The sequence below is a fragment of the Verruconis gallopava genome, assembly GCF_000836295.1.
Source record: "Verruconis gallopava strain CBS 43764 unplaced genomic scaffold supercont1.8, whole genome shotgun sequence".
Lineage (NCBI taxonomy): Eukaryota > Fungi > Ascomycota > Dothideomycetes > Venturiales > Sympoventuriaceae > Verruconis > Verruconis gallopava.
The window spans coordinates 434432-495379 of record NW_015622144.1 but is presented as its reverse complement, the minus strand read 5'-3'; the positions used below and the strand labels follow the sequence as shown (position 1 = coordinate 495379).

Here is a 60948-nt window from a genome sequence, read left to right as displayed (position 1 = left end):
TCTAGAAGGCGATGTGTGCGCCCATAGGTGCGAGTGCTGGAATTTCTGAAAGGCTATGAACGCCTTCAACTACCAAAGATGCTGCTGCCGTACACCTGCTGGAACCGTGATCCATATAGCAACGCCTCAACTGCGGAGCGTACTACCGAAATGTGCATTTCAAGTGCAGAATTCCCCCTCCCTGAATGTCTTTGCACCGAATAACATGATGGGCCAGCAGCTGTGTCACGCGCATGGAGGGTCCGCGCGGTCCATCTGTGTGTCAAGCACATGCTTTTCGTAAAGCAAATGGCTTCGGCCCTCTTTCTCAACAGGAGGCTAGAGGCAGCAGATCAGTATACTTGCTTTACGTTAGAAAGGCTATTTTAGGAACCTTGCCTGTCCCAAGGCGCTCGCGACCAGGAAACGCATGTTTCGTCTCCCGTTGACGGACGGCCGAAGGGTACGTGAGCATTTTTGATTTATTCGCACGTCTGGGTGAAGAACAAGGAGAAGAAGAAAGAGAAGAAGACAAGGTGGAAGACAGCACCAAAACACAATATTTGGGGCCCACGCTCTCCCTTCCAACGCGAAGTGTTCCTAGTCAAAGTGAAAGCGCGCCTACCCCATCCAGATGGCGGTTCCTCAATTTGAAAGAGCTTGGGCTCGAAGAATTGTACCTCTCCCACACTTGTCGTAGCGAGAGTCTCGAGCGACAAGATGGACGTGAGAAGACCCGTGAGAACGATGCGTACGCCGCTCTCTGGCGGATGGCTGTCATGCTACGCGATACGAATCACGCTGCGAAGTCAAACCTCCTGTAAAGGGCTCCTGAAGCGATCAGTAGACATACACACCATGCCGTCTTAGTCGGAATCCCGTAGACCTAGCCCATCGGATGAGGGTCAACCATGTCAGGGAGCAAAAATCATGTCATCCCTATCTTAGGCTCGATGCATCCGCTGGAAGTTTGCGTAGAAAGAAGAAGCCTTGGGAGGGCTGGAACTGGATAGAGGAATTTTGGTTAAATGTTCGACAATCTTTGATCGTTGTTCACGGGCTGAACTCGGCCGATACTTTTTGGATTAGATCGGGCATAAAACCCCTTTCTTTTTCTTTTTATACGGAGAATCGACGCCACTAAGCATACGAGTTAGTCTAGAAGATTCAGTTTCCCAAAAACCACCAGGATGAGTTTGATAGGCCACCGACTGGTGCAATGGTTTGATCACCGGAGACGAGATTGGGTACGATATGCGCTTCTGAGAGGCAAGAGGCCACGCAAAATATATAAATAAGGAGAAATAAAGCTGATGCATTCATTATGCCCATAATCATACAATTTCTTCATCCTCATCCGCCGTTGCCACAGCAGCATACTCCATTCCTCCCCGTCTCCTAATTCCGCCAGCCGTCGGTATGTCGTACATCGTCGTATAGTCGACCTTTTCGCCCCCCAGCAAAGCCTCACCACTCGGTCTCGGCTTGAACACGCTCGTCTCGTCACAAAAGAAGTCCTTGAAATTACGGACCCATCCCCGCGAGAATGGGTTGCGCTTCTCTATGCTATTATCGCTTTGCGTCGTCTTCAGGAACACATCCACGCCAAACATGGTCATCCACTGGCTCAAGCATCCCTTCTTGTGGGCATGTGCGCGGGCGGCAGCTGCAGGATCGGGGCCACGGCCCGTCGCAGTGATTCCTCCACCTTCGAGGCTGGTGGAGCCAGTGGCGATGAACGTTTCGGCAGCACTGGGGTGCTTGTGAGTGGACATGGCTTCGTACGTCGTAAGGCCGCGTGTTATTTGCACAATTTGAACGATCAAAAGCATAGAGACCCAGACAAGTTGGACGTTAGTCCAGATGCTGAGGACTATGGTGAAAGGATCTGAGTTGAGGGTAGCGCACAAGGTCGGGGAGATGATGTTGCATGTTGCATCCGTGGGATGCGGAATCAGGTCTAGATCTGCATTCGAGTTAACCTCGTTGGGTCTTATGAAGAAGCGACAAGCAAACGCCCTTACAATTGTACACGAGCCAATCCCAAACCAAAATCCCCAGCTCCATCGTCAAGACGTAGTATACGAATTGCCTATGGTTATTGACAGCCACGCAATTGTCCACCCACGGGCAGTGGTGATCCTGTTTTGCCACGCATCTTTGGCACTTCTTGCAGTGTTTACTCCTCAACGGCCGCCTCGTCATGCAGGTCACGCAGAAGTTTCTTTCGTCAAATATCCGTTTGTCTAGAAGCTCGTCTATAATCGTCTTTTGAGCGGCGCGGGTGCTAGGTTTGGGCACGAAGCCGGGATCCATACGCATAGCTTTGGCGTAGAAGTATGTGACGAAGCCGTATAAGATGCCAAAAAGAACATTGAGAAAAGGATGCGACCAGAAAGACCCTGAGAAACTCGTTAGCATGCTCAAGAAAGTGGGCTTGATGAGCAGACTCACATGGTAAAACTTTTGTTAGCCACCGCAAACCTAGCCAAAAAAGTGAACCGGCGAAGACGCCAGCTAAAAAGGGCACCTTGTGCATCGTCTTCATATCAGTGGGCGCCCATCTCAGTGCCCAGTTTGCTCCAAGCTGCATCAAATACACAAAAAGGACGCTGATCGGCACTGCGAGATACACGACCATGTGGCTGAGTATGTATAAAAAGCAAAATCCCACAAAGAACGGCCACAAGAAATACGCACGGTTGTAAAAAGTCCGCTTGTCCTTGACGACCATCTCCAAGGGAAACTTTCTGGGTGAGCCGTCGGAGTTGTAACCGCACTCGTGCAGCGCAATTTTCCATTGCTTTGTGCTGCCCATCTCTTTCGCGACGACGGCCGGCGTCTTGCCCTCATTGTTCTCGGCAAAGCGGTCGCTTCCGTACTCGACAAGCTTGAATATGCAGTGCTGATTGCCTTTCACTAATGCCCAGTGAAGCGCCGTGAAGCCCAGGTCGTCGCGAGCGTACACACTTGCCCCCCACCGTAATAGCAGATCTATGACCGCACCGTAGCCTTTGTATGCCGCCCACATCAAGCTGGTATGGCCCTGAGCGTCCTGGATGTCTATGGGGATATCCTGGTGCAGCAACAGAGCGATCTGAAATACGTTGCCGTCCAAAGTCGCGCTGTGCAGGAGGTTGAAACCCTGATCGTCCGTGAGCAGCGGATCTGCACCGTTCTCCAGCAGCAGATTCACCACGTAGTAGTGACATTTCTTAGCTGCCCACAACACGGGGGTTGCCACCGCATCTCCACCTTTTGCGTTGACGTTCGCGCCTGACTTGATCAAGAAGTGACATAGAGCGTAATGGTTGTTGATCGCGGCCCAGTGCAGCGGTGTGATGCCCTGCTCGTCGGCGTACGTAGCGTCGTACTTGCCACTGTCGAAGAGTCGCTGGATGGCGCCAATCTCCCCGAGCCGGGCGAGCTGCATGATGTCTTCCTCGACGGGCAGCGGCGGCTTGGGCGCAACATCTTGCAGTTCGTGTGCGTCTCTGGCGGTGCCGTCCTTAAGCACGCCGTTGGGGCGTGAGGGTGATGAGGGCATTTGCTCGAGAGGGAGGGCTGGAGAAAGGTGACAACGTATGGGAGTTTGGGAGGTCCGGGAACGGCGGAAGAATCAATGCCAGGTCGATGGAGTCGGAGCGCAATTAGCTATATCATATCGAACACGACCAGAATAACAGGTATCGACTGTGTCTGCAGCAAGGAATGTCGTGCAATTTACGAATGTGAGCCCGTTTGCAGATCGCAAAGTGCCAAAAAGCTGTCGACGCCGAAGAAGATGGCGCAGCGCCTGTTGGCTCGATCGGGAAGTGGCTGACGGGCTGTGCCAGCTTCGTCAGGGTCCGAAGGGGGTGAGAGCTAAGCCTTTTGCCAAGCGGCGGACGGGTAACTCTCCTGTGAATTTTCAGGCTACCAATCTTCCAGCTCTGCTGGCGTATTCTACACGAACTGAACGCTCATTATTGTAAATGCTATGAATACCAAAGAAAGACCAGACGCACTTCACTTTGGCTGGTCTAGGCGGCCCTCGTTGGGGTCCCTCAGGCTTGGCTTTAGTTTGAGCAGCCGCTGAACTTCCCTCAGCCTCGTCTGCAGCCCCACAGGCACCTCCACACCGGACTCCATCCCCTCAATCTTCTCCTGGATTCTCCTCTCCTCGTCCTCTAGGGCCTTCATTCGCTCAATCTCTCTTTTCCAAGCATGCAGCACACACGCAACCCTGTTCTGTCCGTACTCGGGCAAGAACGCCAGGTGGCTCTTCATCTTGTTCGAGATCTTGCTCGTGTCGATGTCCGGGTTTGGTGGCTCGATGATGTATCCTTCCTTCACCAATTTGTGGTATGCCTCCTCAGCTAGCCGTTCGCTTGGTGTAACATCGATGACGTACAGTGAGTTGGATGAGATGTGCTTTGGATTTCGACTCCACATCTGGTGCTCGAACAACCTGTCCTCATCGTCCAGCGTGAGCTCGGCATTCGCGCATTTGACCTCGAAGTGACCAGACTCGCCCAGGAGCCTCTTGAAGCTGAAGCGATGCTCCAGGTGAGTTGGGGAAGCCAGCTCCTGGATGCTGCTTGTGCTTTGTGATGTAGAGTGTGGCATTCTGTTGGTGAGTTTTGGAGGAGGAGGACGATGGAAGGTGGACGAGTGCACACCCGCCATCGTTCAGCTGGCGCATTCTTATTCTGTGCCTTTCGATGCCTTGAATTAAGCGAGCCAATGGATTCGTGAAAGTTTATGTCTCCGTTTGGCACGCCGATGTTGGGATGCATGTCATTCGCCTTTATCGCGCGTGCATAGCCTCAGTCAGGTCTCGAACATCGGTCGCTGCAAGCATCCACATGACAACCTTGCTTTGTCCAAACCAACGACGTTTAATCCGTTAGCTTGGGCGTAAAAGTACATGAATGTGAAGTGGATTCGCTCTTTGTACTGAAAATTAACATAATAAACTTTTGGACAAGCAGCGCATTCCTAGCCGACCTCGGACGATAATCCGGAAAGCCGATTATGACAGACAGGTATATAATATTGTGGCGCCTTCAGGGATATCGCGACAACTGCAACGTAAAATCCTAGACTTGACGTCATGATAACATAATCACCGTAGAAAATCAAAACGAACACATGAAGGCCATTACTTGAATGGCGCCGGCATCAAGCTTCAATAGCGGACAAGAGCGCAGCTGAGGCAAAGGACGGGGCACATTATACGCAGTGGTAATGCTCAATAGATGTCCCTCACTTGTTGCAGATTTGTAACACTTAAGCGCCAAACTTATCGGGACTAAGCTTCAAAGACCTGTGAAGCTTTGATTTTTGACCTCGGTGTCGACATGCTGCGACTGGAGAACAGGCACGGTGGAAGCGCTCAGACGATTTTCCACGCCATTTATCTCCGCAACTCGGCCCGAACAACGCACTCCAAACCGAAAGAAGCTTATAGTAAAGATTATGCGCCCAGATTCATGCACGAGGTACCTTAGTGAGATTTTGATGTCACTCAGCGACACCTCGTCGATCGAATTAAAAAGATTTACCCAGGCCATGAAGCGTTTCAAGAATATGCACCAGATGTGAAGATGTCGGTAGATAAATACTTAGAACGTTTCTTTCAGACTATTGCTCTCCGGCGCCTCAACAAAGCCTCTCTACATAAGACTCGTAAACACTTAGCGGCAGGGTTTAGGCATCAGATAAGTGCTGACAATGAGGTCAGATATATTAGACTCCTACGCTCTCGAAATTGATTCCACGGCCGATGACGCATTATTCATGAGTATTGAATCCATTTGAAAGTATTGCTGCCGTCCAGGAAGTCAGACACATCCCAATCGCGCGGAGCCAGCATAATTATCGAAGAAAAAGTTTTCTAGTCACCACTCTTACTTACTAACTAGAATACGTGACTTCTACCAGCATCTCGAACTAATCAGCAGGCCACTCTGGAACAAGTAATGTGGACTGGTTGTGCTAGGCGGTCAAGAAATCTAAACTGCTCGCGTCCGACCAAGACAGAACTGCGAATGACCCATGGATGCAAATCGGTAAGAAGAAAGACATTCGACTCTGCAAGCAACATAATTTGGTCGTCTAGCGGATTCACAACGCCGTGTTCAGGACCTGGTGCTCACGGTAGCGTAAGGAAGCACGTGTATTATCGTGGCAGGGCAGTCATGTGACAGAAGACAAGTCGAATCAAGAATGTCTGGAATCTTATGGACAGTAATGGTATAATGTTGGCGATGTTCGGAACTACAGCTTGGAGCTGGAGAAAAGATGCGGTGTTCTCAAGACTTGTTGGAGCTTATCCTCCCTCTTGGACCACTCGAACTAGAATATATTCAGGCGCCGTCTACTGCCTACGGATGTACTGGCAGATAATCTTGATCACCGTGGAGTTGGCGCAGAAGAATTAAGTGGAAATACCACAGCAGGGTACATGTAAATCACAGCGTTCGAATTCTATGTGAGTTTGGCCCTTTGAAATCACATGTATCATACAAATGACTAGTTGTCTAGCTCTGGACAGTTCTCAGAAGTCTCGGAGGTAATGGCATTGTATGGCGGTGGATCCGTCCAGATGATGTCGTAGCTACGCAGTCGTTAGTTTTTTTATATTGAAAGCTAGAGTGAATGTGGACCTACCGATCGCCATCGTACTTTGGAGCGTCATTGTCTCCTAAGGCCTCCACAATGTCTGTAAGGGCATCGTGCTCCCAGCAGATGAGAATATTTCCAGCCCCAGAATACCCATTGACAACATCGGCGACGCAGTCTGGGTCGTCTCGATCGCAAGAAGTATCCACGACGAGTCCCAAGTCATCAGCCAATGGCTTTACAGTATCGTATGGACGTTGACGAGATCCGTCTGCATGCTTTAGCGATTCGTGACATTCATGGCTATATGTCGCTTACCACTTTTCGGAGTTTGAGCCATAATGTGGCCAATGTTGTAACTTGACTCAGCGCCGAAGACGGCTCGCAGACATTGAGCCCTCTGCTCACCTTCCGCACTTAGTCCATCACCACTACTGGGTTTTTCGCCGTGGCGGATAAGGTAAACTATGGGCTTGGCTGTTGCCAGAACCAGCAACAACGATTGAATGAAAATACCATCAAGCCGCATCGTTTTTAGGAGCTGTGAGACGTGAAAGTCCTCACGAGCATTTTTCATGCCTCACATATTTATATTCCGCACTCGGGCTTTCCCATATCCTGTACTTATTTTGGGCTCTTTTAAGTGACGGGAGTGTCCGCGGGGGATCGGCTGTCGATCACTTAATGGGACCTGCGTCCAGCCATGAAACGTGAATAGCAGAAGACGCGTGATTCGCCGCTAAGGCGTCACCCCCAACTTCTTCGAAGGCGGCGGCAGCTTCGCACGTAATAATATGACTTCGTGGCAAGTGAAAGAGCAGAAACAGGAAGGTTTCATACGACAGAAGAAATAACTTCTTTGTCACCAACAGCGATATTAGTGATATCAGTGACATGTTCTGCTCTAGCCGTAGAATGTAGGAAGCGCTTTTCGCGCGCCGAAGACGGGAATGAAGGATGGAGGGTCATATCAGCGAGAGTACGGAGTAAATCGACTCTTGGAATCATTTAAAAACACCTCCTTTGCCTCTAAAATGTCGTAAAGGAGGATCCGGAAAGGGGTGATCAAAGATTGAAGGTGCCATTCAATGCCGCTATGTTCACATAAAATGCTTTTCTATAAATCAAGTTCCAAGCGTGGATCATCGATACTGGCAGTAGACCAACTCTGTGACAAATGGTAGCAAGCTTTGGGGAATGGACAACAAAACTGTGCTTGATGTTGAAGCGAAGCTTTGCAAGTTTGGTTGAACAGTGCTGCAGCTTTGCTTCTCGCAGTCCACTACACCAAATGCGGCTGACCGTAGAACTAGGGCATAGTTTCCGGCAACTGGGTGAGCCACCCCGTGGTATTATCATGCTCGGCATCGCATGCGAGCAAATCACAATCGTTTACTTCTTGGCTCAATCTGCATTGCGTTCTCTTCTTCAGATCCCGTCGTCAAGCAATAGCTCACAAACCTCTTGGCGTCGCCCATCGACTCCGAGCATACAGCGTTGCATGATCACGACCTATGTAAACCCGAGGACGTTTCAAATGATTTCTATATTATAGGCATCTATGTGCAGCGCAGTTTTGATGTAACTTGTTGCAAAACTCCTACTGCTTACAATACCGTCAGGAAAATATCACCGACTCTGTCATTGCAATGGAGAAGTGGAGCCCGGCCATTGATCCAACCTATCGAAAAGGTCAATGCGAATTCTTTACGTGGAACTGGTCTCTGGGAACCGAATTTTCAGAGGATTTACTTAGTGAGCATGGAAATGAAGCAAAGGAGCACCTCTTTCGAGAATTTCTACCTGCTCATCAAAAAGAACTTGAGAGGGGTCACCGTACACTTCAAAGACTGCGCGAAATTCATCCTATAGTGGCAAGCTTGGTAGGCACTAAGCCGTACCTTGTAGACGGAATGACTCTGCGTCTGATCAATGGCGAAACCTCTGCGATGCCCAAGACCTATACAGCGTTGAGCTATTGTTGGCCTATGGAGCCAAGAAGGCAGACGTCAACTGGAAGACGGCCACTTCCTATCAGCCCTTTGCTGTTTCAGCACCTCGTCCTGCAACGGGAGACGGCTGATGAAGGCATTTGGTGTGACCAGATATGCATTGACCAGGTCAACAAGGACGAGAAAAGTAGAACGATTACGGCTATGGACGCCATCTACAGGTCTGCCAGGGTCGTGGTCGTTGCACTGGAGGACATCCAGGTTTCCACGGAAGAAGAAATCTTTCTAAGGGCATTCATTGAAGATTATGAAGACAGAAAATGGCAGCCGCTGCCGCCTCCCCATATTCATGAAAGACCGCCGTTTATGGAGAGAAACCCGGTTCTGATGGGATTCTTCTTGAAGATATGTCGGTCTCGATGGTTCCAAAGAGCGTGGTGCGCGCATGAAATGCGCCTCGCGAAAAGACATCGCTTCTTGATACGATGCGAAAGCGACTCTCATACTTTGCTCTCCTTTTCGGACTTCTTCATGGCCTACTTGGTTCTGCTATCGGCTAGCGTATCGCTACCGGACGAAGAAAAACAGGTTAGGCACATACTCAATCAGGTTTTCAATTTCTCAGGTTACATGGATGAGCTCCGTCGGGTTCTGGTCGGATCCTCGAACAAGGAGAAGGAAGACGGACATTACACGCTAGCTTGGACAACTCTTATCTCCGAAACGTTCAAGCTGGGAGCAGGCGGCGACCCAGATGCGCCTGATCGTGAGAAAGACGCAAACTTGGACAAAATGACGATTGTTCTCAACAGCATGGGAAGTGGCCTTGCACTGAAGCGCTATGCTGCTGCGCAAAGCTCACGCACAGCATCGGAAGAACTCTGCCAAGCTGTTCTGTTCACGTTGTCTTTGGCAGCCGGTGACCCAACGTCATTGACGACGAACGGTGATCCTTTTAAACTTGCTACGAAGGAATGTGCGAGTTGGTTGCGACGACCTCATCACACTGATATTGGCTCCGGCGCAATGAGGCAAGAAAAGCTGCCGGAAATGGACCCATTCTTTGTCAAGCTTGATACAAGCCCATATATGAAATGGATCGACCTCGACTTCTTCGTAAGCAGCTCACTGCAAGAGCCTCCCGCCGAACTCCGCTCTCTAGCTGGACTTCTTGTCTCAGAATGCCGAAAGGCTGGTCTCGGAGGTGGATTTTTGGGTCAATTGGCGCAAGGTCCGCTCTACCTGGGCTGGAGAATGGAGGCAGATTTCGAGTTTTGGAATATCAACTTTACCGGCATTATCGCAATATTCCTCTTATTTGGCCCAAAGTGGATGCTCGGCATGGCAGAGAAATGTGGGTTCGCCAGTCCTCATGTGCTTGATGAGATCAAGAGTGCCGTACGCACACATTTCTCAGACGGATTTGACCAAAACTGGCTCCGGGATCAGGAATGGACAAAGTCTGAGTCAAGTCTACATGCTGTTGATTGTTTGCTAAGGATAGCATACTGGCTGGTTGGTTGGTCAATGTCCATTATGCCTCAGACGCATCCTGATCGCTGGACGTGGAAGCCGTACATTTGTTTCTCTGATCAAGGTTTCAAGGCAATGATCTTGTCGCCAGAGAACATGACTGTCGCGGTGCCTCTTGCGCTGTGGCGGATGGGCTACGACCGTCTTCCACGAGTTTGGCTCTTGGACCCCAATTCCGAGGTGGAAATGACTTCAAATGCGTCTGATTCTGGTGTCGGGGATGAGATTGCAATGAGAGGAAAATCGGTTCTATTCGCCAATTTGTCGAACGACGATTATTCAAACCTGCGAAGGCAAGGCCTTTGCACGCGAATGCGGGTACATGGGCCTAAGCAAAATTCTCTCGAAGAAAATTGATTCAAATGCAATCCGGATCGGAAGGCTCTGTCGCAGGGCGGTCCTTAAATTCAAAGGCAGACATCGTCACTGAGATGCTTGCTCCGAGTCACGCAATCATTCCAGCTCGATCCTAAATTCAGAGAGCTAAATGGAAGTACAGATAAGGTTGTTTTACGCAAAGTATGAGAGCCGTTATTATAAACTCGACGGGACTACACGATCACGCCTGATGCTCCTCGTTCACCGCGTGAAGCGGACCATCCTCCCCTCTTCGTTCACAGCTGAATCTCGTGAACCACTTTTCATAACACGTGTGTAATGCCATGCATTGCACAAAGGTACAACTGCAGATGTCGGTAAAGATTGGGAAATGGCTGGAAAACCATTAGTGTCGCACAACAGCCAACGTTAAATATCGCGGTGAACTACCGAATCAGAACGCGACGACAGCTTTTCTTGAACCACTTAGTACTCCAGCGTCAGTCTTAGTCAGTGATATGAACCTGACTTATTATTCTGTCCTCTAGAGCTTGAACAGATTTTGTTTGTTGTTCTCGCAAGCGATATTGATCTCGGATGCCTTAATACCCGCATCGGCCATCCTCTCATTTCCCATGTTTCCATCCTCCAAAAAGACAATTCTTCTCCCAACGGCTCGTCTAAGTCGACCGATATGGTTCAAGTGCACACGAGGGTGACAAGCACTGCCATACTGCGTCGTATGCTTGCCCAGCGACTCTGAGAGACGTGATTGTTCGGCTTCCGTGGCTAAGCCCCACTGCGATCGTCGTAGCAGACGCGCCACCCAAGGCTTCGCAAGCTTGTTTGTGCGACTTGCTGGCTGAGACCCGTGTATTCGCCTGCGTGCCGGCGGCCATGATGTCAGATCTGATCCAGGGATTTAAGAGATAAAAGCATCGAGATGTTGGCGCATTTTCAGCAGTCAAATCTTTTGCGATCTTAGCTTCTGTCGTTTCAATTTTCCATTCAGCATTCGCCATGGACCAAAAAGCTTCTGATCTTTCGTATTCTACACACGAATTTTATGCGCCCGAAGGCCACTACTCGGCTTCGGCGGTTCAGCCGGCACAGGATGAACCGCAAGTAGCAACTTCGACAAGTTCGGCTGCTCAAATTCAGGCGACCGATAATTCGCAACCGGGAGGCGCTCCTCAGTCACAAGGAATTCGACAGGAAATAAAGAGACCACTTCCTGAGACACCCCCGGCATATCCGCCTAGGCCTACGGCAAATCCAAATGCTACTGGCTATGCACCTCCACCAGCTCGAAAGCCGTCCACTTTCGGAGAGGACGATCTGTCCAGTCCCGTCCATTACGTGCGAGATCCTCACAAACTCATCGCATATCTGGTGCCCTTTCCAAAACCTGCCTTCGACGCTGGCAACGACGTCAGCGGTGGAAAGAATGTCCCTGAGAGATTCCTGATCTACACGCCGCCGCCTCCGCCGCTGAAGGCGCCGGCCGAGGGCGAAAAGGAAGCCAGATTTCACAAGATACAGCGCAAATGGCAGGAGGAAGTCCGATCTGCCAAGGCCGACAACTCCAAGGTCACGAGCTGGAAAGGCCTGAAGTCGCGGGCGACGAAAGGCATCAACGTCGCCATGAACTGGACGACGACGTCGAACTTGGATTTCCTGAACCGTGTTCCGGCCGCGAAGGCCGGCAAGAGCCGCGAGAGCTCGCCTGACCAGCACGCCGAGGACGGCGTGCACGAGGAGGACGAGACGAAGAAGACCGTCGGCCTGGAGGAGATGGTGCTCATCTATCCGAACAGCTTGCCCGGAACCGAGGCCGAGATACGCGAGGAGTTCGTCAACACGATGCTGCGGTCCAAATCGAAGGCGCAAAGAGACTCGATCATCGCGACGGGCCTGCTTCCCGTCGGCTTTGCAATCGACGTAAGTCAGACGGGGTAAAACGGCGAAAAGCGACGCGCGCAAGCTAACCTTCCGCAGGTCCTCGCCACTTTGGTATGGCCGTTCGGCGGTCTCGCCGAGATCGACAGCGTCTGGCTGTACTCCTCGATCCGCGGAGCAAAGACCGCTCGTTCCGTCACGAAACGCCTCCACTCAACCGCTGGACCTGGCGGTGCCCAAGACGGCGCTGCTCCAGGCGACACTTCGCAGGACGGTGCCAAGCTCAAACTAACCTTCAGACCATCGGACCGTCTCGACGTTCTGCGCAACTACCTGCAGGCAGAGTGTCACCGGCGGCATCCAAAGTACTTCCCATCTGCGGGTCCCTCGCCGACGGAGACCCAGGTTCTTGAGGCGATAGGCTGGAGCCCAAGCCAGACGGGTGAGACGAAGAACTGGGAGGATGAGCAGTGGGAGGTGACCGAGGTCAAAGACGACTTGAAAGCTACGATGCGCAAAGGTGCGAAAGAGTGGAGTAAATGGGTGGAAAAATACGAGAAGGATCCAGAGAAAGCTCTGAAGAGGTAGAGTAAGCAAGCGACGGATTGATTATGATCTTTTCCACGCAGCATCGTCACTTTGCTATGACAATAGACTACTTAGGGTAATTTTCATCATTTAAAGACCATGTTACCAGTAGTGGCTAGTATAATGCATTCGTTCGGCCCAAAGCATTTCTCCGTACCAGTGTGAGGCTGGATAAATGTGTGCCTTCGAGGTTCGAGTCTATCTCGTCTGGAGGTGAAATGTCCGTCTGCAGCAACATTCCGCATTCCAACATGGGGAGACATTGCTGAAGCAGCGTAGGCTGGCTTCTGCTCAGAGATAACGCTAGGCCACAACCCTGTTTAAGCCGTACTGCGCAGCCACTGAGATCTGCATACACCCTAAGCAACACCGTCACCACCCAACCCTCTGGCCTCGCTCTCCGAATAGAAAATGACCATTCTCCACAACTTCTTCACGAAACCTTCCGTTTCATCTTCCAGCAGGCCTTCTAATTCCTCCATCAATCGTGAAGGTCCTTCGTGCTTGTCCAATGTGCTCCGCACCACATCCCACATCAGCTCCTCCACCATACCCAGGTACTCCATGCTCTTCTTCTCCACGAAGGGTCGCAGACGTTCCTCCACTATCTCAGAAGCAAGTGAGTCCCATTTGATAGACCACTCAAACAGGCCGTCCTTGTCATGCGGGATGCTGAAGGCCAATTGGCGACGTGCTTCAGAGCGCTCTTCATCCGTGAGTGCAGCTGCTTCTGCAGCAGTGTCAAATGAGATGGGGATCAGAGTACGCTTGTTCGCATCGCCTGCACTGCCCTCATCTGCATCGAGCAAGTTCTCCACATCAGCAGCTGCCTTACGCTTAGGCGCCTCCGCAGCCTGGCGGGCTTTCTGTGCGGCTGCTCCAAGAGAGATCTTGAAAGCTGGTTTGGTCGCACCAATCCCCTTTGCGCCAAGCTCCTCAGCTTGTCGATCCAAGAACTCGTCCGCCATTCCACGAGCCTGCGCTTCGGCATTCTGTTGAGCTCTCTTCTCGTTCTCCTCCTCGCGACGATCATTGTCATCTGCTTGGATCTCTCGCGCTCGAATAACTTGGCGGTGCTTAGCCCAAGCTACGCGATCGGCGTAGTATTCGGACGTCTTCCTTCTCGCCTCTACGTCATCGTTCCACTCCCTCAACATTCTCGCCATGCTTGCTCGACTCTCCTCGGCACGTCTCGCCTCATTTTCATCCTTCTTGCGCTCACGCTCGAGTGCTGCTGCACGTGCGCGTTCGCGATTCAGCCACCTTCTCTCATAGTCTAAGTATGCCTTCTCTTCGTCCGCGATCTTTTTCTCGCGACGGCGCTTCTCGAGCTCACCATCACTAGCGTCCGTGTCTTCGTCCACACTGTTGAGATACTTCTCCAACTCATTAGAGTTGCTAACGAAGGACACTCCATTCTGATAGTCTTTGGGGATCTGAACTCCTCTCAAACCCTTCGGTCCGCTTGGAGCCCCTTGAATACCTTTCGGACCAACTGGGACACCATTTACGCCTGCTGGAGCGGTAGGAACCGTCGAAGAAGACCCGGCTCGACCCCCATATCTGTCTTTCGATTCAATCTCTTCCTCTCTCTTCAGTCTCTCCAGGTCACGTCTGTTACTGCGTTCTCTAAATGCCGCAATCTCTGCAGCCACTGTCTCTCGCATCTCCGCAGGAATGTCAGAAAGCTCATCCTCGGTCTGCGCTAGTGGAATGGTGATGACCTCGCCCGTAATTGGATCTTGTGTTTGAGCGGCGTTGTCCTGTGCTGCAATGGCGCCTTCGAATTCGTGGTCATCAATAGGATTAAAGAGACGAGCCAACACGTTGTTGAGAGCTTCGCGTGCGCCATCCAGACGAAAGCGCTTGTCGTCCTCAGTGTCGCCGCGCTGCTGTGCCCAGTTCTCAGCGTATTCTTTAGAGGCGTCATCTACAACTACCTTTTGATGCTGTTAGTAAAGAGATTCGCAAGAAAAAGAAATACACGTGTATGTATAGAAAGGAAAGGCAACGGACCAATAATTTCGCCCTTTCCACCTCTTCTTCCGCGTCTCCATTTTCAACATTGCCCTCTTCGTCCTTTTTCTTCGGTTGCTGCTTCTTAACCGGTACATATACGTCCTTAAGTACCTCTGCTGCGGTCTCCAAACTCTCCGAATCCTCGTACTCGGCGAAGCCAAATGTACAGGGCTTGTTATCAGCATCGATTGCTCTCGTCCACTTCCTCAAGCTACCTGCTGCTCTCAAAATGGACTCGATTCCTGCATCGCCACCACATCCCTCTGTGATGCCACCCACGAAAATGGTTTTCAGAACTTCATCTGTCTTTGGTGGCAGGAGAGCCTGCATGCTCTCTCGAATCTGTTGCCTCTGTTGCTCAAGGTTTCGCTCCATTCCCAGCCCTGCGCGACGTGAAGCACCACCCATACCATCGTTGCCCACTCCACGTGAGCTGGGCCCTCCAGAGATACTAATCCCGTCGCCTCCCTTCTGAGAACCTGAAGTACCAAGCCTTATGACGGATGCGTTCATATCAAACTTTGGCATGTTCGGCGGGATTTGGAAGTTGGGGGGGTAACCACCAGGACGTGCGGGAAGTGGATGCTGGCCAGGTACTATCGTGCCGCCGGGAGGACCGCCGCCAATTCCGGGTGCTGCGCCAGGAGGAGAGCTGGACTGTGGAGGATAACCAGCATATCCAGGAGGGATATTGCCATAGGAACCGGGGGCTGCAAGTTGATTAGCGGAGCTTGATCAGAGTGCAAGATGAGTAAAGTACCTCCGTAATAAGACATTGTGACCTCGAGACTGTTCTGACTTTGACTGTCTAATTACTCATGCGCTAATTGACCACAAGAGTGCACGCGCTTTCGCCCACAATGAGCTTCGTTCGGTGGAGGTAGGTGCTCGTCGCCGGCCTTCGGCCGCGTTCGACTGGCCGGAGGGAATGTTTTTTGATGGCGGCGCAAACTGAACCCGTTAGCTCACTCACGGCTATTGATCCGAGAAAACTAAAACAAGCACGGAATAATCGTGAATGAGAAGATTGAGCGAGACGGAAGCAGCGGAGACGAGGCTTGGAAATAGAATGTGAAGAAAGGCTGACGCACTGAGTACAGACGCCGTCTTGACCAGAAAGTTTCCTGAACCTGACCCGATTCACGCATTTGCGAAACGCATGGTCCGTGCACAAAATCCGTGAGCCTTCGTCTTCCAGCAACTTTGTCTCTGCATGAAAGTTCGCATTTCAACCAACAGCCATCTCATCAAGCTGCTGCATCGATATGTGGTACAACAGCTAGGCGTGTGAAGGCAGTACGCATTCGTCTCGATTCCTCCCGCTCCTTCTGGTCTCAATGGACGTACGCAGAGTTCTAGATGGGCTTTGCAGGAGCTACACAACGCTCTCCCTATCAACAACCTTATCACGCACCGCACTCGCACGACGGCCGTTGAATCCATGGACATGCCAATCATGCCGGAAATTCGCCTCGTACTCCCCGTGTCGTCAATCAGACGCTGCTTTCGCTTCTAGCCGAGAGGGAGAGACTCAGAACAGCCACGACATGTATCGCAGTCGCGACACTGGATTACTCCCTGCACGGAATAGCAACACTGCTGCATCTTCTTCATCGACAGGTGACGGCAATCGGAGTGTGCGAACAAGAAAGAACAGTCCGCAGGGAAAGCCCTCAGAGAGAGCCCCTTCAGGAGTCCGTCAAACTTCCCTCGATGACCTCGTGAATGCTGGATTGGAAGTTTCCCGCAAGGCTCTCTCCAAAGATGAGGGATATGGCTGGCCCAAACCTTCCGAACGTAACCTGATGGCACCAGGTTCGTCGACAAGTCGATTCACAAGCGAGATCCTGTCGTTTCCAACTGCGGTGGAGGGTACCAATACCAAGCCTCCCTTTACGCCGCGCGTTCTCCGCGAACTAGATATTCACGTCAAACCGCGCACAGGACGCTCCTTAGCCGTCAATCCGCGAAATCCGACGGAGCTGGGTGCAAAGATAAGGGCATTGGGTTCTCTTGTGGGAAGGAACAAAATCAAGCGTGATGCCATTCAGCAGAAGTTCCATGAACGACCTGGGTTAAAGAGGAAGAGGCTAGCTCGTGAGCGATGGAGGACATACTTTGGCAATAGGTTCAGGAGTGTTGTAGCTAGGGTAAACGAACTGAGGGCCCAGGGATGGTGAGCGACTGTGGAGGAATGTGAGGCGGATCGTCAAAGGAAGAGAGCCGGCAAGAAGATGAGCGCGAGCGTGGCTCTTCTGTTATGTAGGAGTATGGGCCTTCACCTTTAGAAAAGTTCGCGTCTATTTGCATGGTCGACGACAGACGGTTTGGCATGTCTTGAGACTAGATAGCATGGAGGCGTAGGCAAGACACCGCATGACACAGCATCGCTACGATCTTGTGAAATATCGAAATGCGTCACATATCCCAAGCGCATCCAGTATCATCTTCATTTTCAAAGCGTGATTGGCCAATGCCCTCAAATCAGGACGTTGCATTGTTGCCCCCTCTCCTGAATTGGGACAAGTCCGCAATCGCCGAGTTGCATGTTTGGGTGGCACTTCTGACCACATTAACGTTGTGAAGTTTCTGGCTTCAACAACTACGCCGCTGTTCTTTGTCGCGCAGCGAATAATGACTAGATAACGACTTTGTAATACTGGCGCTTTTCTCCCTCCTCTGGGTCTTTGGAATTAAAAAAAAAAAATCAAGTTCGCGAAAACGGCCAATTGCGGATGCTATGGAGACACGGATATCTACCATCCTCTCCGCAATCTACTTCTTCCTGCTGTCTCTAAACGGTGCTCTGGCAGCTGCAGAGACAGGCTGGAAGTATGGCGATTCTATCCCGGTTACTTGTCTGAACAGAACGATTGATACCGGAGAACACGTACGTTTCCTACCAGTTCGCAAACGCAATCCCGCGTATCAAGCACCACCGCAAGCTGGGAGAGCTAACACCATGTTTTGTACATGTGTAGGTCACTGATTCCCTTGGAAATCTGCAATACATACCATTCTACACGTGTGCCGAGACCTCACGCCCGCTTTCCCTACGTTACGGGGTTTCCGCCACGCAGAACTGCACAATTGCCCTCACCGATCCAATCTACCACCTGTTTGAATTCTACATCCACAACGATGCGCCTCTGACATGCAGAGTTCCAACAAATCCATCGGCAGGGACAGGTATTCCCCGCGCACACATATCTGGGAAAGCAAGACAGGGGGGTCTGGGTCAGGAGGAAGAGGGATACACTCCCTTGGTCATGGCGCTGAGTGGTCAGTTGCAATTGAGCCATCTTCATCTGGCCAATGAGTTGAACCTCGTTGTGCACACTGCGCTCCCTGCGGAGAACAAAAAGTCGAGTCTGGGAAGCATTGATTCTGCTTCGGCCTACTCGGTGTCGCCCGGGACCAAGAACACGAAGCTCATCATCGGAGACGCGGTGACGCTGACCTTCCACACGAGGTGGTATTCCGGCTCGTATCTGCCCATGACAAACTCGATCCAGAAACATGGGTTTTGGTCCACGCTGTCGTACTGCATATTTGCCGCTGGAGCTAGCGCCGCAATATGCATCGCCTATTTCCGCGGGGTAGATCTTCCCAGGAGGTTGAGATGGCATGGTATTGAAAAGCTGGGAGCGAGGCGAGAGAACGGCCTGCCAAAATATAATGGGTATGGGTACACAGGACCGACGAATGGGACCGTGAATGGGTATGGTGGGTACGGACTACCCATGGGAACTGGGAAAAGGGACTGAGAATTTTTCCTGTGTTTCTTTGGCGCTCATTGATTTTATACTCAATTGTGAGTCGTGTATCAATACTAGCACGAGCATGTGTCCGAAAGGGACAAAAAGCGTTGGGTAACTTGTGTTTATGTCATGTATTTTCCTGGCGTTTACGTACATTGGTTTTGCCGGTCATAGCGTTCAACGAACCGCATTTCTTTTTGGAGTGAAGAATTGCTATGAGCACATAATCTGGCAGCTTTCATTTCCGTACGCGGGGGATGTTTTGTGTTGGAGCACAGACAGACGTCACCCGCATTATCGACATCAGCCGCCGCTTAGACTTTGCGAACCTCGTTCGCATTCGACTCATGTCATGTTCCGAATACTAAACCAAATGGGTCGCTTTTGGAATGAATGTGTTGTTCCTGGATAACGCGAAGCAAACGTGAAACGGCCATTCGCTAAGAGGAGCATCCCTTGCACATGAATAACAGCCGTCAATGCTCCGATTTATCTTCCGCACGCCTACATCAGTAGCGCGGCTCCGACTACGCTCATTCACATCACAAGTCCGTGCTGTCTCCTCTAGCATGGGCTCCTCAAGCTCGCATCAGTCAAATCCGTCATGGAAGGTTGAGAAGTACACGCCCAGCGCCATGGAATGGCCATACACTCAAGGGGACTTTGAACGCGACGACGAGAGCCCGGACTCGGAATTCTACAGCTCGCCCAAATTCGTCACACACATCGACGAGAACGCGGTTGAGAATCTGTCCAGATACTACGACCACGTGCTGCCAAAAGAAGGCACGGTGCTGGACTTTTGCAGCAGCTGGGTCAGCCATTACCCAGACAGGATCAAGGACGACTCTCGCCTCCGAGTATTCGGGCTGGGTCTGAATCAAGCCGAATTGGACCACAATCCGTTCTTCGGGCCAGCGGAGGAAAAGAGGAGGTTGGTTCAGGATCTCAACATCGACCCGGATCTATCTCAGGCCTTCGCTCCGGATGTCCAGTTTGACGCAAGCACGTGCACTGTTTCTATAGACTACCTCTCCAAGGCAGTCCAGGTTCTATCATCACTACGCAGAAGGACAAAAGAGAACGGCTCTGTTCATCTTGCGATCAGCAATCGCGCCTTTTGGCACAAAGTTGTAAGGCGTTGGATGGAGGTCAACGAGCGCGGCAGGCTAGAGCTCGTGGGCGACTACTTGTGGTTTTCCGGGTGGAGAGAAGTTGAAATTGTAACCATAGTTGATGTGAAAAGTGACAATGGGTCTGAAAGATACTCGCAAAGTTTTATGGGAATAAACAGCAGAGAGCAAAGTAATGATCCACTATGGGTGGTGAGGGCAAAGAATGTGAAGAGCTTAGGCGAGGAGGCAGTCTTGTAAGTGGATTTCTTTTCTTCATTTGCAAGTTTTTCAAAGCCCAAGTCGCCTCCTGCACCTTCAACACTTAAGTTCAACCATGAGCCTTGTTACTTCAGTGGCTATCTCTCTTTTGCCGCCTCTCGAACTAAGACCAAGGAACGAGAGAGAACGAATCTACGATGTTAAATTCCCGCTACATCGCCGACGAATTTTTATTTCTCTTATTCTTTTGTTCCAAACACACATATATATAGGAGAGATCCTAGGTGATAAATCTTGAGCCGATCCAAGCCTCATATCGGCAGCAAAAGCCTTTCCTGTCGTAATTCAAAGCATCGCATTTCTCGAATTCACTCCATCCTTTCCTGGAATAAATAGGTAGATACATGGTTCCCGTATTGGGAGGGTGGATAGGACTAATTGTGTATTACGACCAAGTACTGTTGCCCGATTGCCGAAATGTCGGCAGAAAAGCTAAATGTATTGAAACCGCCCAAGATTCGGCCAATGTGTATGATATCAGTGAACGGTAAGGGCCAAAGACGATGACTGTCCGGAAGAAAAGAACACAGCCGAGTGATGACAGTTCTGGATATGAAGTGCACTTGCGACCTTCTCGCGTGCTCTAACGCAATCACTACGCCTAGTGGACGTTTGACCATTATTGTGCGGGTTTAATATTTAGATGAAGCACTTATGAGCTTGCTGAAAGTCTCAATTAGCGTATCATTTCATACATTCCGAATAATCTCAGCAGCTACCTTTGCATTTTCATACGTTGTACCGGAGAGAAGAAAAGGAGCTGAACCGAAGTTTTCTTTTCATGTTTTCTTATTTACGTAAAGTCAATATATGCGGCTATTTTCCATACAGATCCTTCTCGACCATGCCTCTACATATTGGGTGGTAGAAGTCCTTGTTCTTTTCGAAGGTCTTTAGCGCCAACTCTCTGTCGCACTTCTCAAGCATCCTGTACAGTGGACGTACGAATTTCATTCGACCAACTTTGCCTAGTAATTCTGCCGTAGGTTCATATACGTTCTTGTCTTTTGCCTGCAAACCCACTCCGAAGAAGCGGCTCACGAGCTCGACATTTTCACTGGAAGCATATCCGTACGTTTTACCCATGAGCTCCACATCTTCAACACGCAGTGGGTTTTCGAAAGTTTGAATCTTTTCAAGGAACACCACGGACTGATTCGCCATCCAGGACTCAATATCGGATGCTTTTGGCTCAAAAGGCACAGACGCTCTATTCTTCCATCGTTCCGCAAGCGCATAGCATGCGTCCACGAGGGAAGTGTCAAAATCTGGTTTAGGCGGATAACCAGGTTTGTAGAACCAAGTATCCCAGTCAAGATCATTAAGTTTTTTGGATGCTTCACTGTCGGATGCGAAGAAATCCAATAGCGTAGCCTTGAATTCGTATGAATCAAGGGACTTAAATTTCCACGTATTGAAGTACTGCAAATTGTTAAATCTAGTTCGTCAAGATTTAAAAGATGGGACTTACATGAGGAATAAATTTATCCCACTTGTCTCTTCCAACAAGCTTCTCTAGATGATAGAGAAAGACAAAGCCTTTCTCGTATGGAATGGATGAGAATGCATCGTCAGGGTCTTGGCCTTTGAGATTGACAATGAGTTTTGTAAATTCGTGATCCTCTCCGTATCTCTCCACGCTATCTTGAAGAGCTTTCCAACCAATGATAGCAGAGAAATCCCGATGGTTTTCACCATGAATACTGGCAGCAATACGCCGTTCGAGATACGTCGTCCAACCTTCGTTTAACCAGAAATGTTCCCAAGAGGCATTACTGACAAGGTTTCCGCTCCACGAATGGGAAAGCTCATGCGCAATGACATCGACGTTCTGCCTATCCTTACTTATTATGGTTGGCGTTGCGAATGTGAAGATAGGGTTTTCCATCCCGCCGTAGGGGAATGATGCCGGAAGGACTAGGACGTTGTATGTTCCCCAGGCATAGGGATATACAATCTTCTCAGCAACTTCCATGAACTTTTCCATGTCCTCCTCGAGCTCCCATTTGCATCCCACAAGCTCTTCCGGGCCGGTGACTACCATGCTTCGAGGGCCTATCGACGCACTAGCTAAATCACCACTAGCTATGGCGAAAAGGTAGCTGGGCATGGGAACAGCCTGTTTGAATGTGTATAGAAGCGTTCCGCTTCCGCCTTCTTTCCCTGGGATGAAATTTGCTGATCCCGTTGGCAGGCCGCTAGCAACAACCGGAAGGGGAGAGCGAATGTTGAAATCGACAGTAGCTTTGACGTCAGGAGTATCCTGGCACGGGAACACAGATCGGGCATGGATAGCTTGACACTGTGAAAACATATAAGGATGTTTCTTGTTCGAAGTTTGCGCGGGAGTCATCCATTGTAACGCAGTGCACTTGTCTGTTGTGCTGAGTGACACATCAATGCTGATTTCTGCGTCTTTGGAATATTCTCGTCCCAGGTATAAGCTGAGAGGGCTTCCATATGGTTCTACACGCTCCTTGACTTCCCATTTCGCAGGGCTTCCATCGATCGAGACCTCCTTAATATCGAGAAAACTATAACGGCGCTTGTCAGGGACATCTTGCTCAAGCTTTCGATTGAAGTCCTCAAAGGGCTACTTTCACGACGCAAAATTCTTAAGAATAAAATGGCAGTGAAAGAAATGAAGCAACGCGGAATTAATCAATTGAGTAAAGGTGAACATACCTGCTGTCTAAAACAACAGTCCCTTCTGTTTTTTCTCTCAGTGCTTTCAGCTTCAGTATCACGTTGCCCCATAGCCTTTTTCTCTCAAAATCAATTTCCAGATTCGCCGTGATGTGCTGCGTCCGCCAGTTCGTGTAATTGCTGAGGGTATTGGGGTCACGAGCTCGGATGATCTCCGAATTTGCAGCCGTCATTATAGGCCGAATCACCATTGGGACCTTCACTCGAGAATATGTCAAGATGGAAGGCTTGAATAGACTAATGAATGACTTGGAAGGGACGCTGAAAAGAGGGGAACGCATTAGGTTACGACGTGGAGGTAAAGATTAATGCAGCTTAAGAGAAAGCTAAATCTGTTCGGGAAGGTGAAGTCTTGGTCACGTGCCATCTTGTAAATTTTGATCACTTACATGCCTTTGGCATAATGAATTTCAACGGAATAAACGGCCAGAAAATGTCTTGTCCTTCGATATCTAGATATCAGATATAATCTACCAAGCTCGCACTTAATTGCGAGACAGATTAATACTGTCCGTGTTGTCGTAACAAGCTCCAATTTGAGCTAGCCACTCGCGCGTCCGCATGCGTCACTCAGACTTTCATCTAATAAGGTCTTTGTTAGAAGCCTCACAATTCTACTCCAACTCCGGCCAATGCATCTTTCGCCCATTGAGGTGCCCCATCCGGATAGTAGCTCGCAAAAAAATCTCTCAAAAACTGTGGATATCTATCTTCTAAAATTGCGTTTCTTGCCTGTCGCATCAGGTCTAGTTGATAATGCACATTATGTATCGTGACCACGTGTGCTCCGACTGTTTCTTTCGCTGCGAGATGATGTATCTGTGCTCTGGTGATGCCCAGCCCACCTTCAGACTGGGGTCTGCATGACATGCATTTGCAATCTGGATGTATGGGTTTGAAGTCATCCGCGAATCTCTTGTGCCGAAGATTTAGCACCCCGTTCGGCGTAATGGCATTTCCGAATCGCTGTCACTCTATTAGAAAACCAAAATGGAGGTGGCACGATAGGGATCATATCATACCGCTGTCCGCGTAGGCCAAACGCAATCAAACATATCAGCTCCCAGCGCGATGGACACGACCAAATCTTCAGGATATCCAACTCCCATGACATATCGGGGTTTTCCTTCAGGTAGAAGCCCTGTGCATGTGTCCACGACTTTGCAATATTGGTCCTTCGCCTCTCCGCCGCTCAAGCCCCCGATGGCAATGCCAGGTGTGTCCCTTGCAATCATCGCTTGACAGCACTCTCTTCGCATATCCAAGTTCAATCCGCCCTGAATGATGCAAAATAGATTCTGCGATTCCGGCTTCTTGTGGGCGGCAATACAACGGTCGAGCCAGCGAATCGAGCGGTGCATGGCTTCCCTCATCCGAGCTTCGTCAGGGGATGTTGTCACTATCACATCATCAAGTTGCATTATAATATCTGATCCGATGCTGTTTTGAAGTGATATTGAATGCTCGGGGGTTAGAAGCATTGGGGTCCCATCGTGAGGGCTGAGGAAACGAACCCCCTCTTCAGTAACTTTGGCAAGCTTCAGGAGAGAGACCATTTGGAAACTACAAAGCGCCATTCGTTAATTTCCCACTTTGTTAATTTTCACATGCATCAGAGAGCCACCAACCCACCACTATCGGTCAAGATGTTGTGATTCCATCCTTGCAATTTATGAGCTCCGCCGATCTTGTCAAGCACAGCCTGACCTGGCTTAAGGCCAAGATGGTACGTGTTGTTCAGGCACAGTCTGCAGCTTGTGTCCTCAAGTTGCTCTGGAGTTATGCCTTTAAGACTCGCTTGGGTAGCCACTGGCATGAAAATGGGCAGGTTGACAGGTCCATGAGGTAGATGGAGAACTGAAGCTCGAGCTTTAGTGGTTGAGCATTTCGCGAGAAGATCAAATTTAAGCGCCGACGGCATAGGACGGGGCAATGGCATTGCAGCAGGCTCGTCAGCCATATTAACAAGGTATCTGCCCGAGTTAGAAGGGCGATGAGAATCTCAAATATTAGTGCGTCCCATTTGGGAAATTTTGAAGATGGCCCGAGCGTGATGCTTAATTTGGCTTCAACATAAGGCTGTCAACGAAGAATTTGATGCAAACTATGCTCTTCCCTCATGTGCATCATGCATCCAGCTAATCCGAATCCCTACGCAAATATCGTTGTTGACTTCGCTCATTAGAACGAGTCGTTAAAATGTACCATCGCCGCCGTTGTTGCTTTTGCAACTTGCTCATGCCTTCAGCCTTGGACATACGTATTTCAGAATCATCCGGCGCTATTGACGCATATTTGTATCTTCTTAAAAATTTGAAGCAGAGCGTAATTTTTACATGGGCTCTGAAAACGTGAAAAGACTTATCTCGTGTCTTTTCTTCAATCCATTTGTAATCAGACATCCTGCTACTATGGCACCAATATCTTCGTTATGCAACACCAAAGCGCAAGTTGGAGTCAGCATCTGCGTTGTTTCAACTCAAACTTTTGACAAGAAATTTCATTTCTCGAATAAAGAATGTTGCGAGCCAGTACGTTTCGGAAGGTCTGTCAGGTGTACACAGCCTCAACGAGTATGTTCAGACATCAACAGCAGGGCAGTAATATTCTTGTTTGTGCAAAGCCCTTGACTCATGAAGTAATAGCACTCCTCGTACATGTTAAAAATCGCATCAATGAGTCATCTTTGACAATATTTTGCTGTTCAACGTAGGAAATATACACGATCCACATACTTTGTCCACAAGCTCCGTGTTTGGTCGATGATTCTGCATGCTCTTATTCTAGGCAAGGAGCGCGTGCAAGGTTTGGTGATGAATCAGATGAGAGGCGAAATAAATTGTTTAAAAACATGGTTCTGTGTCTCCTCTGCAGAGAGGCGTGGTTCATGAACCGAATTTGCCGCACGGAAGTCGAGACATTCGTGACCTTATTGTCCTGCAGGCAGTGAACCAAGCTACACTGGTAACTCCCGCATACCAAAGTTGATTAGCTAGACCGCATAAGAAGACAACTTACTTAGAGTATTATACACATCTATTTCAGATGGTTAATTAGTGGCCTGCTATAGGATGAGTTTTTCAGTCACGGTCTAAAGCAATTACATTTACTATATGAATCTTCATATCTTGTTATGCTGATTGAGATCGATTTGGCGGATGGATAGGAAGAAGATAAAAAATCTGAACACGCGACCATATTTGAGACCTACAGGCGAAGGTACGAAGGAAGAACAATGTCGATAACTCTGTGTAAGTTTGGCATTTTGAAATTATGCTTCAAAGAAACAAACGAAACGACAAAGCCCCTGTTTTGGTCTTCAGTTGGTTTGCTGCAGTCGTAACTTGCGACAGTCATATCAGCCGTCACCGCCAAGCCATAGGTATTGGAAGATCGAGAATTTGTGGGGTTCAGAGTCCTTGGAACAAAATCCATAACTTGCCTACATGCACGTATTGTCAGAACCTGCTTGATACGTTGTGATGGCGTCGATTGTTTGATTGAAACTAACAATCCTGCTTTTGCAGCTCTTCATCGTCATCTGATGCTATGGCCTTCCCATGTCCTAGCTCATATTCAGAGTACAAGCGAAGAACAAGCGTGTGGCCAACGGTGTTCTTCATTGCACTGGAATCTCCGCATCTAGAAAAGTAATGAAATATAGCCATGTGCCTTGCTCTCATAGTCCCTTTCTGAATCTTAGCACGCTCGTACAGCTACAAGTGTTCGCAAGTGACGTTGCGAGTAGCTTCTGGGAGTGAATGGGTATTTGAAGCAGCACTATTCACGTTACTTGCTGCAACATGACTAGCATAGATCATCGCTCCGAGTTCGAATCATGCACGATACCCATAGGACGGCATGAGACTGACAAAAAAAACTTTTTGCTGGTCCTGTCCAGATTCAAATTGCCAATAAGAAGAGAAAAAAAAAACGCGGGACCCGCGTCCCTCGTCACCTGTCTGCGACCGCCAATCTCAGCCGGCGTTGCTGTTATCCCGCAGTGATCCCTAGATTATTGAATTGTTAGTGCAGCACCTGAACGAACTTGGCGACGCGTGACGGCTAGGGTATCTCTGGAGGGGTACTAGATATTCTGCGTTAATTGATATATATACCAGACATTCTATCCATGTATCGGAAGCATCATCCGTGCTCTTCCCAAAGTATTCCAGTATGGCTTAATCCTCGAAGCACGATAGTGTAGACAATATCCTCTTGATTATGAACCGATGCCCTTGCAGTGATGATGCAGCCTTTATTCAACCTGCTTTGACAACCCTGGCCAGCGCTATCTTTCAGGTGCTCTTTCACGTAGCAGCAAACTAGCTCTGCTCCGTTAGAACTGCTTTCGGAGAGGAGTTTTTGCATGAAATATATGGTGATATTCCGACCCAGAGTGAAGCAGAACGTGACGGCACTGGCTTTGAGACCAAACATAAGCCCCTATTCCAAGATGCAAAAGCTTGCTAAGGACCAAAGATCCATGATTGCAATAGTACAGCCCATTGAAGTCCATGCTCAGCGCATGAATGAGAACGTGTCATTTGTATCGGCGTAGGCTGACTCAAAATCTGCGTCAAGCTGTAGAGATGCTTCAACCATAAGATCATCCCGAGCCAATCGTACGTATGTCTTAAGTCATCCCGGAAGACAATTTGCTGGGTTCTGCCGCATCTCCATTCCACTAACCTCCAGTTGCCGATATGAGAAGTTCAATGGCGGCGTCTTCTCAGTCTTTTGAATGTCCAACATCCAACCACTCACCACCAACACAACAGCAACAACAACAACAACAGCAGCAGCAGCAGCAATCACAACCGCCACAAGCACAATCGTCGTCGCAACAATGTCCTCCGCCACACCAGCGCCAGCAACAGCTGCAGAGCGATCACAAGGGCAAGGACCAGCACGAGAACAAGACATAGGTCGGCAAGAATGGGATTTCAACCACGTCCAGTTTGGCCACCAAAGCTGGGTTGGAAGTGAGACACGCATGCGGCTCACCTGGATAACACCGTATTATCTCCTGGACAAACCGCTCTCCAGTGTGTCGGAGCCAATTAGAATTCCGGCGTCAGGGCAGCACTGAATCATATTCGGTAAGTCATCACCCCCTTTCCATTCGTCAAAGGCTAGAAGACAGCGGGGACGACGCGAAATTGTGTACGCCAAATAACAGCAATATGGAAAATATCAGCATAATGCAGAATATGACCTGCAATCAACAGCAGATCATGGATGCTGGGGTGCCAACAGAACGGCGAGAAAGTCCCGGACAGCTGGCAGAGTATTAATACCACATGGGCTTTCAGAAAAGTGCTCTGAGATGCCACGCGACATGGCTCTTCCGACAAACAAGGGCTGTTTGTAAAGCCAAACAATGGCATAAAGATTTAGGCGCCGTGTTCAAGGACCGACCCGAGCAAAGTTGTCTCGCATCATGACTTTGCACGACCAGCAAATATTTTCTTGTCGAGCTGGCTTGCTCCAGAGAAAAATAATCCGAAGAACCTCGACAGGATAGAACAGAGAAAGAGCTTGGGTCTACAGACACATTTTCAGAGAATCCCAATTCTCTCTGGCGCCAGAATTTGCCTAAGTCGGCAGAAAATCCTGTAAAGCCAGGCAAAGATCCGCAACAACAAATGGGAAACGGACTTTGTGTGATTTCCCCTAATGAGGCAGGAGTTTCTTTGCCCAAGGAACTCAATATCTTCTTTGTCCCATGTCAAATTCCAAGCTCTTAACGGAAAACTTCCACGTCAAATTTCGATCAGATTAAATCACTTGCCAAGCTCTTGCGTGATACGAGGTCTTGATCAGTCTCTTCAACAGCATATTGCTAGGCACGCGTGACGCTTTCAATGAGCGGCTTCCCGTTTTCTCTCCGACTCTTTCAAACACTGCCGAGCATAACACGCAATTGAGCATTACTCCTGTTATTCTCAGGCTTGTATAAGCACGAAGCCAATACAGTAGATATGTATTGGTGTCTGGTAAAGGTGTTACATATGTTGCGTTGATTGTGCATCCTTGCGGTGTACAAGGGCCGGGAGTCATATGAGCTCAAAAGACCAATATGAGCGAATGACCAAGCAGATTGCAAGCAACATTCAGGTCACGATTCCAAGGATGAAGTACACTACTCTTCTGCAGCTCCACCAATGAGGAAAACACCAACAGGCCGCAACAATTTGTTCTGTGCTGGTGCTATGAGAAATATTCATGCGCTATTGGAATCCCAAGTATCGCTAATTGCCTTCTATGATCTGAAGAAATCACTTTGGTCATCTTGGTTTACTTCAGTTGCTTCTTGATGAGTGGATCATTAGCAGAAGGCCGAACAGAGGGAAGCAGTTTTCGATACCAAAACTTGGCGCTTCCTGCGAAGCGTGGGACTTCCGGCAATAGAGGCAAGTTTCCTGGTTGCCATAGAGCACCATGCGGACAGTAATCCATAGTTGGCTTGGCCAACGCCATTGGACATGATGTCGAATTGCAGACGGGTGCAAGCAATTTCGTCGATGGCTGCTCGAAGTCATCAGCAACAAGAAATTGGGATAAGATGCGTCGACAAGAACAAAGCATCTCTTCATGTCCAATTCGGCTCAACAGGCCTCATTAAAGATGCCTCGTCGTGATGTGAGCACTGCATGTAGCGGCTTGCAGTTGAATGTGATCCATGCGGCGGTCTCTGAAATTAGACCCAAGGTTGAAGCAGGCCATGGCCATCGCCCATCGCAACTAGATTCATCGAAAAGCGCCCTCAGATATTCCAGCGCTTATTTGTTTTTGGAGAACAGGCTCCCCATCGTTTCTGAAAGAAGTCAAAAGGAAAGTCCGAGTGGCTGGATCAGAGTCAGCCAGTCAACACGCTAGAATCCCCCTTCCTACAGACTCGAAAAGGCCTTTACTTCACTCCTGGTCGCTGTAAATGGACACCTCACACACGATCTGCACTCCTTGAGGATGCCAATGATCCCTCAAGGGTTATCTCTCCATGGTTTCGTTTCCGTAAAGTATACATCGGGTCGTCTGCTGGCTGCCTTATTTAGCTGCCAGTCTTGCCGTACTGCTCATTCATTAGGTATACGCTAATAGGAGAACTAGGGTGGTGATCTTGGACATCAGATAGTTTTGCGCTCGCTGAAGACTCATCGTGAGGAAGAAGAGAAAAGAGAGGTTGAGGCAGTGGCCTGCTCCTGCAGATCACTTAAGTTGTTGGCTCGGAAAATTTATCTTGGCCGGAGCCTGCACTCAACTGAACAACGAGACTAAATATTCAATAAACAGAAGTTACGAAAGTGACTTCATAGTATACTTCAATCGACACAAACATCTAGGCAATGCAGAATGTTCCTCATGGTATGAAGTAACACGCGTTCAGCCCCTCATACCCATTGTCCCTTCTAAGCTAGGAAAGTAATGGCGGCGAGAGCATCGCTTAGTCCATTTCTTCCGAGTCAAACAAAGCTCAGGCGAGGACGCCGCAAAAGTCGGAATGCGCACCTATGTGATGTGAAAGGGGCTCTTTGAAGCCACGTATCCGTTGCGGAAATACGAAATGAAAGATCCAAGCGTAAAAATCTTCGCGGCGCAAATACCTACATCCTCATTCCAGTCTAAAAATAGCGGACATGACATCAGGCACTATGCATATGGTAGAATGGGCTATACACGCTAAAGTCGGAAGCTGTAGAGACTAGGTAGGCGAAATGTTATGGAAAGATCAGCTATTTTACCGTCCAGCGTGTTGACCCTCGTCTCACGACAAGTGCTGATCCCCAACAGACACATGTACCTTCCGCTTGGTTTCGTGGCTTGTGGGAGACGTGAGTGCAAGTCTGTTGAATAGTCCATATTGTCTATTCGGAATTTACGAAAATCCCTCTCTACGACTGGAGAATCGTCGTCACAGCATAAGAACGAAGAAGAACCTGATACTCGTTGGCCAGATGCCTGTACCAAAGCATGATCTCGTCACGGAGCAGAATACAATCAAACTGTCTGCTGAGACTCCACTGCGTTGGTATGTGGACGTTTTATTGTTATGGAATAACGTCCAGTTCGTTTATTTTCCCATGCATTCACTTTTGAAACGGTCGTGGGCTAACATGCGTGGATTCCGCCGCCCGAATTATGTCTTCGTAATTAACAGATTTTGCACGACGACTCTCCTAACACTCTATCAAGGCTGTTGTTTCTACATGGACGGACCGTTCTCGTCACGAATGTCTCGAAGGCGGGTCGTTCCTTGGCAATTACGTCTCTTGAGAATACCAATGCTCCCATTTCTTCCTCCACTCGTCATTCTTCCCACCCCACTTGATCTGACGTTCAATCCATTTCTCGATGACTTCTTGCGACACCATGCGAGCGGCCAGTCTGGCATTTCTTTCCTCCCGTTCCACACGAGCGTCCTGATCTTTGTCTGCCAGCAGCTCTTCCATCATCTCGATTTGTTTCTCATAGTATCGATCTGCAAGAATCTTTTCGTGGTCTTCGTCACTCAATCCTGCAAAACGACCCTTGCGTTCGTTAAGTAGGAGCTGTTCTTGCTTGAGCTCGTCGATTCTTTTCTGGATTTCGGTTTGAGATTGCGCCCACTGTTCCGGGGATGCGGGAAAAGATCTTTGACGCCACTTGTCAAGCGTGCGCCGCTGTTCCTCCATTCGGTTTTTATCGTCAGTTGAGCCAGATCGAGCATATCGTTCCTCTGAAATTCGAAGCTCGTTCTGAAGCTTTTCGATCGTGGCCTTGGCCGCCGATTCCCGTTCGGCTCTTGCCCTTAAATCTTCTAATCGATTCAGTGGCTGTGTTTTGCGCCGGAAATCTGCTTCTTCGTTCTCGAACTGGTCACGCAGTCGGTCGAATTCAGCTCTATCAAAAGCGTCAGGCCAACCAGCTTGACGATACATGGCTTTCAGAGACTCGTATTCCCGGCCGTACTCAGGAGAGTAAAGGCCACCTGGAATCCACTCCAAGGACTTGAATCGTTTAATCATGTCACGTAGGAACTCAGTAGCGGACCGGCTTGGATATCGTTGGAGATCATTTACGTTGGATGTCTTGGGCTCGCCATATGTACTGTGGTCACCATTTGTGAAGAACGGATCCGACGAGCCTTCCAGCTGCCAAACAAGCCACATATTATCTACATATCAATTTAGTTTGTTTGTTCATCACTGTCTTCGAATCAACTGGCCTCACGTGTTTTCGTGTCGAGTACCATGATGCTGCCGTGGTTGCCACATGAGCTTAGCACTGCGTACCATGGTCGGATGTATGGGCCGTTCTCGTCATCCCAGCTGGATTGCTTGTGATTTCCCTTCGATAGCTCCCAATATAGGTGATCAATTCCGTACGTCGGGTCGATGATTTGCTGCTCGCAGTCCGCATCGCCTTTGCGCAGATCCTCCAAAAACTCACCTCCCATAATGAATTCACCATGGTCGGAGCCATAATTCCAATTCGGCTCGGCAGTGACATACGGGATCATCTGGTACAGGTCCACGACGTCCTTGGTAAGACCATATTTTGCCGGCAAAGACAGGTTTACACGGGGATTTGTGTGCGGTGGAAAGTGGACATCCTCAGCGTTAAGATATCGCATGCTGATGAACTGTCGGATTAATTCACTATATAGCTTCGCTATTTCTTGTATAGCCGGACCGGGATTTTCGGGGTAGATCTCACTATAAGTCGAGACATCAACTGGATGATAGACGCCAAATAGTGCAGAGCCTTTGTCGTGATGACTTTGCGCATTCATCTTGAACCAGACTAAGAGCAAGAGAAGACCTAGGAACAAGAGCTTGGGGTTGCAGGGAAAAAACCGTGGATAGTGTCTAGGTTGTGGGCTCTGGTGTTTTTGTTTAATGTCCATATTTTTATACTAGACTTAAAAGCATAGTGATAGTGATGATGAAACGGGAAGTTGAGATCCAACGCGACAAATGAAATTGCTTGCATCAATGCATTTACTAAGAGCCGTTGATCCATATTGTTTAGCCTAATTAAGAACAAGGTACAGGGGAGCACCCTAAGTGGAAAACACGAAAGTCGCATGATTGCACCATGAAAATAGATGACAGGAGCAAATTTACACCACGAGTTTGAAACAAAGTGAACTTGAGTCATTCCAGTCTACGAAGAAATCGTGCATTGAACAAGGCAATCTCGAGCGATCTTTACAGTCTATGTAGCCAAAACAGTGCAGACGCGTGCGAAAGGATACTCGGAAAAGCTAGACTAGGGCCCAGAGTGGTCTTGGGAGTGGCATTTTCGAGGCTTTCTTGCCCGTCTTTAGCCTGACTTCTTTGATGCCAACATAGGCTTCACGCCGAGCAGGATTGCCGACGGTAACACTCCAAGTGTCTAAGCCGTAGTATTGGCCAATCGAGTGTACGAGCCATCGGCCAAAGCTAGCACCTTGATCCCCTTCTAGGGAATCGAAGATGAGCTTCTCTGGCTCCAAAAAGTCGTCAGTTCCTGCCGAAGACGGTCTATCGGATGATTGACCCTGCCGACCGATAAAGACAATGTCATCGTCTTCTGAATCTGTGTGCCCGCACTCTTCCTCATTCTCACGGGCGGCCCAGCTCGCGACGAAATGGCGAATCTCGTTTTCCAGATCCTGCAGAAGCCCTTTCGCGCCTTTGGCACGCTTCAACTTCTCTTTTAGATCCTTGGGAATGGTGCCAGCTCCTTCCACGGTATCTCTTTGGTTCCGCATCTTCTTCTGCGCCGCCTCCCGACGTGCTGCAGATTCTTTGGCAAAGCGTGCATCCCACAGGGGCGCGAGATAGTAAGGCACGTGGTGAACAGGGTAGGTTGGACGAACTTCCCAGTCCGAAGGCAAAGGTGGTTCAGCATGAGGATTGCCAATCAGACGGTCTAAACTGATCAGCATATACAGACTTTGATGCCGAGCAGGCTGTGCATACCATTCTCCCAGCGCCTTCTCTGCCGGCTTCCCTCCTTGCCTTTCAAGAGAGCATCGCGCCGGCGCATACTGTCGCGTTGACTGCTCTTACGCCTAAGGACATAACCTTCGCGCACGGCTTGTCCAGCAGTTATGCCTTCACCATTGGCGGTTGGCCTGTCAGGGTTGTCATCGAGGGGTATTTGCACTGCGACAGTGGCTCCCGAAGTATCAGGAGCAGGAGCATTCGGATCGGAGTGCAGTGAGAGGCCATTCATGGCTTCAATAGCATGTCGCGTCCATGCTGCCACGTCTACAAACGTGGTGTTCTCGGTCGCAATGTGCGTGTACGCAGGTCGAGTATTCACCATGGCGGATATGGTTCAGCCTCGAAACAAAAGGCGGACAGAATGGGAGACTAGAATAGGCCAGGGATGAGCTTTGATGAAGTGAACAATTGGTAAAGAAGGCCCTACACCGGGAAGCGGCCTCTGTGATGGGGCCGTAGGAGCGATGAATGACTGAAAGCTGTCACGATACACGATTAGATCTCCCCGTCATCAGCCAGTGAGATAAGCGTGTGGGGCATTCTGCGATTTGATTGGCGCACGTCCATCTCAGGAATGACCGTTTCCGGAAACTCTGCAACCAAAGCTTTCGACCCGCCGGTCTTCGGGGTGCAACGGGAGCTGTAACCGAACATCTTGTTCCTGAACGCTTCTCAAGGCTTGAATTTGGTGTTCTCACAAGCATCAGATACAACGATCTCTTCGCTTGCTAAAACGGTTTACACTCGTTTACCAGAATCCTTGCGTGTTGATATTGCGCCTCTTGCATGAGTCAAATTTACGTACCTAGGCTCAGTTCTCACAGACGCTGCGGCCAAATCAAAATCGATGCTTTAAAAACATCTTGCGAATTTCCAAACTTGCCGTCCTAGCAGTGAGCCCAAATCCTACTGAGCAGCAGCGGAGGCTTCTCTCACAAGCATGCCATTCTCTCATCACAGCCATTGTGGACAATTCTGCCTACATGCAAAGGATTCCCTCGAAGAAGTAATACAAACGGCGATAGCCAAGGGAATGAAAACGTTTGCGTTGACTGAGCACATGCCTCGTGATTTGGAGGACTTGTATCCGGAAGAAGTATGCAATTGGACAAATCTGCCGGCTGATTACATCTCTTATTCGATGGCGTATGCTATGCACTGACGCATTGGTCCGCGGCCCGACGGTCATGCAGACTTAACTGACATATTGCAATGCAATGGCGTAGCATTAGCTTCTTGAGCCACCCTTATCTCATCCTGGGAGCTTGCTGACGCAATGAATGTAGATTGAACATTACCGTGACGCTCAAGCTCTGGCCGCAGTGTTCGACAACTACTACCAGGAAGCCCAGCGACTAAGGTTAAAGTATGGAGACCAAATACATCTTCCGATCGGATTCGAATCAGAATGGATACGGCCATCTTCCCTTGATTTAATCAAGAATTTGCAGACTAAATTCAAATTCGACCTGTTCGTGGGGTCGGTACACCACGTGCACACGATACCAATCGATTTTGATCGACCAATGTACGAGCAAGCACGGCGCAAGGCTGGCGGGAGCGACGAACAGCTGTTCAAGGATTACTTCGACGCACAGGAAGAAATGCTGCATGCGCTCAGGCCACCTGTGGTCGGCCACTTCGACCTGATCAGGCTCCTGAGCGATGACCCGAACGGTAGCTTCAGACCAATGCCGGAAGTGTGGGAGCGCATCCTACGAAATCTAGACTTCATTGCCTCGTACGGCGGTCTCCTTGAAATCAATTCCGCCGCTGTACGGAAAGGAATGAGAGAACCTTATCCACAGATTGAGATCTGTCAAGCAAGTGCTGCCGGTTATGCATCATCAGTTTGAATATTGAGCTAATTGACGATGGAGCAGGAATTTGTGAGTCGGGGAGGGGGGTTTGTTTTGTCAGACGATTCCCACGGCGTTGAACAGGTTGCCACCAACTATGCTCGGGTTCTGCCATCCATCGAGGCTGCAGGGATTACACGACTGTTCGCGTTGCAAAAGGTTGGAACAACACAGTGTGATGCGCTAAAGGCAGATTTCGAATTTGTCCCGATCGACATGGAAGAGGTCAAGAGGATGTCTTTTTGGACCTCTTGATAAAAATGTCTTGCCTGATGGGCCATTTGGTCCAACATTAGCTGATTTCAGAATACAGTTGATTATCTTGTTTACTGAGCGAAGGTTGCGAACATCTGTGCCGCACGCCTTGCGTTGATTCGGTTTGTGCAGCAAATTATTCCAGACCGCAGACAAATATCGAATAGACGTGTGTGTTCTCAGGATGTTTGCCAGGTGCATATAATGTAAAGAGACACACCCCTCTCTGCACACGTGTGTTGTTGCTTTGAATTGTTGTTGTAAGACATGCAACCTTGGCCAGAGGGCATGTGCCATTCACAAGGCTGTTCCAAACAACCCAATGACTATGCGGAGGCGTGCGAGATTGCAGATAAAAAAAGCAAAGTCTGAGCAGTTGCATTCCTCTCGCGCGTCTTACCGATCTGTGGGGTCGGCCTTCAGATAGTCGACAGGTCGAATTTTCGCTATACACCAATCTCGATCCCAAATAATAGAAATCTGCTTCACGCGAAACTCATATCGTGCCGCTCAAGGGCGTTAGACAACAGATAAACATCTCAAGACCAGAGTCGCATAGTCGCTGAAAAAAATAAATGTTGTCGTCTGCAAATCCGGTCGAATGGTAAGTGTTGTCGCTGTTGCACAGAATGACAGCTGCGCCGTCCTCGCAGCTGCCACGCAATGTCTTGAGTCATCTACCAGTTACGCCTTTGACGCTCTTCGTTCTACTTCATCGCTTCGCTTGTCGAAATCATTTCCGGCTGACTTGCATCTGCACACAGCTTCCCCTTTAACAAAGTTCTACAGTTCGAAGATTCGACGTAAGAACAAACCTTACGGGTGTGCCTGGGGGGTCTCACCGCTCGGAAGTGGCACGGCGGAAGGCTGCAAAGCAGGTCAGACGTTGCTCACAGATTTTTCTGTCCAGATCTGTTGCTGCTATTCCATCCGCATTTCGTCCCTCGATTGACAAGCTGTGGGCATTGAAAATGACGGATTTGAAGGACACAGCCTCCGGCTCCATGTCCTAACCGACGACATGGCGCAGAGGCATGTGTTTCGCAACCTCCATCGCCTTAAAATTGAGCAAAGACATCGTGCCGCCTGCCTTGTCCGCCTCTTCTCGTTGAATGCATAGCGGAGATTCCACCGCATCTGCATAACGCCTGAGACATTTTCAATCTTCGCAGGCTATTTCTGACAAGTGAAGCTGGGGCTAAGATGATCAAACTTTCGTCGACCCCACACTTTTCATGGAAGGCCTCATTTTGGACATCACTTTGCATAGGAGAGCGAGCCCCAAGTCCAGAACAGCGAAACGATCATCGAATTAGATTTCAAGCATCTGCCGAGGAATATCGTCAGCTGAAAAATTGGGAAGCGACTCCACAGCAGGCTACTCTTTATTTTCTGCATTAAGCCCGTGGGGAGCGGACGTCAGCGCTGCCATTTCATCTCAGCTACCCCACGTCAGATCTAGCTCCCGTTCAACGTGCAGAATTTTACCCCCATCTATTTTGTTGAAAGACAACCTCTTCATCAGAACATCTAGCTTTGTCACTCCATAAACAAAACTAAAGCTTAGAAATGGGTGTAGAAAAGACTCTCCTCAAGGCCGGCAACGGCACGGACAAGCCTAAGAAGGGCGACACAGTCACGATGGAGTACACTGGCTGGCTCTACGACACGTCAAAGCCCGAGAACAAGGGAAAACAGTGGGTTTCGGCTTTTCGCTCGCCTTTAAGACACTGACGCTGATCATCTCGATGTAGATTCGACTCGTCAGTGGGAAGGGGCGACTTCAACACGAAGATTGGCGTTGGTCGCGTCATTCGCGGTGAGATGCATACGCGCAATCCGATGCTGTTCGCACGTGCTGAACGGATTCTAGGATGGGATGAAGGCATTCTCGGCAACGAGCAGAACGAAGGAATGACGTTGGGCGAGAAGTCTAGGCTGGTCATCTCCGGCGACTATGCCTACGGCGAACGGTATGTTCATCGTGTGTCGTACTTGACTCTCCGCTAAGCGGTTCTGAAGAGGTTATCCTGGCTTGATTCCCGCCAATGCTGTAAGTCTTTTCCGATTCATGTGCATTCGGAAGCTAACATGCCTTCAGACACTTATGTTGTGAGTCTGACCTGTTTTACCCCGATTTGCTCGCAAAAGTTCGCTTGTGTTGGCATTTACGTCGTGTCTAGCTGACCGAAGCTTTCTTCACCTGCACAATTTGGCACTCGACTCCCCCTTAGGCCTGACTTGTACAAATGCTAAACCATCCAACCTAGCGATGTCGAGCTTAAGGCAATCAACGGAAAGGGCTTGTAAGCTGCTTGAGTCAATCTGACTCACCGCTGCTCTGCAGGTGAAGTGGAGGGAACTTTGTCGCATAAACACCATAAACACGGTCCTTCGTGGTGGGCTCCATTCATTCTGGAGACGACGTTGTGCAAAGAAAGCACATACGGCGAAACTGTTGAATTTAGCTGGTATCGCTACTTAAACCCACTGATGCATCAAGATCGAGACTTTCTTTTGAGTGTTAGAAGCAACACCATCAACACCATGTTGAATTGATCCGTCTCCCTACTAAGCGATAGCGCCGGCTGTGGATTTTGAGGTTATCCTTCCAGTTTTAGACCTTCGCACTTGCCCCAGCCTTCCAGCTCCCTCTTATGGTCTTTCATGCGTTTGCTCTAGTAAAATATCCTGTCGTCGATTAACAATTCCAGCAACAGGCTTTTCATCATTAGGCATATGCTTTCCATGCAGCAGGTGATTGTAGCCAAAAGGTTGGGACCCATTTTGCCGTTTGGATTCGGACAACGCTCCATCGAGCTCATCCTGGATGGGCATTTGCAAGCAAGTTTCATCACGTGACGGACATTCACACCGCAGCAAAAATTCGTAAAACCTCTGAGCAATGCAAAACGATATGAAGATGCGCTTCGAAGTCTTGACTGTTTCCCAGAGCGTCAAAGAAGATCTGAGCGTCATGCCCAATCTCGTTAGGAAAGCTGCGACCTAGCACGTGCGACAACGGCTCAAATCTAACGACACCTCTACAACAGACAAACACAGCAACGTTCAACGTGCGCTGAAAATATGGTATGCTATTTACTGAGCAGTAGAACCCACTTGCAATGCGTACTTTGCGTGGAGGTACGAACGACAAGAGCTCGGCTGAAGAATTGATACCGATAAAGGATCAACCTGAAGAGCGGCAAGCCCTCTCACAGAGGGTTAACGCACCTAGCTACTCTTGCATCCACATTGTTCTCCCCATAGGCTCCTGGTGGATAAGAGAGTGCACTACGAGGCTGATGGATATGAATCCAGCGCGATCCAGTATTCGATGTTTCCGTGATGGCACATGTTTTCGATTCTTTTCCGAAGTCTCCCCGGCTCCCCACCCTCTTCTTGACCAAGACCTCAAACAGGATTAGGAATGCGGTGTGACTTTCTTCAGAATCAAATCCCGGGGGCGGAATGTTTGCCCAACTGTTGAGGCCATGATCAAAATTTTTCTACATCTCAATAAGCTAATGTAGGTCCTACTGGTGGGAGCACTCCACGATGCCAGGTTTATTATCAAGAATGTGTCTACGTCGGCAGCAACAATCCAATGGAGTGCTTTTAGATCAAAAAATCTGCAAAAAACTAGTCCACGTTCTATTCGCTCGACAATAGGTCTGCCTTAGTTTGGCGCTGGAAGATCCAAGACATGACCAGGCAGTCATCCTATCACACAGAACGCAAGGGGAAAAAAAACTCTGCACCAGCATCAGAGCCTGTTGTCCAACCATTAAGCGAAACGTCGCGATGACGCTTCCGTGTCGAGGTCTGGCAGACTCGAAGATAATCGGAATGTGCCGCGCCAAGTCAAGACTGCTCGACATGAATGCGACGCAGATCTAGGCAATTCTCGCCCTGGTACTTGTTCTCCAGACGTGACAATCACGAGCAAGATGGCACAGCTAATCGATAACAAGGTGCGGATCAGCTTCCGGTTTGGCTTAGGGAACAGTCGTCCCCGGGGGCCGCTTATGCTGCGTCCCAAATGCATGCTCTCGATGCCGTCAGAATGCGGCCAAGTCGGAGCGATAATCGGGCTGTGCTTGCTTCTTTGGCCATGCAAGTTCTTCTCGAAGCACACCGTCCCCACTTGTGCACGCACATCACGAGACACTTTGACTTTAAATCTTTGCGCGACCCGCAAAAAAACGTGGGACGGGTTCGTGCCGGACTGGAGGCTGGATGCTTGCAAGGCCAATGGTCGCAGGCCCGGCTCAGACTTTGTTGACCTGGTTCCGACGCGGGAAAGGGTGAGAATTCCTTTTCTGCCTTGTAGCCTGCACGCGCGGCCTGGGGCGCCTGCAATGGTGCAACCTGGGCAGGTTTCGCTCGGACAACATCCGCATTCGGGCGATGGGTCCCATTGCTGCCAAACCCCCAGTTCCGTACACTTTTAGTCAATGGTGGCATGGCTAAAACTGGGGAACCGATTCCTGATGGTTTTCGTTACTTATCGTAGAAGCGTGCAAGTCGCTTTCACCATGCGACTGGATCTCCTCTTATTCGAACAAAGACAGCAAGGTATTCCCGCGCAACTGGGTGTATGCATGCACCCATGCTTGCAGCGCACGTAGCAAGGTACCCGATAGCCCCCAAGAAGGCTTGTTGCGATAGTGTCCGAGTAGTGATGACAGAGGTGGCAGGGGAAGAAGAAAACTACAGCTGTGGCAAAGGAATCTGACCTGTGCCGCTTGCTCTCTGTAAGAGAATATGCAGGACCCGCATAAAAAGTGCATGCCTTGCATCGACTTTTGTTCGCCCTACGCATGGATCGGCTCCCTCGCCCGACCCAACCACGTAACGTCCAAGACGTGGAACGGATGGAATTCGAAATCCATGCTCGAAGACTCTTTTAGCCGCTTATAGTGTCATGTAGGCGATCGAGCGAATCACTACTGAGGAATATGTGGGGATGGTGCGCGCTTTCGTCCACCAGTACATCAGAATCTTTGGCCACTGCAACGTACTGGCAGTAGTCTCAAGCTGAATCGACGACAGTCAGACGCTGTCATTCGCATCTTGAAAGACGTCAGGTCTGAATCGCGACGAGATGCAGGGCGCGGCTAGAATGGCCCTTGGCTCACAAAGCGTGCCCGCAACATTCGGGACGAAGGTGCTCGCCCTCTGTCGCGCGACGGGCAACGCAAACGCAGCGAGATTGATTGTGCGGTCATCCTATGGTGTTGCGACACGTGAATCAGCCAGCACGATCCATGCACTGCGCTTGCGGACTGCTTCGTTGTTTCGCGATCTTGTTCTGACAGCTGCTGCGGTTGACAACAGTCCGCCCTGTGGCACATGCGAGCAGTCAGGAACGCACACGGCACCCATTGCAGCGCGAGCATGTGGATCCAGGTTCGAAATGCCGAAGGACATGTGTGGGCGAGCAAGTCCGTCGTGTGGTTCAGCAAATCGCTCAACAGGCCCACAACGCGACAAAGACGCATGCAGGAACAACTCGCTGGACAGAAGGAATTTTCCTCGCTGCATCCAGCGCTGGCCTGCACGCCCTTCGCGGCCGTGGGCCCGTTGAGCGCGGTGCAGGAACAGAAACGTAAGTCTGGGCCGCGCACAGGATCTGCGTCTTGCCGCACCTGTTCCTGAATCACCTCGTGAGCCCGGCCGGTCCAAGCGTCGACGCCACCGCGCCGGCTCATCTGCCATTGGGCGGATCCGCAATTTGGGTCATTAGGGCGCTTTTAGCAGCCGCCCTTGGGCAATCCACGCATCTCCTCCTTTTCGCTCGTATAAGATTGCTTTCCGCGCACTCTCACTTCCCTTTTGGTCCTTCATTGTTGTCAAGATTCTTCGTCGTGCTGTGGGCTCGAACCTTTGAGCGTTCCTTTCTTCTCCACCTTCGCCTCACAGCGTCCTCTCCTTCAGGGAATTCCCTTCAACAGCAATATCCTTCCTTTTGTTTCGACAAGTCAGGCGTCTTCCGCGGTCGGGCTTGGTCAACTCTCCTTCTCAGACGCGCTTTGTTATTCGAAGAACGATCGTATCCTTCCTTTCACGATGCAGCTTATCACTAGCCTCGCGGTTCTCGCATCCGCTTTCACCTCGGTGAACGCCCTCGGCAGCGCCATCATCAACAACAACTGCGCATTCCCCGTCTACATGTGGGCCGTGGACGCCGAACGCAATCCAAGCCAGCCGACCGTCATCGCCGCAGGTGGCTCGTACTCGGAGCAATATCACGTTCTCTCGTCCGGCGGTGTCTCTCTCAAGCTGTCAACCAGCACCTCCAGCGAATACATCACTCAGTTCGAATACACTGTCCAATCCTTCGCCTCGCAACCATTTGTCTGGTATGACGGCTCCGACGTCAACTGCTCCGGCTCCAACTGCCCATTCTACAACTACGGCATCAACCTCAAGACGACCAACCCGTCATGCCCTACGCGTGATTGCCCCGTAGGCCAGCCTTGTACAGGTTTCTACCTCTACTACAATGACGACGTCAATTCCCTCTCATGCGACGACTCCGCTGATACCATCATGACCCTCTGCAGCGTAAACACTGGTGCCAGCAACGCCGCCAGCTCCCCACAGCAGAAGGCTGCCGCCGCGGCAACCACCACCTCCAAAGCACCAATCATCAACGAGGCGGTCATGACCACCTTCACCACCGCCTACGTAGCACCAACCAAGCGCGCCGTGGAACCAGTTCACCATGGTCACATGCACTTCCACCAGCGTGCCGCGCAGGAGTAGATTGTTAGACAATGATGGTGCTGTTGTCGGCAATGTAAATAAAATGAAAAGCAAAAACAATTCGTCCGCGCCTTCATTTAGTGCGCTGTTCAAACCAATTCAATTCTCAACCCCTCTTTTTTTCATGGGTCTTTACCGCATCCATCGAACATCTGCTTCCACACAAACTCTCTGTCTGGACGGAGTCATGTTATGGCTGCCCGTGGTGGTGCCCGAACATACGATACCTTATAGACGACCTGGTGTTGGGCTTTGCTATTTCATTTTGTTTGCCCTCGAATCAGGGTTCTTGAAGCTCTCAACGGTGTTTGTAGGCAAAGGGACAATGTGGACACAGATACCCCCACACATGTGGCGCTATCCTTGGGTGACTTTATCTGGGTCGACTTCTCACCGTTGTGCTTGTTACTTCAACATTGCTATCGAATCCTACAAGGGTTGTTATCTTGTATACAACTTCTCGGTCGTTTGTCAATCAGATGGCAGTTCCCTCATCACTTTGATCAAGTCTTTTCTTGCCTTATGAATCCCCTCACGATGCTATGATTTGATCGTTGCGCGAAGTCTCGGTGGTGTTTGACTTCGTGTGGATTGGTGTGTACATGCATATCTATAACCTTCTAGACAAATCAAACCCCTTTAGAATCAATACCTGGTGCTCCACTTCACAGTTCCGTTGCATTGCCACAGACATCTAGGAAGAATGAAGACCACCTAGCCTCAAGTGAACATCTTTGCGTCTGGTTAGATCCCGAGCCACTTTGTGCATGCCACGGACAAGGATGTCAATAGGAGGCCGAGGAATGGAGGGTAAACCTGCTTGTGTAGGCCCTATGTTCGACCACGCGTTGTGCGGTAAGACGAAAACATCAAACTACAACGACCGCGTGGCCAGTGTGGACCATCTGGCCTGGCCTTGCTCATTATTATCTTCTCCTCAAAGAACGCGAAATCCAGAGAAGAAAAATAGGTTAATTCGCCGATGCTCCGACTGTGAATAACAAATGATCTTCGGCGAATCATCAAACGGTTGTCCGCGTTTGTGAGACCAATCGAAGCCCTTAAACCCAATTGGGCAGGGCGGCCAGGCTGAACGAGATTTGATGAGGTACGCAATCATCTTGGGAGGTACGCTCTGTAATCTGCCAGCTGGAGACTGCAGCGGGGCGGGCCCTTTGATTTGCGGCCTAGAACAACAGCGCTGTCGTAAGACGACGCATCTCTGCGCTGGTAGAGATCTGGGGTTTGTCTCGTCAGGGCATGGAGAGGACGGCGAGGCATTCTGAAGGGCGACAGCGCGCTCTAGTGGCCAAAGACGAGCTTGAAAAGGGAATGTGGCAGCGGTAGGTGAAACGGGGAGATGAGCAAAAGCCCACAGTACGCAGGGGAGGACACGCAAGCACGGAGCAGCAACGGGGCAGCGTAACGACGTGACGGCGTGACTCGAGAACGACGAGGAGCGGGTAACGTGATGTACGATGTGTTTCAAAAGAGATGCACCGCGTAGCGCGACGGTGTTCCTCAGTATTTTTCTTTCGGAATCGTCGACGTGTAAAGACTCAAAGACTGCGCTGTCGTCGCATCGCAAACGAGGCCCTTTGTGACGCTCATGGCGTCCAGATCACGTGCGCTGCTGCATGTGGGACCGCGTCCCAATTGGGGTGCCAAAGCTCGCGGAGGATTGGGGGGGGTCCAAACATTTGACCACCGATCTCAACGCCGCAACACATCCTGAAGAAACAATCGCATCCTCGACCCTCACACTCGACAAGTCCTGCACAGCCATTGCCAACATGGACAAGGTGCAGTCTTTCTGGAAAAGTTCAACGTATGTCGTCCCTTGTCGTCGAACATGTGCGAGACTCACGCTGACGGGTGATCCCAACTTTCAGCTCGGGGGTGCTGCCTGGCCTGGCCAGAATGCAGCAGTCCGTGAAGGAGCAGCTTGGTCAGGCGGACGATAAAGTAAGTGAGAATTCTCGAATCCCGAGGTCAGAAGAAAGCACTGTTGTTATTGTCGTGCGACATCACATGCGGGAGAGGATAAAGAGCTGGGTGATACCAAGGCGCTGAGCAGCACGCCGCTTCAGCTACTCCTGCGATTTTCGAATCCTCAATCGGCTTCTTTTCACTGCCCTGGTTTGCGTCCGGCCGTCGCTGAAGCTTTGCTTTGGAATGGCCCAGTCGTGGCACGCGATCACCTGCTTACCGCATTTTTATTTAGACCGAGATGCCCGATGAATACATCAAGCTTGAGAAGCGGGTAGACGCTTTGAAGCAGGTTCACCAGAAAATGCTCCAAGTCACGTATGTTGCGCATGACCCAACGAACAGCGCAAGCCACTGACTGGAAACAAGTTCGCAATACACCAATGAAGCATACGATTACCCCTCGAACCTTCGCGAGTCCTTCAACGATCTCGGTCGTACGGTCTCGGAAAAAGTCACCCTCCTTGGCCAGGCAAGCTCACCAGCTGAAGCTGCCGCCGCTATGACTGCACCCCCACAAGCGAAGCCCCAGCCAAAGACCTTCAATCATGCCATGGCACGTGCTGCTCTGTCTGCTTCACACACTCTCAACAGCGCTCCGCACGATGGTCAAGAAGATCCACTTGCAACGGCACTAGAGAAGTTTGCCATTGCCGAAGAGAAGATTGGCGAAGCAAGGCTGGCACAAGATAGTGCCATCCAAGCACGCTATCTGGCGGGCTGGAGCACCACTCTCAACACTCAGATCAAGTTCGCTACCAATGCTCGAAGAAATGTCGAGAACGCCCGTCTCAGCTTGGACGCGACCAAGTCAAAGATCAAAAGCGGCCCTGGCATCAGCCTGCCTGGCTCTCACAGAGAGTCCATCAGCGACGAGGACCTGACCGATGCGCAAAGAGCCGAGATTGAGGCCAAAGAGGATGAATTCGTCGCGCAGACGGAGGAGGCGGTCGGCGTGTTCAAGAATGTGCTCGACACACCAGAGCCGCTACGAAACCTGGCCGAGCTCATCGCCGCGCAGCTGGAATTCCACAAGAAGGCATATGAGATTCTAAGCGAGTTGAGCCCCGTGGTCGATCAACTGCAGACGGAGCAAGAGGTGAGTCGCCACCAGCCCTTTAGTGTTTAGACATGTCTTCTCAGTATAATGACGTCGGTGCGCTTTGCTTTGTTCGCGCAACTGAGAAATGAAAACCTCCTGACTTGTCCCAGGCTACTTATAGGAAGAGCCGTGAGGGAGCGTAGATGTACATTCTAAAAAAGCCTGATGGCATTGTGCTTTTCTAACCTTGTGCTTGACTACAACATGAAGAGGATTTCGTTGCTGTATGCGTCTGGCCTGGAATATGGCTTGAAGCTGAAGGAAGCACCTAGGATAGTGCCGGAAGGCGTTCTTGAATCCTCATTTAATTCTTCTGATAGTCCATAACGTGAGCCTTCTCATTGATCCAGTCTTATCATTCATGCGACGTGCCCTTTGACGTTTTCAAATGCTCGACTTACTAATCAAATGTCGTGAGAGACCCATATCAGTCATTAAGTCCTGCGTTGGGTGGGAAACGATCCGTGCGCTGCAATATAGAGGACGTCTTGGCGCTCACTGTCGTATTCAGCAGTGAGGGCCATCTTAGGATGATTTGAAGCGCACTGACGGATCTTGCAATACGTTTTAACATGATTTGCTGGTCAAGCGCCGACCTCATCCACAGCTTACGAACGCGCGGCTGCCCAGCGCTCGTGCTGGAAAGGACGGATCCAGAAGCATGTCAGCTGCTTCGAGCAGGCTCGCAGTCGTTAGGTCCTTGGTTCGAAGCAACGTCTTGTCTTGAGTAGACAGCAATGGAAATCCCGTCAAGGCAGGATGACTGGCGTGGATGAGCCCGCCCGTCCACGAAGCTGGCACGGCTGACCCAGGCATCCTTCGCGAACCAGGTTCGGGAGCTTCTTTGCAGGTCCCGGCGGCAATGGTCCTCAGACAAAAGACAAGTGAACCGACGGAGAGATCTACCCGGTTGCTGCGCTCGTCACACGGGTTCTCTTTGGAAGCTGCATCTACCACAGAAGCTGCGTCTTTGACTGAGGCGGTGTCAGAGTATGTGTGGGAGGTTCCGTGCTGTCCAAGTTCGGATGATGCGAGCTTCAGAAATCTATTCTTGCCTGACGGCGTTGGGAAGTTCCAGTCCCGCTCCGTCTTCGGGTTTTTCTTTTCTTCTCATTTTCCATTTCCATTTCCTCTTTTTTTCTTTTCTTTTCTTTTCTTTTTTTTTTTTTTTTTTCAAAGCAATGTCTCGACCGTGTCGTTCTCGCGTGTGGATAGGCCCTTCTACTGTCAAGACTGTCTTGTGAGTTTGACTTTGATCAATCAGCCATTTGTCATTCAATTGCCGGCCAACTTAGTCCTGATCTATCTGCATCGGATTAGACGTGCCTGAGGGCGACACTTTTCTGCTTTGGAAGCTTCTTCTCGTCACCAAAATGAAGACGTAACATGGCATCGTGAAAGAGTGATCCGAGTTTCCCGAAAGACTTGGATCTACATCACTCTATGGCTCTCCTTTGGGTCTCTTTCTTGGTCAACCCTGGCAGGACGACACAAGGATCGATGGGACTTCTCGGTGCTTCTGTGACCACGATTTCTGCATCAACGCTATGGCAACTCCCCATCACCCGGTGGGCGGCAAACGCGCTCGTAGCTCAAAGTTCAAAGGAGTCCATACAAACTCGACGTCTAGACTACGCTCATGTTCTCTTTCAAAGAAAAGAAAACATTCGTTTCCCCTTCTGTCGCCGAAATGATTTTCCGGTAAAGAATTTGGAAGCAAATTGAGCTATTTCTGCATATCGAACGGTCCTACCAATAGCAGTCACATTCTGTCTCGTCCACTCAATACCATCCAATGCCTTCTACTTTCGGTTGTTCGCGCGAAGATTGCTCAAAGCGCCTACGATGTCTAGACTGGTCTTGCGATATTGTGCTATCCTCGGCTAAAGTAATGTATTGAAACCTTGCGAGCAAAACTAGCGCACCCACGAGCCAGAATGTTGAAAAAGATGTTTTCATCTGTAGAATGGCACAATATATATTCTGTGGATAACAGGAGAGCCATTTGGGGTTTCTTGTCATCTTGAGCCTTACAACATGAAGTGGCGATGTCAGATTCAAACGAGCTTGGCTACACCATGTCACAACTTGAAACGATCAGTAGTTCGAGAACAAATGGTGTGAACTTAATTTAGCGAGGGAAAATTTCCGGACTCGGATATCGAAAGAGTCTTTTATGCCAACGTGAATGTTGAAATATCCTAATAGGTGGCGATCCATGGTTGTAGACGTCCCTACGACCTGAAAGTGCGGGGGAACAAGGGCTATGATCTGCACGCAGATTCCCCGACTTTTCCCCAGATTTTGAACGCATTCACACGATGTGTGAATGTGGAAGTTTTGCCAGACGGGATTTTGCTCGTCCACTCCCCCCCGCCATCGGTGCGGTAGAAATTCCCTATGAAGCGTACGTACATCCGGGGCCACGATGGATCACGCGGGGATATCAAGGTCTTTGCCATACGTCTCTGAATATATTCGGAAGGCTAGCCGACAACGGGAACCGCTTGCTCAGCCTATCGTCGGACGGTCGACAACCCGAAAAATGGATCTAGAGCCATCAGGAAGAGAACTATTGGGTGGGATAGCTACTGGCTAATCGAGAATCCACCGCCCAGTTCATCCCATCCTTGGTGGTCATGCTGCTGGGCGTGATCTTCCTCGCCTACATCCGAAGCATGTCGCGTTGTAGCAAGAACCGATGAGATATATTGAGCTATCTCGAGTTTTTAGAGCTTAGAGAGCTTTGGAATGTGTTTTCCCTTTCTTGGCCGCTCTCGTTGAGGCTTGTCCTGACTTGCGTTCGGCATCTTTGCTGGATCCCTCTTGCCTAACATAGTCCAGCCTCGTCTCGACTTTGGACACCATGTGGACCGAACTAGCTAAATTTCTGTCCTTTGTGTCCCGACTAGGGGCATTTGCCATGAGCGTGGTATCTCTGGCACTTGTCTCGCTGACACTATCTGAAAGGGACTGGATGGATGGGATGTCCATCTACATCGTGGCTGTCAGCTGCTTGAGCATTCTTGTGGCACTTGTCCCACCGTACCCCAATTTTGTCATCGACTCATTCTTTGCCTTGGCATGGATAATGGCCGCTGTGTTTTCCTTTCTGATAATGGTAATTATGAAAGTCGTTTCTCCAATTCAAGGAACTGCGATAACATGCTTGGCTAGTTCTTGAAATCGACATGTTATGGCGTCGCCGACCCAGGCTCAATTGCAGTCGCTTGTCCCAAGTACAAAGCCTTTGTGGCCTTTTGTTTCTTGACGTTTGGTGCCTGGGCAGCGTGCGCCTCATTCGTAGGTCTCAGACCATGGCTCCATACATAATGCTGAGTGCTTTCCTCTAGGGTTTGCTGCTTTTCATCATAGCCATTTTCAAAAATGCACGTTTAAGAAGTAATCATTACATTCGTGATCCAACCATCTACAAAGGAAGATATCATGGAGCAGGGGCCTTGTCTTCGTCTGGCCCGGCCACTGCTGATGTACAAGCACCACCTCTGGCCAGAAACGCCGGCTTCCCGAATGATCGGCATGCTGATTTCGCAAGTGATACGCCCCAAGGGTCTGCTAATGAGAAGCCCACGGGCTATACCAGTGAGAAGTACGGCACGTATTATGATGAAAAATTTGCAAAGTATCCCTACGAAAAGATTGAACGCCTGCCAAGCAAGGACAATGAAGAGGACAAGATCCTTCCGGTCACAGCTCCTGCAGCGATGCCTAATATGTCTCATAACCAGCTTGGCTACGCGCCAGAGGGTAATGAACATGGTAGATATGAAGAAGAAGAATGGGCCCCGAAGGAGCCGGAGTATATTCGAGTTAGGTACGTGTCACAACCTCACTGGAAATCCAACACATTGATATGAAGGTAGAGGACTGTTTTCCGATTTCATCCTTGCGAATTGGGTTTGGCTTGGATTAGCTGGGATTGTCCTGATGGCTGTTATCTTGCCAATCGTGTAAGCAGACCTTGCAGGCCCTCAACTCCATGAGGTTGCCAAGAGCTCACAAACGCAACAGAATTATATACGGCGTTCCTGCCTTCGCGTATTACGTGCTGGATAATATCCAGGTACCGAAGTCTCTGTACGGTGAAATCACGGCATTCGAAGAGAGCTACGCGACATTCAACATAATGTCGAGCATTCGAGCGCCGTCCGGAATTTCTGCCAGCATAGATCCAACCACGCTGCAGATGTTCAATCCGGAGACCGTGCCAATAAGTCCGATTGCATACATCGACACTGGCAAAATTAAAATCAAAGGCGGCGAGACGATTCATGCCAACAACGGGCAAATACGGGTGGGCAACATGACGGAATGGACGAAGCTCTGGCGCAAGTTTTTCTTCGATCCCGTCATGACTGTCGGTCTTAAAGGCAGTCTAAAGCTACATGTTGGTCCTCTGAAAATATCTGTCGATACCGTCAAGACAGTATCTTATCAGGGCACGTTCCATATTTGCTCGATGCCCGAGAAGACTTGGCTCTAACATCAGCGTAGGGATTCTGAATGCAACTGTACTTCAACTCGAGTACCTCAAGATCCAACCGCCCGATGCTGACGGAGCCAACGTCTTGATTTCATTGCCCTTGGTCAACCCTGCCATTCTCACTCTAAATTCTGTAAGTCAATCGCTTTGTTGTTTAATTCCAGGCCGAAGCTGACGGCAGGTAGACTGCTCTTGTGACCGCTGACTTCACAATTGGTCAAACTCTACTCGCCGAAGCGTTTATCGACAACTTCAACCTGAAGAAGGGGCTTAATTACTTGGACGCAAGAGCAAGGGTCGATCTGGAAATCGTGCTTGGGTTGCTCCAAAACATCACCCAGGTCATCGGAACCGAGCTCCCGTACATGGCAAACGGCATCCTGGTCACCGGCTTGCAGACGACGAACATAACTGCAGACGGGCACTCGTGGCCTTACTGGGTCCGGGCGTTCAGGGGAATCGACCTGTTGGCGGGCATCGAGCTGTCTTCTGTGCCTCCGAGCCTTCTCACCAGCGTCGCGAGCGATGCGATCGCGGGAATCCTGACGGGGACTGGCGGCTCGTTCATAACGCAGGAACCCGGCGGCGTAATCGACGTCAACACGACGCTGATAAACAAGATCCTAAGGAACCTGACGATCATCGACGCGTCGTCTTTGAACCTGTAGATAGAAACAGCCGTGAAAGACAATCCAAATCCCCGTCGACTCGTGCTCTTGTTCCACACGTGAAAATTTCCACCGCAGACCTGAGCAACGCTTTTTTGCTTTCCCCCGTCCCTGAAACCGCCGTTTTCTCGCAAAGCGTCATGCGTCCCGTCCAGGAGCGTGCATGTCAATTGTCTAAGGGAAAATGCCATTCTGCGCAACCCTTGTCGCGCGCGAACTTGACGGGTCCATGTACGTGAATCCGAAAAACACGACGCGTCCCTTGTCGTCTTCTTCGCCAAGTCCTTTGCATGCTGAGACGGGAATGCAGATCAGTTGCAGAGATTTGTACTTGTGCTGTGCAAATCGAGTATATCCCGCTGCAACGGAAGTCCTGGGACGAGATCAAGCGGGAATGTTCTTTGAAAGGATTCAAGCACCGGGAGCAGACTTTGATCTTCTCGCTTCATTTGCCTTCTTGATAACTACGTACCGAAACTGATGCCGCTCTCGGTCTCAGCGTCGATATCTGCCTGAACAAGTGCCATGTCCACCAGTTTCGAGTTCCTACGCAACCCATCTCTCTTCCCTTCCACGATGACGCTACGAAGTCCATTCGAAGACATCTCAAACGCGCCAGTGCCGTCCATCTTCGTCATCTTCGTCGAGTCCCTTGCCCGGGTGGCGGTGTCAACCCTCCTCGTTTTCCTGTTCGTTCTTGGAGCCATAGTACGCGCCAACAAAGTCCCCTGCCACAGCTGGTTGTCCTTGCCGACGGTGAGTCTGAACCCGTCGCGGGCGCCCAGGACGCGCTGGACGTCGTCGTACGACAGCCAAAGATCGAAGGTGGCAGCTGCACTTACCAGGACTGCGTGCTCGTTGACGAGGATGCGGCGCAGTGTGCCACAGGCCAGGCACGCGGCGATGCAGGCGGCGTTGCGGCGAATGAGTTGGAAAAGCGCGTTGAACGGTGCGGCCGGCACCGCCGGTGCGGAGCCGGCGCCGCGGCGGCACAGCTGGCCTTCCTCGACGCAGCGCAGGTCTAGCGATGGGTTCGTGACGCATAGGATGTGATACACGGCCGTAATGTCAAGCAGGCGCGGTGCCGCAGAGGGTGCCTGCCTGGCTGGCAGCGTGATCAGCAGCGTTTTGGACGCGCGCAGGAAGGCGGGCCCGACGAGCGCATGCCACCTTGAGAGAGCGGCTAGCGGCACAGCCAGTGTCTGCGTGGAGGCGTAAACGTGCAGTGCTTCGGCGCGAAGTGGTGAGCTGGCCTGCAGGAGAGCCAGCGGCTGCCATCGGCGCAGTCTCCGTGTCTTCTGGTCCTTGTGGAAGAGTTCTTGCTGGCCTGAGACGGCGTCTTCGATCGCAATGGCGTAGATGACACTGCGCAGCTCGGAGGGCAGATCCATGAAGCGGAACAAGGTGTATCTCGTGACGCGACCACAGTCTACATCACCGTCTCTAGCATGGCAGTCATCGGCCGTTAACGTCGAAATTGACTTCTTCACGGACTGCACGCTGCCACCTTTCGCCTGCTCCCCGCATCGTACTTGGCACACGGGATATGTGCTGATGTGGAAGAACTCGGTCTCCACGAATCTTGCATCGTGGTGATCAAGGCCCAGGTGCACCGACCGCTGCTCCGCCGTGCTGCATTGGCCGCCATATTTTGGGTGAGGGCACAACCAGGATGAGTGGTCGGAGGTGCCAAATAACGTCGTGCATCGTGTCTGTGAGATAACATTCTGGAGTCCATGGGGAGATGTCTTCATGCCGTGTCGTCCTCGTTCGCAAAAGAGCTTCTGTATATCGTCTTGCAAAAGTGAGAGAGGGAGAATCCTATCGCCACGATCAAAGCGAAAAATAGCCAAAGAATCCGACATTTCGTAGGGCTTTGCCTATATTTTTGTCACTGGTGTTGTGGAATCTTGTCTTTGTTGTCGTGGTTTGCTACAACGGATTCCCTGCACGGAGAATGTCGATGATGTGCTGCGCTGGGGATTGCCGTGTGGTGCCACGAGAAGCCGTTTGCGCGGAGACGTCGGGTAACAGGGACGCAATCACTTGAAACAACCACCAACCCTGGCCCATTGTCCAGTCACATGTAGTCGTTTCCGTCTACTGGGGCGAGACAGAAGGAAGCTCTTTATGCCTCCGCTCTGCGGTTCGTGCTCGCCAGATGGAGCCATGACTGGCGTGCTTGCGCTTTGAAGAGAACAAAAGGAGAGACGTGAACCACATCATGCTACCCAATCCTGATCGCCTAGCTCCAAGCTGGGCTCGTCCTTCGTTTTCTTCTTGTGTTTCGGCTTGTAGCCCTCGATGACTTCGCCCTCCGTCTGTTCGGAACCGTCTGGCTCTGGCGCCGACGGCGGTTTGACCGTGTCCTTCTCGACGAGCACGTTGCTGACCATGCCAGCCGACCTGGCCGGCTTCTCGCCATCGCCCCTTTCCAGAGCCAGCTCCTTCATCTTCCGCTCCAGGTCGTCCTCGTCGCCACGGAGCTGCGCGCCGGCCGAGCCCGCTTGGTCTGCATCCCCGGTCATGATGTCGATCTGACCGCCTTCGACTGCGCCTCTGCGCTCCCATGCGGGCGTCTCGATCAGCTGCACCTTGATCCACATGGCGCGTTTTGCGCACACGGCGGAGCACCAGCTCTCGGCACGGCCTCTGTCCACGACGCGACCGCCGCCCAGGATCTTCAGCCTGCCCCCGCCTTGCGTCGTCTTCGGCGCGTTGCGGCAGAAGACGTATCCGCAGCGTCCGTCGATCCGCCGCTCCTCGATCAGCTCGTCGTAGTCGCCCGGAGTGAAGATGTACACCAGCCTCGTGAACTCGGCCACGTCTGAGGCGTCTGGCGACGCGGACGTCGAGCTGGGGTGTGCGGGGAAGTCGATCAGTGTCTCGATGGCGGAGACGATGGCCGCCTCGACGTCCTTCTGGGCCTGGATGAGGTTCGCGTGGTACAGGGCGATCTCTCGGTTGCGCTCGTCGCGCGACTTCGTCGTTGGCCGTTGCTGTTGCGCCGCCGATGAGGACGCTGGCGTCTTCTTCAGGATGGACTTGGGTGCCATGCTGTTCGTAACCTTCTCTTGGTGTAACAGAGAGTGTGGCCTCTTGCGACTAGGTGTGGCGTAAGGATCAAAGCGAGCCGTGGATTTGCATCTCGTTCATGTACCGCGGCATCAACGCGCCATGGTGCCGTGTCGAACAATATTAGGAGGCGTTTTGGTGGGCTAAGGCACGTAGTTCCAGAGCCATCTTTGTGCGGTCTGTCAAGCCCCTCGTTGGCTTCTTCCTTTGCATGGGCCTTTGCACGACCCACTACGCACCCCCCCAGAGCTCCCCCCGCCATTAGCGCCCCCCTCCCCTGTCTGTCGCCCCTCCCGCCCAATTTTTACTGGGCATCAAATCAACATGAAGCACACAGTCGAAACTGCCAAAACGCTTGTTTCGTGTGAGCCCGTCTCGGCCAAGTCAACAGCGAACGTCAAGCGTTGGCATCACATCGGAGAAGAGGCGACGCCATCAGCAGCGTTCGCATCCTCCGCCGTTGTCGTTGCCGATTCTGTCAGCAGAGCTCGACGCCCTCTCTCTGTCTCTCCGCCTCTCTCACCCTCTTGCCCATACACAGCTCGGCAGACTCGCTCGTCTTCAGCTGCCGCCTGAGTTTGCAAGAGCTCATCGTCCTGCGTCCGGCCCGGCATCGTTGTCATTGGTGCTGCTTCCCATTCCCGCCTGGCCGTCTTCCCGTGATCGTCATCATCTCACCTCGATTTTTTTCTGCACTGCCCACTCCGCTAGACTGGGTAGCATTACGCAACCGCGGGCTCCTCTGCTTGGCGCCACCTCCTCTGCTCTCTTCAGCTTGACCTGTCTGGCGTGCTTCGCTGGGGAGACTGCCGCACATACACCTTAGTTGCACAAGCACGGCATTAACACTGCAGTTACCGGTCGCTGCTCATACCGCTTGCCCGTCTGCCTTGCGTCTCCTTTATCTCTACCTCGACTGCGACGTTTCCTTCCGTTCTGCCGTCCTGCCGAATTTCGGACAAAGCAAATCGGGTGAGCAGCGGTGACGAAGCTCTCAAACACTCGCATCTTGGCCAGACCACAACACCACCAGCAACGCCGAGTTCGACCACCGCAACGCCTCGGGAAAAATAGAATACGGAAGGCGAGGAACTGCGGGTTATATGTTCATGCCCGCCCGCACGCCTCCGTCGTCGCCATAATACAATCCCGCCGCTGCGTTTGCGTGTTTACTTGTGCTTTTGCATGTATGTGTGCCTGCACCCGTGTGGCATTATTTACGATTCCCCTCCTTCGCCTCCGAAGGACATTCTAAACAAATCCAATACCACCGTCATTTTCAAACATAACGAGCTACACTGGTGAATTGCTTGCTCAATCTCACACGCCTCATCACTGCGGCTTGGAAAAAAAAAAAAAAAACTCTGGCACACCGAGGAGCAACTCCGAGCAAGCATGGCTGCAGCTCCGCCTTTTAAGGTCAAAGCCTTGTACCCCTACTCCTCGGAACATGAGGATGACCTGAACTTCGCCGAAGGCCAGATTATCACCGTCACTGAGATCGAGGATGACGACTGGTACATCGGCGAGTACACATCCGGTGACGGGTCAACCAAGTCCGGTCTCTTCCCGAACAACTTCGTCGAGCGCTATGAGCCAGCGCCCCCGCCTCGGCCCACGCGGCAGTCACGGCCCAAGTCTGTGGCAGAGCCGACAGCGATGATGGCGACAACTCCCGCTTCCGCCGTCGCTTCTTCGGACGAGCCAGCGCCGCCTACAATGCTGTCAACTGCGTCGAAACCGAATGTCGAAGAGGAGGGTCGCGGACAAGAGGAGGAGCCGGAGGAACAACCGGCTACCGCGTCGAGGAAGAGCGTTGATGCTCCACCACCACAGTCCGGACAAGAATCCACTGCAGAGTCCTCTCCACCAGTCCTCCCGGCCGCCACAAAACCAGTTCCTCCACCTAGCGCCCCAGAACAGCCGCGAGTTCAGGCGCAGCAACCTCCACCAGCGCCCAAACCCGAGCCAGCGGAACCAATCAAAGCGACGCCTGCGAAGAAACCCCCACCTCCAGTAGCTGAAAAATCATCCTCTTTCAAAGACAAACTAGCTGCCTTCAACAAGCAGGGCGCCGCTCCTATCGCGCCATTCAAACCACCCGGTTCGTCGGCAAACGCATTCATCAAGAAGCCCTTTGTGGCGCCTCCGCCGTCAAGAAATGCATACGTCCCTCCCATCACGCGGAATGAGCCACCTCCGAAGGTATATCGGCGCGAGGAAGACCCTGAAATCGCAGCACGGATGGCGGAGGATGAGGAAGCTGCGGAGAAGGCTGGCCTCACGGCTGGGAGCTTAGCTTCACAGCAACAAACTGAGGTAGCTGCTGAGGGCGGTGAGGAAGATGCGCCCAAGCCCGTCAGTCTGAAGGAGAGGATCGCGCTGCTGCAAAAGCAACAACAAGAGCAGGCTGCGCGCAGAGCCGAGTCGAGCCACAAAAAGAAGCCCGAGCGGCCTCAGAAGAAGCGGGCGGAGTCACACGAGGGGGCTGCCGCCCAGGATACGGGCGCCAATGTCGACCAGCAGCCGGAGGGAGCTGAACGCGCGGCTAGAGATCCAGAGGATGTGTCCCGTGAGGCACCCGTACGGAAGACGTCGCGGCCGCCTGCCGTTCCAAGAGATCGGGAGGCTAGCGACGGCAACGAGGCGGATCAGTCAGCTGCTGGTGAGACCACCGAAGACGCGGGGCACGATTCGTCAACGGAAGAAGATGGGAAGCCGCCGCGGCCCACCCCTGTCTCGAAAGCAGCTCATGCAGAGGCTGAGGATGGCGAGTCTACTGAAGAGGGTGAGCAGGACGAGGACGAAGACGAAGACGAGCTGGACGAGGAGACGCGGCGGCAACAGGCACTTCGCGAACGCATGGCTAAGCTGAGCGGCGGTATGGGCATGGGCCCCATGTTCGGACCTCCTGGTGGAATGGTGATGCCAGGCATGGGTGGCATCCCAGCGAAAAAGAAAAAGCCACCTCCGGCGGAGCGGAAGCCCGCAGAAGAGGCTGCCGAGGAGTCGATGGCCAGAGCGCCCATGGTCCCCATTCCTGGAATAGGACTACCAGGTATGATGGCAAGAAGCATGAGTAGCGAGAGCGGGGCTACTCTGGGCAAGGAAGACTCGGGTAGGACGGAAGAGGGCGAAGCCGAAGCCGCTGTTACGGCATCTCAAGGTAAGTTCTCCTTCTGTCTGTGTGATGAGATGCTGGCCTGCGAGAAAACGGTTGAGAAATGCAGTTGCAAGTGTGGGGAGAGTCGCATCATCACGTATCCGGATGAGATTGTCACAGGCGGAGCGAATATACAAATTTGCGCACCGTTCGAGAAGTTGGCTCATCGCGATTACGGAGATGCTGCTTATTCCATAACCAAGGAGGAAGAATACATAACCGGTCGGAGAAGCCAGCGCCAATGGAGTTCAACCAAGAGCCATGGACATGTGCGATCGATCGCTCGAAAACCTCTGGGCCCGCTTTCATCACCGCAGCTGCGTTTCATGCCGTGGTTGCGGCCATGGAATGCTCTTCCGATGAAGGTTCTTTCAGATCGATCAACCATGAATCTGGCTCTTAGTGGTCCACCATGTCGTCGCGTCATGAAGAAGTGCTGTGCAGAATGTGAACATGCTAACAGATTTGACAGCTGCACCGTCCCCACCAGCGACGTCGAGGGCCGCGCCACCGCCTATTCCTGGCGGCCGACCTTCCATGGAGGCACGTGCTCCTCCTCCACCGCCTCCTGCGCAGCAAATGACTGAGAGCGAAGGCTCTGAAGCCGATGATGAGATCGCTGAGAGATCGGGAACAGAGCTTCCCATGCGTGGAGCACCACCCCCTGTTCCAAGTCATGTGCCACAGCCTTCCAACCGCATGTCTATGGATTCTCCAACCTTACCACAGTCACCGACATCGCCTATGGAAAACAAACGCGCCAGTAGGATTCCTCCTCCAATACCCGTGACGAGCCCTACCATGATCCCCCCTGCTCCGATGTCAGCAACGAGTAGGGCTCCGCCGCCTCCACCGCCTACGCAAGCACCCAATTCGAGGCAAGGCACGATAGACTCGACACATCGCAAAGCACTGAGTGGAATTGGGGCACCAGAGTCGGGGAGCGAGTATGAGGGTGACTATGACACGGACATCGCGTCAGGCGAGAAGCATAAGGACGCGTTAAAATCACATGCGAGGGACCCGAGTCTAGATGAAAGCTTGTCGATGGACACTCCCGTCAGGAGCCCCCCACTGCCTCATAGTGGTCCATACTCACCGACGGGAGGGCCTAGAGGCGTCCCCCCGCTGCCTCCGACTGCTCCGCCGGCCTCGAGGAAGAGCGCTGAGCATAGCAGAGCTCCTCCCCCGATTCCGTCGAGGACTGGAGACGACGATGAATATGATCCATTCAACTATGCTTCAACGCCTGCTGTCGCAGCAAGATCACCACCACCTCCTCCTGCTCCAGCACATAGACAACCACCCCCACTCCCTACAACTGCGCCGGCCATGCCTGCACCTCCAGTACCGCCGCGACAGGAGAGTGAAGATGATGATGATGAAGACGAAGACGAACTGTACTCCCAGCCACCTCCGCGAAAATCTGCTGACCAACCGCGCAAATCGATGGATAGGCCGCCTCCTCCGCTTCCACCCCAAGCTCCTCCATCCCACGATAGAGCCCCGCCGCCATTGCCTCCCCAAGCGGCGCCGCATGGTCACTTTGATGCTCCACCTCCCGCGCTCCCGCATGGAAAGGCACCGGGAAGGCCATCTATGGACCAGGATCGGTCTTTTGCGCCTCCATCACGAACATCTACGGATCCCATTGGCCGCCCGTCCATGTCTGGCCACAGGCCTGAGATGGGTGACTTTATCGCGCGCGACATCGATCTCGCAGAGGGCTCGCTCTGGTGGACGCAGCCCAACATGCCACCACCAGCCGTTCAAAATCGTGTCGACGTCGGCTTTGAGATTGAAGAGTCGACCAGTACCAAGCGCGGCGGAAAGACCATCGTATCCAAGGATGTGTACCTTTTGTACCAAGATTACAGCCAGACTGTTGTTACAGCGCGGTTTGACGCAAGCCAGCCACAAGACGCTCACCTGGAGCAAAAGCACGAGCCGCCTCCAAACAAGCTGCGGCAAGACCAGCTGGAGAACTTTTGGACGCGCTACGGAGCGTCCATCTCCAAGACGGCAGAGAAGAGCATCGGCGGCTCAGCCGTGGGTGACGGGAGTGCCCACGCGTTCATCCTCGAGCTGCTCAAAAACTTGCCAGGCTCCCTCGCACCTGTTGGTACGCGAGCTTACGGCGCGCTTGTGTACGCGAATTTGGGCAACGCAACCGTGCAACAATTTGACGAGATCCGACCGGGTGACGTGGTAAGTTTCCGCAACGCCAAGTTCCAGGGAAAGCACGGTGGCTTGCACACCAAGTATAGCATCGAGGTTGGTGGACACGTCGGCGTAGTGGTCGAATGGGACGGCACGAAGAAAAAGCTACGTGTTGCCGAACAAGGGCGAGACATGAACAAGGAGAAGAAGAAGGACAAGAAGGGCAAGGTCGAGATGGAGAGCTATCGGCTTGAAGACCTGAGGAGCGGCGAGGTGAGGGTATGGAGAGTGGTAGGAAGGGAGTATGTCGGTTGGGACAGCGGCCAGTGATTGCATCTCCATGCATGCCTGCTTCTGGCCTACGAACAAGGGAAGGTGAGAAAAAGGAAACCTTGACGATGTGTGAGTCCCTGTGGGCCTGTTGATCGTTTTGGGTGAAACGAGAGGCGAGTTGAAGAGAAAACTGCATAGCTTTGAAACCATTCTTTAGCGTATCATGAGTGGTGGATGAACAATTCAGGCTTGCTTGGCGAAAAAGTAGGCATTGCGCAATTTAAACCTTTTTGTTGCTCCATCATGTTGTTTCTGCTCCCTTGATGCACCTGAATCTCTTGCTGTTCATCTCAAACCAGAGGCACTGCAGAACACGATTGTGCTTCGGATTTCCAGACGTATGTTGTTCACGGCTCGGGAGCTTTTGCCAGAGTCTATTGCAGGCATCACAGAGGCTGTTAGGTTGACTCAAGATCGTTTCAGCACAGCTGACCCAGCTGGTGGAGAAAGAAAAGCCCGTCGAGCCAATTCAAAAGCAACGACGGTCGGTCCTTGGAGCCTTACAGAGCCGTTTGGTGATCAAATCCTGTCCCCGAGGCGGAAAAAAAATGGAAAAGTCTCTTACTTTCGGGCTATGTTCGCTTTTCTTTCTGTCTCATTTTTTTTTTTCTTTCAAAGTGGCATTCACACGTGCTAGAGTCGGATTGAAAGATCAACAGGCAAGTGACGATCCGATGAGGTTGGAGTGCCATGTCACCTGCCCGATATTACGCAGTCCCCTCGAGTGTTCCAGTGCCGTTCTCGCACGCTACAACTTTCCATCTTTTTGGAAAAACAACGGTTCGCTCAGCATGCAGAAAGACCTCGTCGCTCGAAAACGCATGCAAAAAGGTGCCGATGTCGATTGACGCGGTTTTTTGGCATTTGAAGCAGTCGGCTCGCCTGGCTGGATCAGGCTTGCTGCGAATTCCTTTTTTGTCGGCTGGAGCAGCTCGAAAATTGGTACAAAATGCTGCGAGCACAAGGCTTGAGCGGGCCGCTACATGATCCTCCGAGTCCCATTGTCGTCCATGCTTGAACTCAGTTTTCTGCTTTTTCTCTTCTTTTCTCTTGCTTACGTCGAGGGTTGCTGACCTTCCTCTGTTATTTATGGTTTATGCTGGTCGTCTTGTTTCCGTCCCAAAAAAAAAACAAAAAAAAAAACTTACGTAATGTTCTGTTGGACTTTGCACCACGCGCTCTAGTTCTAGCTCAGATCAAGTGGACGCCCTGGATCTCACAACGTTCAGTTGTCGAGCAGGCCCGAAAGCTGTGTGGATAAAATAGCTGTCGGAGCTCATGGAAGGATGATTGACAATGTTGCTAAACCCGGTGATTTGTACTGCAGAGGCTTGGAAA

The 60948-nt window shown here is 51.1% G+C and overlaps 21 protein-coding genes across 22 annotated transcripts; 11 read left to right on the top strand and 10 right to left on the bottom strand.

Annotated features, from left to right (window-relative positions):
• Nucleotides 1–1274: 1274 nt before the first annotated feature.
• PV09_03175 (uncharacterized protein) lies at nt 1275–3760 on the bottom strand. Its single transcript, XM_016356337.1, has 3 exons — nt 2434–3760; nt 2004–2381; nt 1275–1945 (listed from the first exon to the last, which is right to left on the bottom strand). The coding sequence occupies exons 1-3, from the start codon at nt 3524–3526 to the stop codon at nt 1314–1316; spliced, it is 2103 nt and encodes a 700-aa protein (XP_016215860.1). The 5' UTR covers nt 3527–3760; the 3' UTR covers nt 1275–1313.
• A 134-nt stretch (nt 3761–3894) lies between these two features.
• Nucleotides 3895–4899, bottom strand: PV09_03174 (uncharacterized protein). The gene has a single exon (XM_016356336.1). The coding sequence runs from the start codon at nt 4645–4647 to the stop codon at nt 3988–3990; it is 660 nt and encodes a 219-aa protein (XP_016215859.1). The 5' UTR covers nt 4648–4899; the 3' UTR covers nt 3895–3987.
• Nucleotides 4900–6495: 1596 nt separating this feature from the next.
• Nucleotides 6496–7162, bottom strand: PV09_03173 (uncharacterized protein; the record flags this gene model as incomplete). The annotated part of the gene is made up of 3 exons (XM_016356335.1): nt 6496–6580; nt 6634–6856; nt 6904–7162. The coding sequence occupies 3 exons, from the start codon at nt 7160–7162 to the stop codon at nt 6496–6498; spliced, it is 567 nt and encodes a 188-aa protein (XP_016215858.1).
• Nucleotides 7163–7939: 777 nt separating this feature from the next.
• PV09_03172 (uncharacterized protein) lies at nt 7940–10906 on the top strand. The gene has a single exon (XM_016356334.1). It carries the CDS (start codon nt 8235–8237, stop codon nt 10425–10427), a length of 2193 nt encoding a protein of 730 aa, XP_016215857.1. The 5' UTR covers nt 7940–8234; the 3' UTR covers nt 10428–10906.
• A 301-nt stretch (nt 10907–11207) lies between these two features.
• On the top strand, nt 11208–13013 carry PV09_03171 (uncharacterized protein). The gene is made up of 2 exons (XM_016356333.1): nt 11208–12329; nt 12387–13013. Exons 1-2 carry the CDS (start codon nt 11409–11411, stop codon nt 12873–12875), a joined length of 1410 nt encoding a protein of 469 aa, XP_016215856.1. The 5' UTR covers nt 11208–11408; the 3' UTR covers nt 12876–13013.
• On the bottom strand, nt 12871–15994 carry PV09_03170 (uncharacterized protein). Its single transcript, XM_016356332.1, has 3 exons — nt 15655–15994; nt 14892–15604; nt 12871–14815 (listed from the first exon to the last, which is right to left on the bottom strand). The coding sequence occupies exons 1-3, from the start codon at nt 15668–15670 to the stop codon at nt 13235–13237; spliced, it is 2310 nt and encodes a 769-aa protein (XP_016215855.1). The 5' UTR covers nt 15671–15994; the 3' UTR covers nt 12871–13234.
• On the top strand, nt 15963–17366 carry PV09_03169 (uncharacterized protein). Its single transcript, XM_016356331.1, has one exon. The coding sequence runs from the start codon at nt 16232–16234 to the stop codon at nt 17072–17074; it is 843 nt and encodes a 280-aa protein (XP_016215854.1). The 5' UTR covers nt 15963–16231; the 3' UTR covers nt 17075–17366.
• A 125-nt stretch (nt 17367–17491) lies between these two features.
• PV09_03168 (uncharacterized protein) lies at nt 17492–18920 on the top strand. Its single transcript, XM_016356330.1, has 2 exons — nt 17492–17784; nt 17876–18920. Exons 1-2 carry the CDS (start codon nt 17635–17637, stop codon nt 18659–18661), a joined length of 936 nt encoding a protein of 311 aa, XP_016215853.1. The 5' UTR covers nt 17492–17634; the 3' UTR covers nt 18662–18920.
• PV09_03167 (uncharacterized protein) lies at nt 18905–20298 on the top strand. Its single transcript, XM_016356329.1, has one exon. It carries the CDS (start codon nt 19135–19137, stop codon nt 20026–20028), a length of 894 nt encoding a protein of 297 aa, XP_016215852.1. The 5' UTR covers nt 18905–19134; the 3' UTR covers nt 20029–20298.
• Nucleotides 20299–20809: 511 nt separating this feature from the next.
• PV09_03166 (leukotriene A-4 hydrolase/aminopeptidase) lies at nt 20810–23059 on the bottom strand. Its single transcript, XM_016356328.1, has 3 exons — nt 22735–23059; nt 21521–22583; nt 20810–21471 (listed from the first exon to the last, which is right to left on the bottom strand). The coding sequence occupies exons 1-3, from the start codon at nt 23034–23036 to the stop codon at nt 20866–20868; spliced, it is 1971 nt and encodes a 656-aa protein (XP_016215851.1). The 5' UTR covers nt 23037–23059; the 3' UTR covers nt 20810–20865.
• A 119-nt stretch (nt 23060–23178) lies between these two features.
• On the bottom strand, nt 23179–24735 carry PV09_03165 (queuine tRNA-ribosyltransferase). Its single transcript, XM_016356327.1, has 3 exons — nt 24384–24735; nt 23778–24318; nt 23179–23721 (listed from the first exon to the last, which is right to left on the bottom strand). The coding sequence occupies exons 1-3, from the start codon at nt 24713–24715 to the stop codon at nt 23362–23364; spliced, it is 1233 nt and encodes a 410-aa protein (XP_016215850.1). The 5' UTR covers nt 24716–24735; the 3' UTR covers nt 23179–23361.
• Nucleotides 24736–30849: 6114 nt separating this feature from the next.
• PV09_03164 (uncharacterized protein) lies at nt 30850–32700 on the bottom strand. Its single transcript, XM_016356326.1, has 2 exons — nt 31969–32700; nt 30850–31912 (listed from the first exon to the last, which is right to left on the bottom strand). The coding sequence occupies exons 1-2, from the start codon at nt 32642–32644 to the stop codon at nt 31020–31022; spliced, it is 1569 nt and encodes a 522-aa protein (XP_016215849.1). The 5' UTR covers nt 32645–32700; the 3' UTR covers nt 30850–31019.
• Nucleotides 32701–32747: 47 nt separating this feature from the next.
• On the bottom strand, nt 32748–34206 carry PV09_03163 (uncharacterized protein). Its single transcript, XM_016356325.1, has 2 exons — nt 33705–34206; nt 32748–33654 (listed from the first exon to the last, which is right to left on the bottom strand). The coding sequence occupies exons 1-2, from the start codon at nt 34051–34053 to the stop codon at nt 33005–33007; spliced, it is 999 nt and encodes a 332-aa protein (XP_016215848.1). The 5' UTR covers nt 34054–34206; the 3' UTR covers nt 32748–33004.
• A 145-nt stretch (nt 34207–34351) lies between these two features.
• Nucleotides 34352–36044, top strand: PV09_03162 (uncharacterized protein). The gene is made up of 3 exons (XM_016356324.1): nt 34352–34827; nt 35018–35554; nt 35615–36044. The coding sequence occupies exons 1-3, from the start codon at nt 34672–34674 to the stop codon at nt 35843–35845; spliced, it is 924 nt and encodes a 307-aa protein (XP_016215847.1). The 5' UTR covers nt 34352–34671; the 3' UTR covers nt 35846–36044.
• Nucleotides 36045–36541: 497 nt separating this feature from the next.
• PV09_03161 (uncharacterized protein) lies at nt 36542–38576 on the top strand. Its single transcript, XM_016356323.1, has 6 exons — nt 36542–37542; nt 37600–37664; nt 37719–37818; nt 37868–37898; nt 37947–37957; nt 38116–38576. The coding sequence occupies exons 1-6, from the start codon at nt 37415–37417 to the stop codon at nt 38153–38155; spliced, it is 375 nt and encodes a 124-aa protein (XP_016215846.1). The 5' UTR covers nt 36542–37414; the 3' UTR covers nt 38156–38576.
• Nucleotides 38577–41620: 3044 nt separating this feature from the next.
• Nucleotides 41621–43279, top strand: PV09_03160 (uncharacterized protein). Its single transcript, XM_016356322.1, has one exon. It carries the CDS (start codon nt 41918–41920, stop codon nt 42614–42616), a length of 699 nt encoding a protein of 232 aa, XP_016215845.1. The 5' UTR covers nt 41621–41917; the 3' UTR covers nt 42617–43279.
• An 880-nt stretch (nt 43280–44159) lies between these two features.
• On the top strand, nt 44160–46056 carry PV09_03159. 2 transcript variants are annotated; one of them, XM_016356320.1, is made up of 5 exons: nt 44160–44444; nt 44509–44581; nt 44841–44923; nt 44975–45704; nt 45818–46056. In XM_016356320.1, exons 1-5 carry the CDS (start codon nt 44254–44256, stop codon nt 45848–45850), a joined length of 1110 nt encoding a protein of 369 aa, XP_016215843.1. In that variant the 5' UTR covers nt 44160–44253; the 3' UTR covers nt 45851–46056. The 2 variants fall into 2 exon arrangements, with proteins under 2 accessions (XP_016215843.1, XP_016215844.1); XM_016356321.1 differs by having other exon boundaries at nt 44975–46056.
• Nucleotides 46057–48573: 2517 nt separating this feature from the next.
• Nucleotides 48574–50879, top strand: PV09_03158 (uncharacterized protein; the record flags this gene model as incomplete). The annotated part of the gene is made up of 7 exons (XM_016356319.1): nt 48574–48828; nt 48885–49010; nt 49061–49542; nt 49592–49678; nt 49740–50167; nt 50223–50344; nt 50397–50879. 7 exons carry the CDS (start codon nt 48574–48576, stop codon nt 50877–50879), a joined length of 1983 nt encoding a protein of 660 aa, XP_016215842.1.
• A 464-nt stretch (nt 50880–51343) lies between these two features.
• Nucleotides 51344–52744, bottom strand: PV09_03157 (uncharacterized protein; the record flags this gene model as incomplete). Its single annotated transcript, XM_016356318.1, has 1 exon — nt 51344–52744. One exon carries the CDS (start codon nt 52742–52744, stop codon nt 51344–51346), a length of 1401 nt encoding a protein of 466 aa, XP_016215841.1.
• Nucleotides 52745–53101: 357 nt separating this feature from the next.
• PV09_03156 (uncharacterized protein) lies at nt 53102–53935 on the bottom strand (the record flags this gene model as incomplete). The annotated part of the gene is made up of 1 exon (XM_016356317.1): nt 53102–53935. One exon carries the CDS (start codon nt 53933–53935, stop codon nt 53102–53104), a length of 834 nt encoding a protein of 277 aa, XP_016215840.1.
• Nucleotides 53936–54302: 367 nt separating this feature from the next.
• Nucleotides 54303–59851, top strand: PV09_03155 (uncharacterized protein). The gene is made up of 2 exons (XM_016356316.1): nt 54303–57120; nt 57590–59851. The coding sequence occupies exons 1-2, from the start codon at nt 55350–55352 to the stop codon at nt 59605–59607; spliced, it is 3789 nt and encodes a 1262-aa protein (XP_016215839.1). The 5' UTR covers nt 54303–55349; the 3' UTR covers nt 59608–59851.
• The last annotated feature ends 1097 nt before the right edge of the window (nt 59852–60948 follow it).

What these genes read in the sequence shown, in the direction of transcription:
- PV09_03169 (XM_016356331.1), top strand. Translation starts at nt 16,232, where the DNA reads ATGGACGTACGCAGAGTTCTAGATGGGCTTTGCAGGAGCTACACAACG.
- PV09_03165 (XM_016356327.1), bottom strand. Translation starts at nt 24,715, where the DNA reads ATGGCTGACGAGCCTGCTGCAATGCCATTGCCCCGTCCTATGCCGTCG. An exon ending in ATCTTGACCGATAGTGGTGG is followed by an intron (nt 24,319 to 24,383) that starts GTTGGTGGCTCT and finishes GGCGCTTTGTAG; the next exon opens with TTTCCAAATGGTCTCTCTCC. An exon ending in TTTGGCCTACGCGGACAGCG is followed by an intron (nt 23,722 to 23,777) that starts GTATGATATGAT and finishes ATAGAGTGACAG; the next exon opens with CGATTCGGAAATGCCATTAC.
- PV09_03162 (XM_016356324.1), top strand. Translation starts at nt 34,672, where the DNA reads ATGCCATTCTCTCATCACAGCCATTGTGGACAATTCTGCCTACATGCA. An exon ending in AGGACTTGTATCCGGAAGAA is followed by an intron (nt 34,828 to 35,017) that starts GTATGCAATTGG and finishes CAATGAATGTAG; the next exon opens with ATTGAACATTACCGTGACGC. An exon ending in CACAGATTGAGATCTGTCAA is followed by an intron (nt 35,555 to 35,614) that starts GCAAGTGCTGCC and finishes ACGATGGAGCAG; the next exon opens with GAATTTGTGAGTCGGGGAGG.
- PV09_03171 (XM_016356333.1), top strand. Translation starts at nt 11,409, where the DNA reads ATGGACCAAAAAGCTTCTGATCTTTCGTATTCTACACACGAATTTTAT. An exon ending in CCGTCGGCTTTGCAATCGAC is followed by an intron (nt 12,330 to 12,386) that starts GTAAGTCAGACG and finishes AACCTTCCGCAG; the next exon opens with GTCCTCGCCACTTTGGTATG.
- PV09_03166 (XM_016356328.1), bottom strand. Translation starts at nt 23,036, where the DNA reads ATGCGTTCCCCTCTTTTCAGCGTCCCTTCCAAGTCATTCATTAGTCTA. An exon ending in ACTGTTGTTTTAGACAGCAG is followed by an intron (nt 22,584 to 22,734) that starts GTATGTTCACCT and finishes GCGCCGTTATAG; the next exon opens with TTTTCTCGATATTAAGGAGG. An exon ending in GGGATAAATTTATTCCTCAT is followed by an intron (nt 21,472 to 21,520) that starts GTAAGTCCCATC and finishes AACAATTTGCAG; the next exon opens with TACTTCAATACGTGGAAATT.
- PV09_03163 (XM_016356325.1), bottom strand. Translation starts at nt 34,053, where the DNA reads ATGGTGAATACTCGACCTGCGTACACGCACATTGCGACCGAGAACACC. An exon ending in GAGAAGGCGCTGGGAGAATG is followed by an intron (nt 33,655 to 33,704) that starts GTATGCACAGCC and finishes TGATCAGTTTAG; the next exon opens with ACCGTCTGATTGGCAATCCT.
- PV09_03164 (XM_016356326.1), bottom strand. Translation starts at nt 32,644, where the DNA reads ATGGACATTAAACAAAAACACCAGAGCCCACAACCTAGACACTATCCA. An exon ending in GGTACTCGACACGAAAACAC is followed by an intron (nt 31,913 to 31,968) that starts GTGAGGCCAGTT and finishes ATTGATATGTAG; the next exon opens with ATAATATGTGGCTTGTTTGG.
- PV09_03172 (XM_016356334.1), top strand. Translation starts at nt 8,235, where the DNA reads ATGGAGAAGTGGAGCCCGGCCATTGATCCAACCTATCGAAAAGGTCAA.
- PV09_03174 (XM_016356336.1), bottom strand. Translation starts at nt 4,647, where the DNA reads ATGGCGGGTGTGCACTCGTCCACCTTCCATCGTCCTCCTCCTCCAAAA.
- PV09_03155 (XM_016356316.1), top strand. Translation starts at nt 55,350, where the DNA reads ATGGCTGCAGCTCCGCCTTTTAAGGTCAAAGCCTTGTACCCCTACTCC. An exon ending in CGCTGTTACGGCATCTCAAG is followed by an intron (nt 57,121 to 57,589) that starts GTAAGTTCTCCT and finishes CAGATTTGACAG; the next exon opens with CTGCACCGTCCCCACCAGCG.
- PV09_03175 (XM_016356337.1), bottom strand. Translation starts at nt 3,526, where the DNA reads ATGCCCTCATCACCCTCACGCCCCAACGGCGTGCTTAAGGACGGCACC. An exon ending in GCTAACAAAAGTTTTACCAT is followed by an intron (nt 2,382 to 2,433) that starts GTGAGTCTGCTC and finishes CGAGTTTCTCAG; the next exon opens with GGTCTTTCTGGTCGCATCCT. An exon ending in GGATTGGCTCGTGTACAATT is followed by an intron (nt 1,946 to 2,003) that starts GTAAGGGCGTTT and finishes ACTCGAATGCAG; the next exon opens with ATCTAGACCTGATTCCGCAT.
- PV09_03170 (XM_016356332.1), bottom strand. An exon ending in TGGAAAGGGCGAAATTATTG is followed by an intron (nt 14,816 to 14,891) that starts GTCCGTTGCCTT and finishes CAGCATCAAAAG; the next exon opens with GTAGTTGTAGATGACGCCTC.
- PV09_03161 (XM_016356323.1), top strand. Translation starts at nt 37,415, where the DNA reads ATGGGTGTAGAAAAGACTCTCCTCAAGGCCGGCAACGGCACGGACAAG. An exon ending in CGTTGGTCGCGTCATTCGCG is followed by an intron (nt 37,665 to 37,718) that starts GTGAGATGCATA and finishes AACGGATTCTAG; the next exon opens with GATGGGATGAAGGCATTCTC. An exon ending in GACTATGCCTACGGCGAACG is followed by an intron (nt 37,819 to 37,867) that starts GTATGTTCATCG and finishes GCGGTTCTGAAG; the next exon opens with AGGTTATCCTGGCTTGATTC.
- PV09_03168 (XM_016356330.1), top strand. Translation starts at nt 17,635, where the DNA reads ATGGAGACACGGATATCTACCATCCTCTCCGCAATCTACTTCTTCCTG. An exon ending in CGATTGATACCGGAGAACAC is followed by an intron (nt 17,785 to 17,875) that starts GTACGTTTCCTA and finishes GTACATGTGTAG; the next exon opens with GTCACTGATTCCCTTGGAAA.
- PV09_03159 (XM_016356320.1), top strand. Translation starts at nt 44,254, where the DNA reads ATGTGGGACCGCGTCCCAATTGGGGTGCCAAAGCTCGCGGAGGATTGG. An exon ending in TCTTTCTGGAAAAGTTCAAC is followed by an intron (nt 44,445 to 44,508) that starts GTATGTCGTCCC and finishes CCCAACTTTCAG; the next exon opens with CTCGGGGGTGCTGCCTGGCC. An exon ending in AACTGCAGACGGAGCAAGAG is followed by an intron (nt 45,705 to 45,817) that starts GTGAGTCGCCAC and finishes GACTTGTCCCAG; the next exon opens with GCTACTTATAGGAAGAGCCG.
- PV09_03160 (XM_016356322.1), top strand. Translation starts at nt 41,918, where the DNA reads ATGCAGCTTATCACTAGCCTCGCGGTTCTCGCATCCGCTTTCACCTCG.
- PV09_03167 (XM_016356329.1), top strand. Translation starts at nt 19,135, where the DNA reads ATGCTCCGATTTATCTTCCGCACGCCTACATCAGTAGCGCGGCTCCGA.